Source organism: Zea mays, chromosome 5 (genome assembly GCF_902167145.1).
Source record: "Zea mays cultivar B73 chromosome 5, Zm-B73-REFERENCE-NAM-5.0, whole genome shotgun sequence".
In the NCBI taxonomy this organism is placed as follows: Eukaryota; Viridiplantae; Streptophyta; class Magnoliopsida; order Poales; family Poaceae; genus Zea; species Zea mays.
Window position 1 is genome coordinate 185,086,969 of NC_050100.1, and position 70,520 is coordinate 185,157,488.

Sequence of the window (70,520 nt, forward strand, 5' to 3'; positions counted from 1 at the left end):
TGTAGGAACCAAGTGGGTCTTCCGCAACAAGTAAGATGAGCATGGTGTGGTGACAAGGAACAAAGCTCGACTTGTGGCCAAGGGGTATTCACAAGTCGAAGGTTTGGATTTTGGTGAAACCTATGCACCCTTAGCTAGGCTTGAGTCAATTCGTATATTACTTGCCTATGCTACTTACCATGGCTTTAAGCTTTACCAAATGGACGTGAAGAGTGCCTTCCTCAATGGACCAATCAAGGAAGAGGTCTATGTTGAGCAACCTCCCGACTTTGAAGATAGTGAGTATCCTAACCATGTTTATAAACTCTCTAAGGCGCTTTATGTGCTCAAGCAAGCCCCAAGAGCATGGTATGAATGCCTAAGAGATTTTCTTATCACTAATGGCTTCAAAGTCAGCAAGGCCGATCCTACTATCTTTACTAAGACAATTTAAAATGATTTGTTTGTATGCCAAATTTATGTTGATGATATCATATTTGGGTCTACTAACAAATCTATTTGTGAAGAGTTTAGTAGGATCATGATATAAAAATTCGAGATGTCTATGATGGGAGAGTTGAAGTATTTTCTAGGATTTCAAGTCAAGCAACTCCAAGAGGGCACCTTCATTAGCCAAACGAAGTACATTCAAGACATTCTCACCAAGTTTGGAATGAAGGATGCCAAGCCCATCAAGACACCCATGGGAACCAATGGGCATCTCGACCTCGACACGGGAGGTAAATCCGTAGATCAAAAGGTATACCGGTCGATGATAGGATCTTTACTCTATTTATGTGCATCTCGACCGGATATTATGCTTTCCGTATGCATGTGTGCAAGGTTCCAAGCCGATCCTAAGGAAATTCACCTTAGGGTCGTGAAGAGAATCTTGAGATATTTAGTTCATACACCTAAGTTTGGTCTTTGGTACCCCAAGGGATCCTCTTTTGATTTATTAGGATATTCCGATGCTGATTGGGCAGGGTGTAAAATTGATAGGAAGAGCACATTAGGGACTTGTCAGTTTCTGGGGAGATCCCTGGTGTCTTGGGCTTCAAAGAAACAAAACTCTGTAGCTCTTTCTACCGCCGAAGCCGAGTACATTGCCGCAGGCCATTATTGCGCGCAATTGCTTTGGATGAGGCAAACCCTTAGGGACTGTGGCTACAAATTTAGCAAAGTCCCTCTCTTATGTGATAATGAGAGTGCAATATGCATGGCGGATAATCCCGTTGAACACAGCCGCACTAAGCACATAGCCATTCGGTATCACTTTTTGAGAGATCACCAACAAAGGGGGGGGATATCGAGATAGCCTATATTAATACCAAAGATCAATTGGCCGATATCTTTACCAAGCCTTTAGATGAGAAAACCTTTACCAAACTTAGGAATGAGCTAAATATTCTTGATTCTCGGAATTTTGATTGATACTTTGCACACATAGCTCATTTATATACCTTTGATCATATCTCTTTTATGTCTATGACTAATGTGTATTCAAGTGTATTCTCATGCTTAGTCATAGAATTGAAAGGGAAATAGAGTATTCGGCAAAGACGACGCTTCCACTCAATCCCATCGGTATTATCTACTCTTTGCCGGTATTCCACATTGTTCTCCACTTTGGTATAATATTCACTCATATCTATTTGTTTACCATTGGGAGAAAGTAAAAGGGCTTATATTTCACTCACAAGTATCCATTTTTGGCGATTCATGCCAAAGGGGGAGAAAGTATGAGCCCAAAGCAAAAGGACTGCACCACCACCGAATTTTAAAAATGAAGTTTTCAAATTGATATCTTATTGTGTTCAAAAGGGGGAGAAAGTTCTAGTATCTTCAAAAATTTATAAAACCCTCTTAAACACTAAGAGGAGAATTTCATTGTGGGGGAGTTTTGTTTAAGTCAAAGGAAAAGCATTTAAAACGGGGGGAGAAAATTTCAAATTTTGAAAATGCTTCTTTCAATCTTATTCATGTACCTTTGACTATTTGCAAAAGGTTTTTGAAAAGAATTTTACAAAGAATTTGCAAAAACAAAACTAGTGGTGCAAATGTGGTCCAAAATTTTAGATAAGAAGAAAACCATCCATGCATATCTAGTAGAAATAATTATTGGTTTCAATTCCAAGCAACCTTTGCACTTACCTTATGCAAACTAGTTCAATTCTGCACTTTTATATTTGCTTTGGTTTGTGTTGGCATCAATCACCAAAAAGGGGGAGATTGAAAGGGAAATAGGGTCAAACCTTTCCCTATATGAATTTTGGTGGTTGAATTGCCCAACACAAACAATTGGACTAACTAGTTTACTCTAGATTATGAGTCTACAGGTGCCAAAGGTTCAACACAAACCAATAAAAAGTCCAAGAAAGGGTTCAAATACAAAGAGCCAAAGACAACCGAAGGCTACCTTGGTCTGGCGCACCGGACTGTCCGGTGTGCCACTGGACAGTGTCCGGTGCACCACCGGACAATGTCCGGTGCACCAGGGTGGATCAACTCAAACTTGCTAGCTTCATGAATTCGGGGAGCCACTCCGCTATAATTCACCGGACTATCCGGTGTAACATCAGACTGTCCGGTGTGCCAGCGAAGCAACGACTACTTCGCGCCAACGGTCGTCTGCAAAGGAATAGTGAAACGCTACAGTGCGCGCCTGCGCGTGCAGAAGTCAGAGCAGGCGTCAGAAGGCGCACCGTACAGTGAACAGTGACTGTCCAGTGCACCACCGGACTGTCTGATGGCCCCACTTGCCAGAGCTCCAACGGTCGAACCCTAACGGTTGGGTGATGTGGCTGGCGCACCGGACAGTGTCCGGTGGTGCACCGGACTGTCCGGTGCGCCATACGACAACAGCCATCCCGAACGGCCACTTTGGTGGTTGGGGCTATAAATACCCCCAACCACCACACTTCAAGGCATCCAAGTTTTCAGCCATTGCATTCAATACAAGAGCTCTAGACTTCACTCCAAGACACAAACAAAGAGATCAAATCCTCTCCCAAGTCCAAAGATCATTCCAATCAAATAGTGACTAGTGAGAGAGTGATATTTGTGTTCTTTGAGTTCTTGCGCTTGGATCGCTTTCTTCCTTTCCCATTTCTTGTTCTCAAGTGTTTTGTAACCAAGGCAAGGGACACCAAGTGTGTGGTGGTCCTTGCGGGGTCTAAGTGACCCGTGAGATAAGGAGAAAGCTCACTCGGTCTAGGTGACCGTTTGAGAGAGGGAAAGGGTTGAAAGAGACCCGGTCTTTGTAACCACCTCAACAGGGAGTAGGTTTGCAAAAACCGAACCTCGGTAAAACAAATCACCACGTCTCACTCTTCATTTGATTGTGATTTGTTTTCCCCCTCTCTTTCGGACTCGATTATATTTCTAACGCTAACACCGACTTGTAGTTGTGCTTAAGTTTATAATTTTCAGATTCTGCCTATTCACCCCCCTCTAGGCGACTTTCATCTTGCACTCAACCCCTCTCAAGTGATCCAAAGATCAAATTTGAGTACCATAGTTCTTCCTTGTATCACAATCTCGTTTGTGAAGAACTGAAAGGGAAATGTGCCCTTGGGCCATTTCTAAGTATTTTGGTGATTGAGTGCCAACACAAGTGCTTAAATGTGAATCTATGCCCATGGATGAACAAAGTGCAAATCAAGAGTAAAGGTATGTTTCTAAGCCTTAGTACATTGGTTTTGTGTACTAATATACTTGTCTAAGTGTTAGAAACAGAAAGAAGAAGAAAAGAAAAGAGGTGAAAAAGGCTTGGTTGTGTACAGCCAAGACTCAGCTCTGTCTGGCACACCGGACTGTCCGGTGGTGCACCGGACAGTGTCCGGTGCGCCAGGCTGGCTCGGGCGAAGTGGCCGCTCTCGGGAATTCGCCGACGGCGTACGGCTAAAATTCACCGGACTGTCCGGTGTGCACCGGACTGTCCGGTGAGCCAACGGTCGGCCGGGCCAACGGTCGGCCGCGGAATCTGCGCGCGACACGTGGCCGGGCCAACGGTCGGGAGGGGGGCACCGGACTGTCCGGTGTGCACCGGACATGTCCGGTGCGCCAACGGCTCTCTGGCTGCCAACGGTCGGCTGCGCCGTTTAAGGAAAGAAATCGGGCACCGGACAGTGTCCGGTGTGCACCGGACTGTCCGGTGCGCCAGTCGACAGAAGGCAAGATCAGCCTTCCTGGATTGCTCTCAACGGCTCCTAGCTGCCTTGGGGCTATAAAAGGGACCCCTAGGCGCATGGAGGAGTATATCAAGCATTCCTACAACATTCCTAAGCACCAAGACATCGATTCCACGCATTTGGTTCATTGTGATAGCATCTAGAGCTCTTGTTGAGTTGTGAACTCATTGAGTTGTGTTGCGAGCTCTTGTTGCGACTTGTGTGCGTGCTGTTGCTCTGATTTTGAGTCTTGTGTGCGTTGCTAGTTTCTCCCTTACTCCGTATTTCTTTGTGAATCTTAAGTGTAAGGGCGAGAGGCTCCAAGTTGTGGAGATTCCTCGCAAACGGGATATTGAAAGGCAAAGCAAAACACCGTGGTATTCAAGTTGGTCTTTGGACCGCTTGAGAGGGGTTGATTGCAACCCTCGTCCGTTGGGACGCCACAACGTGGAGTAGGCAAGCGTTGGTCTTGGCCGAACCACGGGATAAACCACTGTGTCATCTCTGTGTTTGATCTCTTGTGGTATTGTGTTTTGTTGAGACTCCTCTCTAGCCACTTGGCAATTATTGTGCTAACAGTTAACAAGTTTTTGTGGCTATAAGTTTAAGTTTTACAGGATCACCTATTCACCCCCCCCCCTCTAGGTGCTCTCAATTGGTATCAGAGTCGTTCTCTTCACAAAGGGACTAACCGCCCGAAGAAATGGATCCTAAAGGGAAGGGAATCGTGATCAACGACAAGGAGAAGGAGTCCTTCGTCAACGAGCCAAGGGATGACAAGTCCAACGACTCGGGCTCGGGCCACAGACGCAAAGATGGGAAGAAGAAGAAGACAAGACGCATCAAGGAGATCGTCTACTACGACAGCGATGAGTCTACTTCCTCCCAAAAGGACGACGACCACAACGAATACGAGAGAAAGAAACCGGTCAATTCGAACTTTTCTTTTGATTACTCTCGTATTCCTCAAAGTACTAATGCTCATTTATTATCTATTCCACTTGGTAAACCTCCTCATTTTGATGGAGAGGACTACGGATTTTGGGGTCACAAAATGCGTAGTCACTTGTTCTCTCTCCATCCTAGCATATGGGAGATTGTAGAAAGTGGAATGCACTTTGATAGTACGGATAGTCCCATGTTTATTAATGAACAGATTCATAAAAATGCACAAGCTACTACTGTGTTGCTGGCCTCCTTGTGCAGGGACGAGTACCATAAGGTGAGCGGCTTGGACAATGCCAAGCAGATCTGGGACACCCTCAAGATCTCTCATGAGGGGAATGATGTCACCTTGCTCACCAAAATGGAGTTGGTGGAGGGCGAGCTTGGACGGTTCGCGATGATAAGGGGCGAGGAGCCGACACAAACATACAACAGGCTCAAGACCCTTATCAACAAAATAAGGAGCTACGGGAGCACGCGATGGACGGACCACGACGTTGTCCGCCTAATGCTAAGGTCATTTACCGTTCTTGATCCTCATTTGGTGAACAATATTCGTGAAAATCCCAGGTACACCAAGATGTCGCCCGAAGAAGTTCTTGGGAAATTCGTTAGCGGGCGAATGATGATCAAGGAGGCAAGGTACGTGGACGACGCCTTGAATGGCCCGATCAACGAGCCGCAACCCCTTGCTCTCAAGGCAACACGAAGCAAGGAGGCGCTACCTAGCAAGGTGGCACAGTTTGAGGCGGCCGGACTTAATGATGAAGAGATGGCTCTCATCATCAAAAGATTCAAGACGGTGCTTAAAGGTCGCAAGGGACAGCCAAGCAAGACCAAAGCCAAGGGGAAGCGCTCATGCTTCAAATGCGGTAAGCTTGGTCATTTTATTGCTAACTGTCCCGACAATGATAGTGATCAGGATCAAGGGAACAAGAGGGAGAAAAAGAAGAACTATAAGAAGGCAAAGGGCGAGGCTCATCTTGGCAAGGAGTGGGATTCGGACTGCTCCTCGTCCGACTCTGATAATGAGGGACTCGCCACCACTGCCTTCAACAAGTCATCCCTCTTCCCCAATGAGCGTCACACTTGCCTCATGGCAAGGGAGAAGAAAGTAAGCACTCCTAATACTAGTACTTATGCTTCTTCAAGTGAGGATGAGTCTAGTGATGATGATGAGATAGATTACTCATGCTTATTCAAGGGATTAGATAGAACTAAGGTAGACAAAATTAATGAATTGATTGATGCCTTGAATGATAGGAATATACTGTTAGAAAAGCAAGAGGATTTGTTGTATGAAGAACATGATAAATTTGTAGAAGCTCAGAAATCTCTTGCTCTAGAAATTAAGAGGAATGAAATGCTCTCTAGTGAATTATCTTCTTGTCATGAAACTATTGCTAAGTTAAAAAGTTTTAATGATAATTTAAATGCTAAACTAGAAGTAGCTAGTAAATCTAATTCTTGTGTAGAAATTGTTGAAACTTGTAATAGGTGTAAAGATTTTGACATTGATGCTTGTAGTGATCATTTAGTTTCAATTTCTAAATTAAATGAGGAATTAGCTAGTCTTAATGCCGAACTTAAGACTAGCAAGAATGAATTTGACAAGCTAAAATTTGCAAGGGATGCCTACACGATCGGTAGACACCCCTCAATTAAGGATGGACTTGGCTACAAGAGGGAAGCCAAGAACTTGACAAGCCATAAGGCCCCCATCTCCGCCAAGGAGAAAGGAAAGGCCCCTATGGCTAGGAGTGTGCAAAAGAACCATGCTTTTATGTACCATGATAGGAGACAATCTAGAAATGCTTATAGAAGTTGTAATGCATATAATGCCTTTGATTCTCATGCCATGTTTGCTTCTAGTTCTTCTTATGTGCATGATAGAAATGTTGGTAGGAGAAATGTTGTTCATAATGTTCCTAGGAAAGTAAATGAACCCTCTACAATATATCATGCTTTAAATGCTTCTTTTGCTATTTGTAGAAAGGATAGGAAGATAGTCGCTAGAAAATTAGGGGCAAGATGCAAGGGAGACAAAACTTGCATTTGGGTCCCTAAGGATATTTGTGCTAACCTTGCAGGACCCAACATGAGTTGGGTACCTAAGACCCAAGCCTAAATTTGCCTTGCAGGTTTATGCATCCGGGGGTTCAAGCTGGATTATTGACAGTGGATGCACAAACCATATGACGGGGGAGAAAAAGATGTTCACCTCCTACGTCAAAAACAAAGATTCCCAAGATTCAATAATATTCGGTGATGGGAATCAAGGCAAGGTAAAAGGGTTAGGTAAAATTGCAATCTCAAATGAGCACTCTATCTCTAATGTGTTTTTAGTAGAGTCTCTTGGATATAATTTGCTATCTGTTAGTCAATTATGCAATATGGGATATAACTGTTTGTTTACAAATATAGATGTGTCTGTCTTTAGAAGATGTGATGGTTCACTAGCTTTTAAGGGTGTACTAGCCGGCAAGCTTTACCTAGTTGATTTTGCAAAAGAAGAGGCCGGTCTAGATGCATGCTTAATGGCTAAGACTTGCATGGGCTGGCTGTGGCATCGCCGCTTAGCACATGTGGGGATGAAGAACCTCCACAAGCTTCTAAAGGGAGAACATGTGATAGGTCTAACCAATGTTCATTTCGAAAAAGATAGACCTTGTGCAGCTTGTCAAGCAGGGAAACAAGTGGGAGGCTCTCATCACAGCAAAAATGTGATGACAACATCAAGACCCCTGGAGCTGCTACATATGGACCTCTTCGGACCCGTCGCCTATCTGAGCATAGGAGGAAGTAAGTATGGTTTAGTTATTGTTGATGACTTTTCCCGCTTCACTTGGGTGTTCTTTTTGCAGGATAAGTCTGAAACCCAAGGGACCCTCAAGCGCTTCCTAAGGAGAGCTCAAAATGAGTTTGAGCTCAAGGTGAAGAAGATAAGGAGCGACAACGGGTCCGAGTTCAAGAACCTTCAAGTGGAGGAGTTCCTTGAGGAGGAAGGGATCAAGCACGAGTTCTCCGCTCCCTACACACCACAGCAAAATGGTGTGGTAGAGAGGAAGAACAGGACGTTAATCGATATGGCGAGGACGATGCTTGGAGAATTCAAGACCCCCGAGCGTTTTTGGTCGGAAGCCGTGAACACGGCTTGCCAAGCCATCAACCGGGTCTACCTTCATCGTCTCCTCAAGAAGACTTCGTATGAGCTACTAACCGGTAACAAACCCAATGTATCTTACTTTCGTGTATTTGGGAGCAGGTGCTACATTCTAGTGAAGAAGGGTAGAAATTCTAAATTTGCTCCCAAAGCTGTAGAAGGGTTTTTGTTAGGTTATGACTCAAATACAAAGGCGTATAGAGTCTTCAACAAATCATCGGGTTTGGTTGAAGTCTCTAGCGACGTTGTATTTGATGAGACTAATGGCTCTCCAAGAGAGCAAGTTGTTGATTGTGATGATGTAGATGAAGAAGATGTTCCGACGGCCGCTATACGAACCATGGCAATTGGAGAAGTGCGGCCACAGGAACAAGATGAACGAGATCAACCTTCTTCCTCAACAACGGTGCATCCCCCACCTCAAGACGATGAACAGGTTCATCAAAAGGAGGCGTGTGATCAAGGGGGAGCACAAGATGATCACGTGATGGAGGAAGAAGCGCAACCGGCACCTCCAACCCAATTTCGAGCGGTGATTCAAAGGGATCATCCCGTCGACCAAATTTTGGGTGACATTAGCAAGGGAGTAACTACTCGATCTCGATTAGTTAATTTTTGTGAGCATTACTCCTTTGTCTCTTCTATTGAGCCTTTCAGGGTAGAGGAGGCCTTGCTAGATCCGGACTGGGTATTGGCCATGCAGGAGGAGCTCAACAACTTCAAGAGAAATGAAGTTTGGACGCTGGTGCCTCGTCCCAAGCAAAATGTTGTGGGAACCAAGTGGGTGTTCCGCAACAAACAAGACGAGCACGGGGTGGTGGCAAGGAACAAGGCTAGACTTGTGGCAAAAGGTTATGCCCAAGTCGCAGGTTTGGACTTTGAGGAGACTTTTGCTCCTGTGGCTAGGCTAGAATCAATTCGTATCTTGCTAGCATATGCCGCTCACCATTCCTTCAGGTTGTTCCAAATGGATGTGAAGAGCGCTTTCCTCAACGGGCCGATCAAGGAGGAAGTGTATGTGGAGCAACCCCCTGGCTTCGAGGATGAACGGTACCCCGACCACGTGTGTAAGCTCTCTAAGGCGCTCTATGGACTTAAGCAAGCCCCAAGAGCATAGTATGAATGCCTTAGAGACTTTCTAATTGTTAATGCTTTCAAGGTTGGGAAAGCCGATCCAACTCTTTTTACTAAGACATGTGATGGTGATTTGTTTGTGTGCCAAATTTATGTCGATGACATAATATTTGGTTCTACTAACCAAAAGTCTTGTGAAGAGTTTAGCAGGGTGATGACGCAGAAATTCGAGATGTCGATGATGGGCGAGTTGAACTACTTCCTTGGGTTCTGAAAGGGAATTAGGCTTACACCTAGTTCCTAAATAATTTTGGTGGTTGAATTGCCCAACACAAATATTGGACTGACTAGTTTGCTCTAGTGTATAAGTTATACAGGTGCAAAAGGTTCACATCTAGCCAATAAAAAGACCAAGTGTTGGATTCAATAAAGGAGCAAAGGGGCAACCGAGGGCACCCCTGGTCTGGCGCACCGGACTGTCCGGTGTGCCACCGGACAGTAAACAGTACCTGTCCGGTGCACCAGGGGACTCAGACTCCAACTCTTCACTCTCGGGAATTCTCGGAAGCCGGCGCGCTATAATTCACCGGACTGTCCGGTGTGCACCGGACATGTCCGGTGCTCCAAGGAAGCTCGGCCTCCTGAACTCGCCAGCCTCGGGTTCGCGCGGCAGCCGCTCCGCTAAAATTCACCGGACTGTCCGGTGTGCACCGGACTGTCCGGTGTGACAGCGGAGCAACGGCTCTCTGCGGCGCCAACGGCTCTCTGCGCAGCATTAAATGCGCGCGCAGCGCGCGCAGACGTCAGGGCTGCCCATACCGGTGCACCGGACATCAAACAGTGCATGTCCGGTGTGCACCGGACACCCAGGCGGGTCCACAAGTCAGAAGCTCCAACGGCTAGAATCCAACGGCAGTGATGACGTGGCAGGGGCACCGGACTGTCCGGTGTGCACCGGACTGTCCGGTGCGCCATCGAACAGAGAGCTCCCAGCAACGGCCACATTTGGTGGTTGGGGCTATAAATACCCCAACCACCCCACATTCATTGCCATCCAAGTTTTCCACTTCTCAACCACTTACAAGAGCTCTAGGCATTCAATTCTAGACACATTCAAAGAGATCAAACCCTCTCCAATTCCACACAAAACCCTAGTGACTAGAGAGAGTGATTTGCCGTGTTCATTTGAGCTCTTGCGCTTGGATCGCATTCTTTCTTTCTCTTTTGCTCTTGTGATCAACACTCAATTGTAACCGAGGCAAGAGGCACCGATTGTGTGGTGGCCCTTGCGGGGAAGTTTTGTTCCCGGTTGATTGAGAAGAAGGAAAGCTCACTCGGTCCGAGGGACCGTTTGAGAGAGGGAAGGGTTGAAAGAGACCCGGCCTTTGTGGCCTCCTCAACGGGGAGTAGGTTTGCAAGAACCGAACCTCGGTAAAACAAATCTCCGTGTCTCACTTGCTTATTCGCTTGGGATTTGTTTTTGCGCCCTCTCTCGCGGACTCGTTTATATTTCTAACGCTAACCCGGCTTGTAGTTGTGTTTATATTTGTAAATTTCAGTTTCGCCCTATTCACCCCCCCTCTAGGCGACTATCAATTGGTATCGGAGCCCGGTGCTTCATTAGAGCCTAACCGCTCGAAGTGATGTCGGGAGATCACGCCAAGAAGGAGATGGAGACCGGCGAAAAGCCCACTACAAGCTACGGGAGCACTTCATCGGAAGAGTCCCGCACCAAAAGGAGGGAGAAGAAGAAGAGCTCCTCCAACAAAGGGAAGGAGAAGAAATCTTCTTCTCACCACAAAGAGAAGAAGGAAAAATCTTCTTCCCACAAGCCGCATCGGAAAGGCGACAAGCACAAGAGGATGAGGAAGGTGGTCTACTACGAGACCGACACTTCATCAACTTCTACCTCCGACTCCGATGCGCCCTCCGTCACTTCTAAGCGCCAAGAGCGAAAGAAGTATAGTAAGATCCCCCTACGCTACCCTCGCATTTCCAAACATACACCTTTACTTTCCGTCCCATTAGGCAAACCACCAACTTTTGATGGTGAAGATTACGCTAGGTGGAGCGATTTAATGCGATTTCATCTAACCTCGCTCCACAAAAGCATATGGGATGTTGTTGAGTTTGGCGCGCAGGTACCATCCGTAGGGGATGAGGACTATGATGAGGATGAGGTGGCCCAAATCGAGCACTTCAACTCTCAAGCAACAACCATACTCCTCGCCTCTCTAAGTAAAGAGGAGTATAACAAAGTACAAGGGTTGAAGAACGCCAAGGAGATTTGGGATGTACTCAAAACCGCGCACGAGGGAGATGAGCTCACCAAGATCACCAAGCGGGAAACGATCGAGGGGGAGCTCGGTCGGTTCCGGCTCAACAAAGGGGAGGAGCCACAACACATGTACAACCGGCTCAAGACTTTGGTAAACCAAGTGCGCAACCTCGGGAGCAAGAAGTGGGACGACCACGAAGTGGTAAATGTTATTTTAAGATCTCTCATTTTTCTAAATCCCACTCAAGTTCAATTGATTCGTGGTAATCCTAGATATACTAAAATGACCCCCGAGGAAGTTATCGGGCATTTTGTAAGTTTTGAGTGCATGATAGAAGGCTCGAGGAAAATCAACGAGCTTGGTGAGCCATCCGAAGCTCAACCCGTTGCATTCAAGGCGACGGAAGAAAAGAAGGAGGAGTCTACACCAAGCCGACAACCAATAGACGCCTCCAAGCTTGACAATGAGGAGATGGCGCTCGTCATCAAGAGCTTCCGCCAAATCCTCAAACAAAGGAGAGGGAAAGACTACAAGTCCCGCTCCAAGAAGGTTTGCTACAAGTGTGGTAAGCCCGGTCATTTTATTGCTAAATGTCCTATATCTAGTGACAGTGACCGAGGTGACGACAAGAAGGGGAGACGAAAAGAAAAGAAGAGGTATTACAAGAAGAAGGGCGGCGATGCCCATATTTGTCGCGAGTGGGACTCCGACGAGAGCTCAAGCGACTCCTCCGACGACGAGGACGCCGCCAACATCGCCGTCACCAAGGGACTCCTCTTCCCCAACGTCGGCCACAAGTGCCTCATGGCAAAGGACGGCAAAAAGAAGGTTAAATCTAAATCCTCCACTAAATATGAATCCTCTAGTGATGACAATGCCAGTGATGAGGAAGATAATTTGCGTTCCCTTTTTGCCAACCTTAACATAGCTCAAAAGGAAAAATTAAATGAATTGGTTAGTGCTATTCATGAAAAGGATGACCTTTTGGATTCCCAAGAGGATTATCTAATTAAAGAAAACAAGAAACATGTTAAGGTTAAAAAGGCTTATGCTCTAGAAGTAGAAAAATGTGAAAAATTATCTAGTGAGCTAAGCACTTGTCGTGAGATGATTGACAACCTTAGAAATGAAAATGCTATTTTAAATGCTAAGGTTGATTCACATGTTTGTAATGTTTCAATTCCCAATCTTAGAGATGATAACGTTGACTTGCTTGCTAAGATTGATGAATTAAATGCATCTCTTGCTAGCCTTAGATTAGAGAATGAAAATTTAATTGCTAAGGCTAAAAATTTTGATGTTTGCAATGCTACTATTTCCGACCTTAGAACTAAGAATGAAATGTTGCATGCTAAGGTTGTAGAACTTAAATCTTGCAAACCCTCTACATCTAATATTGAGCATGTTTCTATTTGCACTAGATGTAGAGATATTGATGTTAATGCTATTCTTGATCATATGGCTTTAATTAAACAACAAAATGATCATATAGCAAAATTAGATGCTAAAATTGCCGAGCATAACTTAGAAAATGAAAAATTTAAATTTGCTAGAAGTATGCTCTATAATGGGAGACGCCCTGGCATCAAGGATGGCATTGGCTTCCAAAGGGGAGACAATGTCAAACTTAATGCCCCTCCTAAAAATTTGTCTAACTTTGTTAAGGGCAAAGCTCCCATGCCTCAGGATAACGAGGGTTACATTTTGTACCCTGCCGGTTATCCCGAGAGCAAAATTAGGAAAATTCATTCTAGGAAGTCTCACTCTGGCCCCAATCATGCTTTTATGTATAAGGGTGAGACATCTAGCTCTAGGCAACCAACCCGTGCCAAGTTGCCTAGAAAGAAAATTTCTAATGCATCAAATGAACATAGCATTTCATTTAAAACTTTTGATGCATCTTATGTGCTTACTAGCAAATCCGGCAAGGTAGTTGCCAAATTTGTTGGGGGCAAACACAAGAGCTTCAAGACTTGTGTTTGGGTACCCAAAGTTCTTGTTTCTAATGCCAAAGGACCCAAAACCGTTTGGGTACCTAAAGTCAAGAACTAAAATTGTTTTGTAGGTTTATGCATCCGGGGGCTCAAGTTGGATACTCGACAGCGGGTGCACAAACCACATGACCGGGGAGAAAAAGATGTTCTCCTCATATGAGAAAAACCAAGATCCCCAACGAGCTATCACATTCGGGGATGGAAATCAAGGGTTGGTCAAAGGTTTGGGTAAAATTGCTATTTCACCTGACCATTCCATTTCCAATGTTTTTCTTGTTGATTCATTAGATTACAACTTGCTTTCTGTTTCCCAATTATGTCAAATGGGCTACAACTGTCTTTTTACTGATATAGGTGTCACTGTCTTTAGAAGAAGTGATGATTCAATAGCATTTAAGGGTGTGTTAGAGGGTCAGCTATACTTAGTGGATTTTAATAGAGCTGAACTCGACACATGCTTAATTGCTAAGACTAACATGGGTTGGCTCTGGCATCGCCGACTAGCCCATGTTGGGATGAAGAATCTTCACAAGCTTCTAAAGGGAGAGCACATTTTAGGATTAACAAATGTTCATTTTGAGAAAGACAGGATTTGTAGCGCATGCCAGGCGGGGAAGCAAGTTGGAGTCCATCACCCACACAAGAACATCATGACGACCGACAGGCCGCTTGAGCTACTCCACATGGATCTATTCGGCCCGATTGCTTACATAAGCATCGGCGGGAGTAAGTATTGTCTTGTTATTGTGGATGATTACTCTCGCTTCACTTGGGTATTCTTTTTACAGGAGAAATCTCAAACCCAAGAGACTTTAAAGGGATTCTTGAGACGGGCTCAAAATGAGTTCAGCTTAAGGATCAAGAAAATAAGAAGCGACAATGGGACGGAGTTCAAGAACTCACAAATCGAAGGCTTCCTTGAGGAGGAGGGCATCAAGCATGAGTTCTCTTCTCCCTACACTCCACAACAAAATGGTGTAGTGGAGAGGAAGAATCGAACTCTATTGGACATGGCACGAACCATGCTTGATGAGTACAAGACACCGGACCGGTTTTGGGCCGAAGCGGTAAACACCGCCTGCTACGCCATCAACCGGTTATATCTTCACCGAATCCTCAAGAAGACATCATATGAACTCCTAACCGGTAAAAAGCCCAACATTTCATATTTTAGAGTTTTTGGTAGCAAATGCTTCATTCTTATTAAAAGAGGTAGAAAATCTAAATTTGCTCCTAAAACTATAGAAGGCTTTTTACTTGGTTATGACTCAAACACAAGGGCATATAGGGTCTTTAACAAGTCCACTGGACTAGTTGAAGTCTCTTGTGACGTTGTGTTTGATGAAACTAACGGCTCTCAAGTAGAGCAAATTGATCTTGATGAGATAGGTGAAGAACAGGCTCCATGCATAGCGCTTAGGAACATGTCCATTGGGGATGTGTGTCCTAAGGAATCCGAAGAGCCTCCAAGTACACAAGATCAACCATCCACCTCCATGCAAGCATCTCCACCAACTCAAAATGAGGATGAGGCTCAAAATGATGAAGAGCAAAATCAAGAAGACGAGCCACCTCAAGATGATAGCAATGATCAAGGGGGAGATACAAATGATCAAGAAAAGGAGGATGAGGAAGAACCAAGACCGCCACACCCAAGAGTCCACCAAGCAATACAACGAGATCACCCCGTCGACACCATCCTCGGCGACATTCATAAGGGGGTAACTACACGATCTCGGGTTGCTCATTTTTGTGAACATTACTCTTTTGTTTCCTCTATTGAGCCACACAGGGTAGAGGAAGCTCTCCAAGATTCGGATTGGGTGGTGGCGATGCAAGAGGAGCTCAACAATTTCACGAGGAATGAGGTCTGGCATTTAGTTCCACGTCCTAACCAAAATGTTGTAGGAACCAAATGGGTCTTCCGCAACAAGCAAGATGAGCATGGTGTGGTGACAAGGAACAAAGCTCGACTCGTAGCCAAAGGGTATTCACAAGTCGAAGGTTTGGATTTCGGTGAAACCTATGCACCCGTAGCTAGGCTTGAGTCAATCCGCATATTATTAGCCTATGCTACTTACCATGGCTTTAAGCTTTATCAAATGGACGTGAAAAGTGCCTTCCTCAACGGACCGATCAAGGAAGAGGTCTATGTTGAGCAACCTCCCGGCTTTGAAGACAGTGAGTACCCTAACCATGTCTATAGGCTCTCTAAGGCGCTTTATGGGCTCAAGCAAGCCCCAAGAGCATGGTATGAATGCCTGAGAGATTTCCTTATTGCTAATGGCTTCAAAGTTGGCAAGGCCGATCCTACACTCTTTACTAAAACTCTTGAAAATGACTTGTTTGTATGCCAAATTTATGTTGATGATATTATATTTGGGTCTACTAACGAGTCTACATGTGAAGAGTTTAGTAGGATCATGACACAGAAATTCGAGATGTCGATGATGGGGGAGTTGAAGTATTTTCTAGGATTCCAAGTCAAGCAACTCCAAGAGGGCACCTTCATTAGCCAAACGAAGTACACTCAAGACATTCTTGCTAAGTTTGGGATGAAGGATGCCAAGCCCATCAAGACACCCATGGGAACAAATGGGCATCTCGACCTCGACACGGGAGGTAAGTCCGTGGATCAAAAGGTATACCGGTCGATGATTGGTTCATTGCTTTATTTATGTGCATCTCGACCGGACATTATGCTTTCCGTTTGCATGTGTGCAAGATTTCAAGCCGACCCTAAGGAATCACACCTTACGGCCGTAAACGAATCTTGAGATGTTTGGCTTATACACCTAAGTTTGGGCTTTGGTACCCTCGGGGATCCACTTTTGATTTGATTGGTTATTCGGATGCCGATTGGGCGGGGTGTAAGATCAATAGGAAGAGCACATCGGGGACTTGCCAGTTCTTGGGAAGATCCTTGGTGTCATGGGCTTCAAAGAAGCAAAATTCGGTCGCTCTTTCCACCGCCGAAGCCGAGTACATTGCCGCAGGACATTGTTGCGCGCAATTGCTTTGGATGAGGCAAACCCTGCGGGACTACGGTTACAAATTAACCAAAGTCCCTTTGCTATGTGATAATGAAAGTGCAATTAAAATGGCCGACAATCCCGTCGAGCATAGCCGCACTAAGCACATAGCCATTCGGTATCATTTTCTTAGGGATCACCAACAAAAGGGGGATATCGAGATTTCTTACATTTACACTAAAGATCAATTAGCCGATATCTTTACCAAGCCACTTGATGAACAATCTTTTACCAGACTTAGGCATGAGCTCAATATTCTTGATTCTAGAAATTTCTTTTGCTAAGCTTGCACACATAGCTCATTTAAATACCTTTGATCATATCTCTTCTATATGCTATGACTAATGTGTTTTCAAGTCTATTTCAAACCAAGTCATAGGTATATTGAAAGGGAATTGGAGTCTTCGGCGAAGACAAAGGCTTCCACTCCGTAACTCATACTTCGCCATCACTCCGAGCAACTCTCTATTCTTTGGGGGAGAAATGAGCATCAAAGAAAAGAACTTCATCCCTGGGGAAGAGAGTAAAAGCTCAAAAGCTTCGCTTTTTGGTATAATCTTAACTCATTTATTTTATGACCAAAGGGGAAGACAGCACTTAGAGGGCTCTAATAATTCCGTTTTTGGCGATTCATGCCAAAAAGGGGGAGAAATGAGCCCAAAGCAAAAGGACCGCACCACCACCACCAAATTCAAAAACTTAGTGCTTTCCAAAAGTCTTTATCATTTGGTATCCTATTGTGTTCAAAAGGGGGAGAAAGTAATATTTCAAAAATGGTATATCAAAACCCTCTTGAACACTAAGAGGTGGATCTCTTTTAGGGGGAGTTTTGTTTAGTCAAAGGAAAAGCATTTGAAATAGGGGGAGACAATTTCAAATCTTGAAAATGCTTTGCAAACTCTTATTCATGTACCTATGACTATTTGCAAAAGATCTTTGAAATGGATTTACAAAAAGAATTTGCAAAAACAAAACATGTGGTGCAAACGTGGTCCAAAATGTTATATAAGAAAGAAACATTCCTTGCATATCTTGTAAGTAGTTATATTGGCTCAATTCCAAGTAACCTTTGCACTTACATTATGTAAACTAGTTCAATTATGCACTTCTATATTTGCTTTGGTTTGTGTTGGCATCAATCACCAAAAAGGGGGAGATTGAAAGGGAATTAGGCTTACACCTAGTTCCTAAATAATTTTGGTGGTTGAATTGCCCAACACAAATATTGGACTGACTAGTTTGCTCTAGTGTATAAGTTATACAGGTGCAAAAGGTTCACATCTAGCCAATAAAAAGACCAAGTGTTGGATTCAATAAAGGAGCAAAGGGGCAACCGAGGGCACCCCTGGTCTGGCGCACCGGACTGTCCGGTGTGCCACCGGACAGTAAACAGTACCTGTCCGGTGCACCAGGGGACTCAGACTCCAACTCTTCACTCTCGGGAATTCTCGGAAGCCGGCGCGCTATAATTCACCGGACTGTCCGGTGTGCACCGGACATGTCCGGTGCTCCAAGGAAGCTCGGCCTCCTGAACTCGCCAGCCTCGGGTTCGCGCGGCAGCCGCTCCGCTAAAATTCACCGGACTGTCCGGTGTGCACCGGACTGTCCGGTGTGACAGCGGAGCAACGGCTCTCTGCGGCGCCAACGGCTCTCTGCGCAGCATTAAATGCGCGCGCAGCGCGCGCAGACGTCAGGGCTGCCCATACCGGTGCACCGGACATCAAACAGTGCATGTCCGGTGTGCACCGGACACCCAGGCGGGTCCACAAGTCAGAAGCTCCAACGGCTAGAATCCAACGGCAGTGATGACGTGGCAGGGGCACCGGACTGTCCGGTGTGCACCGGACTGTCCGGTGCGCCATCGAACAGAGAGCTCCCAGCAACGGCCACATTTGGTGGTTGGGGCTATAAATACCCCAACCACCCCACATTCATTGCCATCCAAGTTTTCCACTTCTCAACCACTTACAAGAGCTCTAGGCATTCAATTCTAGACACATTCAAAGAGATCAAACCCTCTCCAATTCCACACAAAACCCTAGTGACTAGAGAGAGTGATTTGCCGTGTTCATTTGAGCTCTTGCGCTTGGATCGCATTCTTTCTTTCTCTTTTGCTCTTGTGATCAACACTCAATTGTAACCGAGGCAAGAGGCACCGATTGTGTGGTGGCCCTTGCGGGGAAGTTTTGTTCCCGGTTGATTGAGAAGAAGGAAAGCTCACTCGGTCCGAGGGACCGTTTGAGAGAGGGAAGGGTTGAAAGAGACCCGGCCTTTGTGGCCTCCTCAACGGGGAGTAGGTTTGCAAGAACCGAACCTCGGTAAAACAAATCTCCGTGTCTCACTTGCTTATTCGCTTGGGATTTGTTTTTGCGCCCTCTCTCGCGGACTCGTTTATATTTCTAACGCTAACCCGGCTTGTAGTTGTGTTTATATTTGTAAATTTCAGTTTCGCCCTATTCACCCCCCCCCTCTAGGCGACTATCAGGTTCCAAGTGAAGCAACTCAAGGACGGCACCTTCATCTCCCAAACGAAGTACACGCAAGATCTGCTAAAGCGGTTTGGGATGAAGGACGCCAAGCCCGCAAAGACTCCGATGGGAACCGACGGACACACCGATCTCAACAAAGGAGGTAAGTTCGTTGATCAAAAAGCATACCGGTCAATGATAGGTTCTTTGCTTTATTTATGTGCTAGTAGACCGGATATTATGCTTAGCGTATGCATGTGTGCTAGATTTCAATCCGATCCTAAGGAGTGTCACTTAGTGGCGGTGAAGCGAATTCTTAGATATTTGGTTGCTACACCTTGCTTCGGGCTCTGGTATCCAAAGGGGTCTACCTTTGACTTGGTTGGATACTCAGACTCCGACTATGCTGGATGTAAGGTCGATAGGAAGAGTACATCGGGGACGTGCCAATTCTTAGGAAGGTCCCTGGTGTCATAGAACTCTAAGAAACAAACCTCCGTTGCCCTATCCACCGCTGAGGCCGAGTACGTTGCCGCAGGACAGTGTTGCGCGCAACTGCTTTGGATGAGGCAAACTCTCCGGGACTTTGGCTACAATCTGAGCAAAGTCCCACTCCTATGTGATAATGAGAGTGCTATCCGCATGGCGGAAAATCCTGTTGAGCACAGCCACACAAAGCACATAGACATCCGGCATCACTTTTTGAGAGACCACCAGCAAAAGGGAGATATCGAAGTGTTTCATGTTAGCACCGAGAACCAGCTAGCCGATATCTTTACCAAGCCTCTAGATGAGAAGACCTTTTGCAGGCTGCGTAGTGAGCTAAATGTCTTAGATTCGCGGAACTTGGATTGAAGTGTAGCATACATGTGTTTATGCCTTTGATCATTTTCCTTATGCATTTTGTTGCTTATTGTGGTGCTCAAGGTGTACAAACACTCCCTGGACCTCACAAGTCCGTTGCAAAGTGATGCACATGTTTAGGGGGAGATGTGTTACAACTTGACCCTTTGAGACTAATCCTGTGCTTGAGTTTGATGCTTTAGTCTCAAAGAAGGATTGAAAGGGAAAAGGTGGACTTGGACCATGCAAGACTTCCACTGCACTCCGATGAAAAGAGTAACTTTTCCAAGTTCATCTTTAAACTCTTATTGCCTATTTTGCTCTTAATTGAAGAATTTGGTGAGGCAATGAGGTTAAAGGGCCAAGATTGATCTCGTTTTGGTGCTTGATGCCAAAGGGGGAGAAAATAAAGGCCAAAGCAATAAATGGATCAGCTACCACTTGAGAAATTTTGAAAATAGTAAAATAGAGCTTTTTGTTTTGTCAAAACTCTTGCATTGTCTCTTTTGTCAAAAGTTGGCCTCTTGTGGGGAGAAGTGTTGATTATGGGAAATAGGGGGAGTTTTTGAAATCTTTGATCAATCTCTTTTGGAATGACTCTATTTATGCTTCAACATGTGTGTTTGACTTAGAGATAGAGATTTGAGTTTGATTTGCAAAAACAAACCAAGTGGTGGCAAAGGATGATCCATATATGCCAAAATTGAATCAAAATAAATTTGAGTTTTTATTTGAAGTGATATTGCACTTGTTCTAGTTGCTTTATGTTGTGTTGGCATAAATCACCAAAAAGGGGGAGATTGAAAGGGAAATGTGCCCTTGGGCCATTTCTAAGTATTTTGGTGATTGAGTGCCAACACAAGTGCTTAAATGTGAATCTATGCCCATGGATGAACAAAGTGCAAATCAAGAGTAAAGGTATGTTTCTAAGCCTTAGTACATTGGTTTTGTGTACTAATATACTTGTCTAAGTGTTAGAAACAGAAAGAAGAAGAAAAGAAAAGAGGTGAAAAAGGCTTGGCTGTGTACAGCCAAGACTCAGCTCTGTCTGGCACACCGAACTGTCTGGTGGTGCACCGGACAGTGTCCGGTGGTGCGCTAGGCTGGCTCGGGCGAAGTGGTCGCTCTCGGGAATTCGCCGACGGCGTACGGCTAAAATTCACCGGACTGTCCGGTGAGCCAACGGTCGGCCGCGGAATCTGCGCGCGACACGTGGCCGGGCCAACGGTCGGGAGGGGGCACCGGACTGTCCGGTGTGCACCGGACATGTCCGGTGCGCCAACGGCTCTCTGGCTGCCAACGGTCGGCTGCGCCGTTTAAGGAAAGAAATCGGGCACCGGACAGTGTCCGGTGTGCACCGGACTGTCCTGTGCGCCAGTCGACAGAAGGCAAGATCAGCCTTCCTGGATTGCTCTCAACGGCTCCTAGCTGCCTTGGGGCTATAAAAGGGACCCCTAGGCGCATGGAGGAGTATATCAAGCATTCCTACAACATTCCTAAGCACCAAGACATCGATTCCACGCATTTGGTTCATTGTGATAGCATCTAGAGCTCTTGTTGAGTTGTGAACTCATTGAGTTGTGTTGCGAGCTCTTGTTGCGACTTGTGTGCGTGCTGTTGCTCTGATTTTGAGTCTTGTGTGCATTCCTAGTTTCTCCCTTACTCCGTATTTCTTTGTGAATCTTAAGTGTAAGGGCGAGAGGCTCCAAGTTGTGGAGATTCCTCGCAAACGGGATATTGAAAGGCAAAGCAAAACACCGTGGTATTCAAGTTGGTCTTTGGACCGCTTGAGAGGGGTTGATTGCAACCCTCGTCCGTTGGGACGCCACAACGTGGAGTAGGCAAGCGTTGGTCTTGGCCGAACCACGGGATAAACCACTGTGTCATCTCTGTGTTTGATCTCTTGTGGTATTGTGTTTTGTTGAGACTCCTCTCTAGCCACTTGGCAATTATTGTGCTAACACTTAACAAGTTTTTGTGGCTATAAGTTTAAGTTTTACAGGATCACCTATTCACCCCCCCCCTCTAGGTGCTCTCAAGAACCTCCACAAATTTGGAGTCTCTCACAACCTTACACAATGATTTCAATCAACACTTGTAGTAAGGAGGGAGAAAGAATATGCACTCAAAAGAACAATGCAGCAACACACGCAAGAAGCAAAGACAAGAGTGTAAGTACAAGATCACACAAGAACAACTCAACAACAATGCTCGGATCTCTCACAAATCACTAGAGGGCATGGTCGTAGAGTGTCGGAGTGTTGATGTGCTCTTGAGATGCTTGGGTGCTGGCACAAGGCACCTAGGGTCCCTTTTATAACCCCAAGGGACCTAGGAACTGTTCGAGCTTCATTTGGAAGCCCAAAAGTTTCCGTGTCTGCATATGCATTGGACTGTCCGGTGTGCACCGCACAACGCACAATAACAACCACCAAATCAACCTGATTGGATGCTTTCCTGTTCTGGGGGCACTGGACTGTCCGGTGTGCCTATATGACATTATGACCGTTGGATTTGCAGCTGAAGACGAAGTAGTCATTGTACAAATATCACTAGATTGTCCAGTGAGGGTGCCTAGACCATCTCATGAATTTTAACAAAAAAAGAATCTTGAGGCCGAGGACTTTAGTCATACAGTCACCGGACTGTCCGGTGTGGTTCATCAGGTTGTGCGATGCTGCCCAGTTCAGCACCAGTTTGGCTCTTTTGAGCCAAACTTCTCTAACTACTTTTGGATCTTCTTGGTAGCTTCCCTATGACTTAGACAAACATAGTTAGCAGTTAATCCAATTGACTAAGTGTAGGAAGTATACATTTTCTCATTTATTTCACCAGAATTTTCAATATGCCTGAAACTAAGTCCAAAAGGCACTTTCTTTGCAAAATTGAGTTAGTAGCCAAAACAAAGTGCTAGAAACATAGAGTAGGGTGTGTGCAACTTATCCAAACACTTAAACCTCATGTTTATGTTGGTTTGCTCAAAGTTACACTTTTGGCCCTTCAATTCATCTCATATGAACTTGTTGCCTTCAACTTCTTTTTGCTAGACCCTGTGCTCATGCTCATATCAAGTGGTTAGTCCAATGTGGTGGGTTGAGCATTTGATCACAAAAACAACTAGAAATGGTCGAAGGGCACATTTCCCTTTCATTAGACGAAGCTCCGAGCTCTCGAAAGGTGAATTCATGCATGACACCGTTCCTCTATTTATAGGAGAGAGGTACAACTTCGTATGAAATTACAAGTATGCCTACGAGGTTCACACATATGATTTACAAGTATCACATGGGCAATATCATCTTTTCTCCTTTCTTGTTGAACAAGACTTCTAGTTCTTCCTCTTCCCCGCTTCGTGAATAAAGGCATTCAACGATGAAGTTGTTGGCTTTGGTTCACACCTTCACAATGTCAATCCTACAGATGAAGCTCCATAGCTTCTCCTTTCCAATTTACAAGTTGCTCCTAATGAAGGTTTGCTTCATTGTCTTTTTGTGTTGTACCAGAAACACAATTTCTCAAACCGAATATGAGGGTTTTGAGGATCTTCGGCAAAGTAGGCCCCCAACAAGGGCCGACAAAAGTAGATGTGAATCCTAGTTACGAGGAAAAGGATGTTAAAAGAATCTGTATAAGGCCAACCGGAGGATTACTTAAAGTAAATTGTTCGAGGAATTCAATAGTTTACTGGATTGATCCACTTGGTAGATAAATGTTACAAAATTGTTTTTTGTGTGATTTTGTTATAAGTGGGCCCACATTTTTAGCAAATCCTCATTCTGCCACTGAGTGTGTGTATGTGCATCCACGTTATGTGAGTCGATATACTATTATTAAAAAACAATGTAGGTCTATCTCGTATTTTTTATAAAATCTTACTCGGTGAATTGCAGCGAGTGGGAAAACCAACAAGTATTTTTTGAAACTAGGCAAACTCGCTTTATTAAACAGGTTCATCTAAATCACAAACCAGGAGACCGTTTACAAAAACTAGAAAAGGATCATCCCACACCAATAATTGGTCAGTTCCACCATTCAACGCTAAGCGAGCAAGCTCTCACACTCATTACAAAGACCGATTACAACGATCAAAACTCAACACTGAAGTTTGTAGTAGATAGCGCCCTTCCTTGAAAAGTAGACTCATTGGTACAAGATCAAAGTCATCAGAGCTGAAAACTCTTATTAGATTCAAACAATTAGATTACGAAATAATATGTGAAAATCACATGTATGTCGCCCTTCTCAGTGCTGTGTGTGCTAAGTTTTTAGCCCCTGTAGCAACTCCCTGTCATGAAGGTCTATTATTATAAACCCCACGCTCCTCTCTTTCCTTCTTCAATGAATGCTCCATCAAAATTGTTTTTAGGTGTCCTTCAGGTGGTGGGTTCCATTTCAGCTTCTCTGACGACTGAAAATGACCTTGTATTTTCTTTGAGTTAGCTAGCTCACACTGCCATTATAAGTTTTCATCTTTGTGTTTGATCTCCTCTAGTGTTATTAGTCTTTCACCGTCATTCTTTTTATTTCGTGCCTCCCACCAGATCCAAAGTAGATGAAAACATCCAATGCTGCCAGCTCATCCAACTGCACAATCATTTGTACAAAATGTTTTCTCGAAGTGTCATTCATCAAAGACACACGAATATTTTCAAAATTCAAAATCCTCCGGCAGTTTTTCATAACTTTACACTTTAGAATAATATGGCCACCATCTTTATCAAATCTGTTACACATATATCATAATGTATCAATGGTCATTCCATGTTTCCTTATATTCATTCTCAGATTGAAGCTGCAACGAGCTAATCACCAAATGAAGTGTAACACCCTGGGGCGACATTTAAATTTCCATATCGGTTTCCACAACTTCTTAGTGTTTTCTTCTCTTGAAGAAGATTGATCCTCTTGTTTTTTAAGCTAAACTCTTTTGCATCTTTTAATGTATGGTAGGCATATTTCATTGAGAATCTTTCTTTTTTTATCATGATGTCACGCAACATAGTCCTCCTGATCAAGGCCCACTGGAAGTGTTAATGAGGCGATCATCAATGTCCCAAAACATATTTCGCACTAATTCTTCATCTCACTCTCCTGTGTTTGAGTTTATCAAGTCTGAAACTCTATTTAGAACCAGTGGCGGACGCAGGATATAATTTCATGTAGGGCCAAACAAAATCATAAGACATCTAGAAAGACTACAAAACAGATGTAACAGTGCATATAGAATCTAGTGATCGAACAATAGAAATTAAAATTTGAAAGAAGAGAAAAATATGAACAAGAAAAAACTACGCGTCAATGTTGCGATGGTTGAATGACTGAATTGTGTGGGTGTGTGAGCGCAGGCAGAAGGGGGATGGACGGGCGACAACGACATTGGTGCAGCGACAGAGCCGGTGAGCGCAGAAGGGTAGCTAGGTGTGGCAGCAACATTGGGGCAATGCAGAAGGCGGTAAACGACAAAGTCAGGGCGAGTACAACAAGGGGATGACGACGACGGAGTCGAGAGCTTCTACCTTGTGTCGATCGAATACAACGATAACAGAACAGAAACGGAATTGGGTTGTTTTAGAGAGTTGTGGAGTTGGATTGTTGGATAGGATGGTAGATGTGTGCTGCATTTTTACCTTCATGTACTTACTATTTTTTCCAATTCACATCATATTAAACATATATATAAGAAGATAAAAAATTGAGGTGAGGCCACGACCCCCTTTGCCCACCCTATGGCTACGCCCCTGTTTAGAACATTTTGTCCTTTTGGTGTCACAGGTATTCTAGTCAGCAAGTACTATCTCTGTTCTCGAGTATTTATCACCCGCTAGTTTATTTTTGAACTAAAACACGACAAATAAGAGATTACGGAGTAAGTATTTACTATCGAACTTGTTCTCAATTTGTGGATTCCACAGTTCAGCTTACCGTTCAATTCTATTGTTTGGATGGACGATCAATTTGCAAGCAAGTTTTTAGTTTGGTAAATTCAGCCCGTGGGCTACGGCCGCTGGATGCCGTTTATAACTGGGCCACGTTTCGGTACCCTTCTTGTTTGTGAGCCGGTTGAAGTAGAAACTACCGAAACGAGTCTAGCAAACAAACAGCAGCCTGAGCACCCGAGGAGACTCCGTGCGACCGAAGCCAGAGCCAGCGGAACCGAACGGAAGCGAGACCCCCGGCGGCTAGCGAGATGGACGGCGGCGCCGGCGAGGAGGGGAAGCAGGAGCGGCACCTGGTGCTGGCCCACAAGCTCTTCCTTCTATCCCACCCCTCCGTTGATGACCTCTCCAAGGTCGCCCTCCGCGCCGAAGTCCTCGACACCGTGAAATCCGATGGTACCGTGCCGCCGCTCCTCTTCTCTTCCCCTCTTCCTCCGATGCGCGGCTCCTGATGTGATTTGATTTTTTCGGATCTCCAGATATGGCGACGCTGTTTGAGTCGCTGGTCGCCGCGGGTGTGCTGGAGGGGGACGCCGCGCTGCTGGCCGAGATGCGTGGGAGGATTGACGAGGAGATCCGCAAGCTAGATGAGAAGTGAGTAGCTTCTTTTTCTGCTGCTGCTCAGACGTGTCTTCTTTGCCGTGGCCATATCGATTATTCTTCTGGTACCGTATTTGTGAACGCTTTTGTGGTAATGATAACTCAGGTTGTGCCATGATCTTTTGCTTGAAACCAGCCTACTTCAGTTTGGGCGCTAGACATAGGTGGACGGTGGTATAGCTTACGAAGCGCCACACTGGATTGATGTATTATGGGTTATAATTTAGGGCTTATTTGTGGGTGAGAATAGGTTATAGCAAAAAGTCCTCCAATGTTTTAGTTCGTGCCTAATTACGTTCAACACTTATGTCCACACCTACACGGTGTTTGGTTCACTCAGGGCTAGTTTGGACCCATGATTCTGCAGGGGATTGGAGTGGATTGATGGGGAAATTAGTTCATTTACCCCTCAATCCCCTCCAATCCCCATGGGGAATTAATTTATCCAAATTAGCCATCAGTGGTAATGTAAATAGTTTGGGAAATGGATCATGAAGGGAGTGGAGGCAGCATCAGTGATTAATTAATCTGTTTGCTTGGGGCACCATAATGTTATGGAGAGCAAGGGGCCCACAGATCTGCTGCACCAGCAGTGTCCTGTAATGTTTTAACTCTCGGGAAGGGGTGGAATCAAACTTGAATAGGCCGGTATCTATTTACGCGGTATGTGATAATGGTACAACGTTAACCAAACATGAGTACCATTTTCTATCTCTTGCCGCAATCAGACACTGTTACATTTTCGGGAACCAAACACCATGTAAGATCTAGTTGATATCTTTGAGGTGGGCTGCATCTACTTTTTCTTATTGTGTTTCTGTTGCATGGTCTAGCTACGGTTGAGGAAGGTAGTTAGGGGTTCTAAAGGCTACACACAGTTCAGAATTCAAGGTTTTGATGTTCAATTGAACTGATATCAGATGAGTCTATGCACTACATGAATAAAACTCAGATAAGTTTAGTTCAGTGTAAATGAGGTTACCTTTGGCCATCTGAGTGTGAAGGAAGAACAAGTTAAGATAACTACACTAGATATTTCAACAGAGCCCCTGAAATGTTAACCTTGCAAAATATTTGTATTTTCACTGCGTATATAATGATGCAATTTTCAAGTGAGTTTACAAGTACATATTTTGTTCTTCCAAAACTGAACTTTTTTTTGAAGAATTGCTGATGCGGAGGAGAACTTGGGTGAGAGCGAAGTCCGTGAAGCACATCTTGCCAAATCTTTGTACTTTATAAGGGTCGGTGAGAAGGTAGGACTTGCTGTGTTTCTACAATTTTATCTGCGGTATTGTTCACAAAAAAAAGTGTCTTATGGTTGATACATTTTTGAACCATTATTTCAGGAAAAGGCCCTGGAACAGCTTAAAGTCACTGAAGGAAAAACTGTAGCTGTTGGCCAAAAGATGGATCTTGTGTTCCACACTTTGCAGATTGGTTTTTTCTACATGGATTTTGATCTGATATCAAAATCCATCGATAAGGCAAAGAAGTAAGCTCTATCTTTGTCTGCAGTTCTAATCTGTAATTCGGCACATAGAGTTAGGGTGATTTTTGACCATATATTTCACTGTCTGAAGCTTGTTTGAGGAAGGAGGCGATTGGGAGAGGAAGAACAGGTTGAAAGTATATGAAGGCTTGTACTGCATGGCAACCAGAAACTTCAAGAAAGCTGCCAGCTTATTTTTAGACTCGATTTCGACTTTCACAACTTATGAGATATTCCCATATGATACGTTCATCTTCTATACAGTCCTCACAAGTGTCATCACATTGGATCGTGTATCTCTGAAACAAAAGGTATTTCAACTTTGCCTACTATGCTATGCTTCCTTGTCACCATATCATGGTTTCTTCGATAACGAGAAATTTTACAGGTGGTAGATGCACCAGAAATCCTGGCTGTAATTGGCAAAGTACCTCACCTCTCCGAGTTTCTCAACTCCCTGTACAACTGCCAGTATAAGTCGTTCTTCGTTGCATTTTGTAAGTTCAGATATTGAAATAACATGTCCATACTCCTGCAGTATTATAAGATTACTGTCGGTGCATTTTGTGGCTTGCATTGATATGGTCTATAATTGTTTCCAGCTGGTCTGACAGAGCAAATCAAGTTAGACCGTTATCTTCAGCCTCATTTCCGCTACTACATGAGGGAAGTGCGCACCGTGGTATACTCACAGTTCTTAGAGTCATACAAGAGTGTGACAATGGAAGCAATGGCCACTGCGTTCGGTGTAACTGTTGATTTCATTGACCAGTACGTGATTCTGTTGTTGCAATTCCCAATGAACGATAATTTGGTTTTCTCATACTGTGTTGTATTCATAAAGTCTTCCTTCCACCTGTTGCAGGGAACTGTCACGGTTCATTGCAGCTGGGAAGCTGCACTGCAAGATTGATAAGGTTGCTGGTGTTCTGGAGACTAACCGACCTGATGAGAGGAATGCTTTCTACCAGGCGACCATCAAGCAAGGGGACTTCTTGCTGAACCGCATCCAGAAGCTTTCACGGGTCATTGACCTGTAAGGACTGTTTGTGTTGGAGCTATTCCTGCAATCGGCGCCTGCAAATGTTTCCCACCCTACGTCTTCCACAAGACATCTCTCCTTGAGTGGGGATTGGGGAACAAGCCCTAAGAACATCTGTGTTTTAAGTGCAGAATATTTGTGTTTTAATCAGTAAACGCTGTCCTGTCATTTCGAGTTTCCTATCTGTGGCTCTGTCTGTGATTTTCTTCCTTAAGTTGTTAGCTTGACAATCTGGTGCCCTTTTGACCTACATACATAATGAGCTCTGATACGCGGCCCGTAAAGAGAGTTCAGTTGAAAATGGAATTCGTATTCGCACTGTACAGCCACATTCACTTTCAACCTTCCAAGAAACCAAATCAATACACGGTTGTACACTTTACTCCATCCATTTTATTTACGCCCCGTTTGGATCATTGGAATTGAATTCCATTTTAATAATAGTAATTTTGACATATATCAATTAAGTTAATTTGGTTTTTATGTAAAATATATTTGTATACTATTATTGGCAAAATGTATGAAATATTTATGTGCTACATTTTTACTATAAAGAAGTGAGACGAAGAGTGTCATGTAAGTTACAGAGTAGAAACAAATTTTACTAATGTATAAAATTATTTCTCATCTTTCACCACATGAATTTAAGATAGCCTTATTTCTGAACTTTGAAAAGTGACGGAATGTCAAATTCCAAACTAAATAAATTATTTTATTGGGTGAATTCTAATTCCACTAAAATGAAGGGATCCAAACGGCCCGTTAGACAAATCCAAAAACGACTCATGATTCAGAACGTAGGGAGTACCTTCACATTTTGTGAGATTTACTGAGAAGGCATAGCACACGTTAGTCGCAATGAAGTTACACGACGTCTTTTTACAAAACAAACAAAAAAAAGGAAGCTGGAGAAATTACAGAACAGTTCTCGGACATCGATAGCGAAACTACAGCCGGTGCTTTACTTGTGTGACTGACTGAATCATTTCTCCGTCTCTGAAAGATGTAAACGAAAAAAAAAACTCGTGATTAGACTAAGCAACAGGAAGGATGAAGATAGTAGGGTTTAAACAAGTGACACTGCATCAGTGAAGCAGTCCCAGCGTACTTACTGAGGCCCTCCTTCGACTTCCGCTGCTTCTTTCGTCTCTTGGAGCGGAACTTCTCTTTGCTCTCTGCTTCCTCTTCCTCCTTGCTGACAGCAGACCCTGTTATCTGCGCAAAGGATTCTTTGGCGCCGGCAGTCACGTCGCCAAAGAAGTCCTTCACCTTGTCAACCACGGTTTTGAGCTCGTCCTTCTTTGGAAGCTGAGACGAGTAATCTTACTATTAAAGGCTACCCAGGACGCTCAAAACATGCTCACCGAAAATGCAAACATCTCGTACCACCTCAGCTTGAAAAGCATATATAGGTGATAGGTCGTTTTAAGTTCTGTTCAATGATGGGGCTTCAGCTAGGATAATTGGCTATGAAATTGTAAAAGAACTCGAGAAAGATTAAGGAAACAACGTACTTCGATCACATTGCTTGTCGTCAGAGCAGACCTTATGTTCCCTTTCTCCTGTTCATGTAAAAAAAAAGAACCAAGTAAATCTAATTGTTGGCCAATACAAAACTAATTGCTCAAACAACTGAGGCTTCTGCGATTGAGTTTTGGGTAACTACCACAACTTTGTAGCCATACCGAAACTGATTTTCGGTCTTGAGCACACGGTACTGCTCTTTCGCTGTGTCTATGATCACGTCCTCGTCCTTTCCATACATACACACACAGCAAACACGGTCAGCTGTTGATCATTAAAGCTTTCTCCAACTTCAAGAACGAGTGGATGCCTAGCTAGGCAGCCTAGCCTAGCCTACATATGGTCTGGTCTATGCAAATACTAGTAGTAAAATTGGATGGCCGTTAAGAATGTGGGAACTATGATGAAGCCAAAAAAAGAGCTGCTGCTGATCATCGATTACTTTGTAAATGACGGCGGCGAGGTTCCTGGCGAGCGTGTCCTTGTAGATGTACTTGCCGAGGAAGTTGTCCTTGGCGGCGAGCATGATCTTCGCCGTCGTACCGCCCGTGATGATGTTGAGCGGGTACCAGAAGTAGACCTGCGCTAAACAAAAAAAATCCACAAATCTTGGTGGTGCGCCATCGAATTTGCAGAACGGAACCAATATGGATGGGTAGCAAGATCCCAATCCGATCCAACCGAGCTACGAGCAGCAGCTAGAAGTCTAGAGCTAGTGACGGACATTGGCGGTGCGGATGAAGATGACGAATCGCGGGTTGCCGTCGTCCTCGATTTTCGGCAGCAGCGGCGCGCGGCGCTGCTGCTGCATCTGCCGCTCCGACCAGCCCCTGCCGCCCCGGGCCTCCACGACCAGCGCGCGCCTCGCCGGCTGGCGCCCCGCGACCCGGCGGAGAAGGAAGCGTCCGCCTACGTCGACGGGTGGCAGGGTAGTCCGGATACGCGCCGGCGCTGGCGACGGCCTCAGCGACACGCCGCCCACCACCTCCATGGATGCGGGGTCCCTCTTTGTTGCTTGGCGCGGCGTGCTCTTGCTGCTCTACACGGCCGAGCCTAGCAACCTATGGGACGGGAGAAGATAAGCAGCTTGCAGCTTTATCTGGTGGTTGTCGGGGGAGCTGCTGCGTTCCTTAGCGATGTACGCGGGTCCACCGGAACCAGAAGTGGGCTTCGAGTGCCAGTGTAAGTCGTGCGTGCTGTTCCTGCGGCTGCTCTCTTCGACGTGTCAACTTTTTTTTAAAAAAAAGGATTTGATGTGCCGACTTGCCAGGCCCAATCTGCGGCCCAGCACCCGTGGGAACCCGACGCTGCTCTCGTTTGTAGCCGACGGGACCGCGGCCCAAAAGTCCCTGCGCGTTACGGTGCTGGGAGGGAGGTTGTTGGTGGGCATCAAACTCGTGCAGTTGGATTGGGGATCTCGCGAGTCATGGAGTGCGGTCGGCTCGTCGACAAGGAGGCGAATGCGAGCACCTCAAAACGCGTCCGAGGGTGTGAGTGAGTGAGATCGTTCAAAAGAAGGTGTGCGGTCAAGTTTCACGAACGAGCATCTATTTGCTGCTGCCCTCGCGCTTTGGTTTGACCGTCTCAGACAGTCAGACATTTGAAAAAGGGACCATTTCAACTGCTGGACCGTGCAGTGTCCGAAGTCAACCCATCTGGCGATCAGAACAGTCAAGGCAAATGATCTTCCTCCGCCAGATTGTTGACGCTCGACAGAATCAGGCCGCATATACTACGAGAGTCCATGTTGTTCTCACTTGATCACAACAGATGCCTCAGCTCCTTCTCGAGCAGCAGAAGACCATTGCCATTTGATGTGTCACTCCTCTAGCTTCGTTCCAAAGCCCTAACAGACCACTAGACGTCGAGTAGCCCATATCATTCTTTCGTCCTCCGTTTTTTTTCCCGGTCCTCTTGTCGTTGAAATTGTCAAATTGAGTAGCACTGGAGTATGTAGATAGTATATTATATAGACTTTAAATAGTTAAAATAGCGTGAAATAATCAGGAGATGCATCGCAGACTCTTTAGGCAATCCGGAAACATGTTTTTTCTATAAAAAAATCAGGGGACAATACTGCATGGTTGGTGGATGGTAGCCGTCTAGGAGTGGGCAGGTCAGGTCAACAAAAGGCAGGACGCAAGGACTGGAGAGTGGAGACGGAGGCCGCCGGGGGCCGGCGCGACTCGGCGGGTATAAAAGCGGCGGAGGGAAAAAGGAAGGAAGCCAGTGCGATCCCTCCCTCCCACTCCACCCATCATTAGGGCATGTACAGTGGATGTCTTAAGTTGTGTCTTAGAGTGTGTCTAGGGGGGTGAATGTAAAAAATCTCAAGACATATATCTTGACGAAGACACAGTGTCTTAGCTCTATATTCGAGACAGGAGACTATCTGATTGGTCACTTTAATTTATTGAATGTTCTGATTGGTACAATGAATATGGTAAGACACATGTTTTAGACATGACCACTGTATTATGTTATGTTTTAGTTGTGTCTTATACCTGGAGTACCGTGCAGCTGTATCTAGGTTGTACATGCCCTTACAAATCCCTCTCCCCCCCCTCCCTCCGTAAATCGCGAAGTCAAATCTCACCTCACCAGTGGCTGCCTTCTCCGCTCCGCGCTGCGCCTCCCCCAAAGCTTCAGTGGCTGCTGCGACCCTTCTGTTCTCCGCTCTTGGTCTTGGGTGATCGCCGGCGGTACTTGTAGCGGGGTAAGCGCCGTCTTCCTACTCTTCTGAACTCTGAAGCGTCGGCTTCTTGTGCCTGGGACAGGGAGCATCGTCTCTGTCAGTTCTTCATCCCCGTGCGTTTATGTTTCTGTGGATCTGCCCGCCGTAGAGTCTTCTCTCGGTACCTACTTGTTCGTGGGTTAAGATTTTAGTTTACTTTTCATCATCCGAAGACCTTTTCTGGGAAAAGAATTGCCTGCAGTAGGAATCGTTTAGCTCATCTTCAGGGATCGTGTGTCTGTTGGTCTGCGGCTACTCCGTTCCTAGGAGTGGTTGAGGACGATACTTTTTTTTAATAAATAGATAGATAAACCAGCTACTTTAATCTTGTACTCTGCGAGATTTCTTTATTCCCTCGTCTCCTTGTATACGGTATTTTTTTTTGTAACAATCAGTAATGGTATATGCTTGTTAATTTGTTCTTTAATAGTGACTTAATATATTGCTTTAGCTGAACCTCATATAAATTGTGTGATTAATAGTACCTTCTCAGCCTTTGTAGGTATTTATCTGAGGGAAGAAGAAACTATACAATTCATCATGTCAGGAGGGTCGTCTGAATCTTCCCCGTTATCTGGACAAAATAGCCTTAGTTCTCTATCAATTTCCAAGGACAATGAACTATCTTCAGAGTCTGGCTGCTTGTCCATTGTTGTACTAGGCGCTTCTGGAGACCTTGCTAAGAAGAAAACTTTCCCAGCGCTCTTTCACCTTTTCCAGCAGGTAAGTTAATATCACTAGCGGTTTTGTACTTAATATATAAAGCCTTCAAACAGAGAATTACAAACAAATGCATAGTTTGATCCATCTCTTCTTTGGTTATACCATGAGTGCGCAGTATAACAAAAAAAATGTAGAACATCATAGTATAATGTATTTGCATTTCTAAATTATAATATGTTCATGTAAGTGTCTTAGGTTGGCGCATGTACAAACTTGTGAATCTTACTCGCTGCCTTGTTTATATCTACAGGGATTTCTGCAATCTGGAGAAGTCCATATATTTGGGTACGCAAGATCAAATCTTTCTGATGATGGATTAAGAGAACGCATTCGTGGGTAAGATCTATTTTCCTTGAATTGGTACAAGAATTCATGTACAGAATCGTTACCTCTGTATAATGTGCCCCTTCCTGTTAACTCATATTTTTGATACGATGGAAAGATTCCATGATTCTTTCTCTATTTGAATATATAAATGGTCTATTGCTGCAGATACCTCAAGGGAGCTTCAGATGAACATCTTTCTCAGTTTTTGCAGTTAGTAAGTTTTTAATATTGTGTATAGCTCCTGAAATCTGAAAACTCTTGACGTCTGTAATCATGTGAAAAATTCGTACAGGTAAAATATGTTAGTGGCTCCTATGATAGGGTGGAAGGATTTGAGTTATTAAATAAGGCAATCTCTGAGTATGAAACTTCAAAAAACAATGACTCGGGAAGCTACCGCAGATTATTTTATTTGGCATTGCCTCCATCAGTCTACCCATCAGTATGCAAAATGATAAGATCATATTGCATGAGTCCATGTAAGTTACTCTTTCTCAATGTCTTACTTCCTCATCTCTCTAAGCACTGTACCCAACTGAGCTTTCCTGAAATTAATGAAGCTATCCTGTAAATACATAGATTTAAATGTTGGAAATAGTTAGTTTTGCTGAGAAACAAATAAACAATAGTTGATGTGATCCATTTTTATATAAGTCGACATTGTTCAGCGAGGCTGGTGAAAGGTAAAAGAAAATGTTAATGTGCTGTTGTCGTATTCATGTAGATATTTCCTTTCAAAGTTTATGTTGCCTACAGTTTTTTTGGACGGAGGGTGGGGGCTTTCTGGAAACACTTAACGTTCTGGCATCAAAATTTCACACATAATTAAGAAAGATAACTGCATGTTCTGAAGTTCGCATAATTAAGGAGTTTTTCTGACACTACTTTCTTCGCCCCATTCTTTTTGGGCAGTTGTGCTAAAAATCTGTGATACCAATTATCAATTCATGTTGTACTTTCAGCTTCACACACCGGTTGGACAAGGGTTATTGTTGAAAAGCCCTTTGGAAAGGATTTGAACACTGCAGAGGAACTGAGTGCTGAACTTGGGCAGCTGTTTCAAGAAGAACAACTCTATAGAATTGACCACTATTTAGGAAAAGAGCTTGTCCAAAACCTGGTAATATGTGTGAGCCATAGTGAACTGTATATGCTTTATATATGCAACTGTTTCTTATACTGCCATGTTTGCAGCTTGTGCTTCGTTTTGCAAACCGCTTATTTTTGCCTCTCTGGAACCGTGATAACATAGCTAACGTACAGGTAAGATCCTTTCCTAGGTGGTTACAGTATTTTTTTTATTTCTTTATAAATCATGGTTGGCTGTTATAAGTTGATAACACATCTTTTGTCAGTTTGTCTGAAGAATTAAATAAAATTGATGTCAAAAAGCTGTATTTTTTCAGTAATTATTGTGCCTAACATATGTTCTTGCATGTAATGAATGAATTCTGCAGATCGTATTTAAGGAGGACTTTGGAACTGAAGGACGTGGAGGATATTTTGATCAATATGGGTACGTTGGAAGCGGCTACATTCTTGCATGGTTGTCCTTTGCATAAAAAATTGTTGTAAGCACCATATGGTCAGGTTATAAAATATCAGCTCTATACTTCTATCATTATATGTATTATATCATTGGTTCACCATTGGCCCTAATAGGTCCTCTGATCATGTGCCTTTATAGTTTGGGGGAAAAGACAAACTGCACAGTTTATATTGTTTTTCCCTTGGAAGACAAGTCTTTTGTACTTATTTCCAATTGTTTTTTACTAAATTTAAATTCTATCCTGCTTGCACCACCTTCTATACTATCAACAGTGTTGTTCCAATACTTGTGCGGTTTTGTTTTGAATTTCGAGAGGGCATGCAAGCATTATCGTTATTTTTTGGGGCATTTGCATGGTTGCCACTGTTCACGACTCTAACTTCATTTTACCCCTGTTTTTTGAACTTTGCACCGTTGCCCCTGTTTTTTTCGAAATGCAGCCCCCGGTTGCCTCTATTCCGTTACAAGCACATAACGGTGTTAAGTCAGCAGTTTTGTCATGTGCAAAGTCATGTGCTGAGTTACCACCGTTATGTGCTTACAACGGAATAGGGGCAAACAGAGGTTTCGTTTCAAAAAAACAGGGGCAACGGTGCAAAGTTCAAAAAATGGAGTTATAGTCGTGAGCAGGGATAAAAATGCAATTGTCCGTTATTTTTTTGTCACTTTGAGGGCCTCCATGTGTTGCTCTTTATCTTATTGCAAAATACTCGTATCTGACTCCACTTTTGTTGATGCAGTATCATTCGTGATATCATTCAGAACCACTTGTTGCAGGTAAATATATCTTATGAACTTCTTTTGCCGTTGGTTTATGAGTGATTTTCCAGACACGTACTTTTTGACTTGAATCTAGACTCTAGAGGAGTACTTGTTTAGGGTGGGGATTGGGTACAGTCCAATATAATGCATGATTATTTGGTAATATGATTAATATTTTGTTTCATCACCAATCTAGTGCTAATCTTCTGAGCAGACACAGCAGATACCTGTAATTACATTCCTCATAGATATAGCAATGTTTTGTTCTGGAGAGAGCTCTGGTATGACTGTCGCTCTAATTTTGCAGGTCTTCTGTTTGGTGGCTATGGAAAAGCCTGTCTCTCTTAAACCCGAGCACATTAGAGATGAAAAAGTCAAGGTTCTTACTTCTTACATCTTTTTATTCTATCAACAGACAGGAAACGAGCCTCTAAACTTTCTTGATGTGATACCAGATTATGAATCCTGTGTTGTTTGTCATTTTTTTTGTTTCTTACTAGTTGCCTTTTTACAACCAATGCTAGGTTCTGCAATCGGTGGAGCCTATAAAGCATGAAGAGGTAGTCATCGGACAATATGATGGCTACAAGGATGACCCTACTGTGCCAGATGACTCCAACACCCCTACTTTTGCATCTGTTGTACTGAGGGTACACAACGAAAGATGGGAGGGTAAATATTACTCGATGAGCCATTGCTCCCAATGTCTAGCTCTGCAGTCTTCCTTAATCGAACCTCCATATTTTTATAACCGGATAATTCCCACTCTGCGTCATATGCCAGTGTCATACTTCTGAACATTGCAATGTTTATTCTTTGGTGCTAAATGCAAATGACTGTCGCATAGGGGTTCCATTCATCCTCAAGGCTGGCAAAGCACTAAATTCGAGGAAAGCAGAGATACGTGTACAGTTCAAGGATGCTCCTGGTGACATTTTTAGATGTAGGTACCCTGTGTTTTTCAAATTTTAAATAAATATATTATTATCATTAAGTCCATCCCTGATTTTGACTGTTATTTACCAATTCCCCCTGAGAACTTGATTTCCCTTGTGATTACTACCTTCAATGATTCTGTTCAAAGCACCAGATTTCCATTTAAACTTGTCTGGTTGCACTGAACGTGTTTAATCCTCTGTGCTCTCTTTTATAGGCAAGAAACAAGGCAGGAATGAGTTTGTCATACGCCTGCAGCCATCAGAAGCCATGTACATGAAACTAACGGTACATACATTTACCTCTGTAAACTCTAGCCTTTGAATTTCCCGCTTTGTTTAAAGGAGAGAAAAAAAGATGCGGCAGAATTGTATGTCTAAAGAACGAACTTTTGCAGGTCAAAAAACCCGGACTGGAAATGGCAACCGAACAAAGCGAACTGGATCTATCGTATGGGATGCGGTACAATGGCGTCAAAATCCCAGAAGCATACGAGCGTCTCATCTTGGATACGTGCGTGATGTTCCATCCTATCCTAGTCCTAGCGCTAAATTTGTTTCCAGCACATTCAGTTCTCTGAAACTTGCTGGATGAAGCAATTCTTCCCCAGTCATGGTAGTATATATTCACACCCCTGACTATGTTTTCACAGGATAAGAGGAGACCAGCAGCACTTCGTTCGCCGAGATGAGCTGAGGGTTTGTGACTGGCCATGCATTTCCTTTGCAGTGGCTTCCTTGTGAATTTGCTTATTCTGACAATGTGTCTGTTGGTCTCAGGCCGCATGGGAAATCTTCACTCCTTTGCTTCACGACATCGATGGTGGCAAGCTCAGGTCCGTTCCGTACAAGCCGGGAACCCGAGGACCGCAGGAAGCCGACGAGTTGAGCAGGAGGATGGGGTATGTGCAGACCCATGGGTATGTATGGGTTCCGCCGACCCTTTCTAAGGTTTAGCTGTTTGATTATCAGCTGCCGTGTAACCACAGAATGACAGAAAGCGGGGAAGATCCCTTTGTAATACGTGGGTCGTGTAATAAGAGAAACTTCTGCTTGTTGTTTGAGTGACCCTTTACGGTATTGGAATAAAAAAAGAATGTGATGTTATTATCTCACTGTTGTTTTTAGTTTCTCTCCTTTCTTCGGAATTTCCTTGAGAAGCTTTTTTTATTATGGAAGCAAAAAATATTCCAGCTTTTTGCAGTTTCCTGCATACAGCTATTACAAATTGATAATTAACTAAACATCCACAATAAAATGAAAGTAAACTCCCTCGAGTCAGTGTCCACTGTTCAGCCGTCAAAACTTCCACTGTTCAAAACTTCCAGCTACTGTTCTCGCGGAAAATAACAAAAAGAAAATCAGTTTTGACCTGCTTGCCACTTGCCTGGTCGTGTCCACTGTTCAGCCGTCAGTGTTAAGATAAATAAAGAAGACGCTTATTGTTCGTGACTCATCATCAGCTTTTGCGATGAAAGGTCTGAGGTGCTGTCCTGATTTTTTGCCCTAAGCCCCACTACCGGATAATTTTCTTACAAACATGTCGTGCTCGTGCCACGAGAGATCAATGAAGCGCAGCCAGGGATATTGCTAACACCGTACACTCTCATTCAGTTCTGGTGCGTACAGTACATATCGTTCAAGCAAACATAGTCCACTTGGTAGAGCAGAAACTAAGCTTTTAATAGTCTGTGCACCCACTGATTATTCACGAACAAAAACTTACAGGTCCAACACAAGCACTAATACAGATTCAGTGTGTAACGCCGTAACATATATATATATTGGTAACGAGAACTCTGGCATCTGTCATTTCATCTCATTTCTCACTACCAGATTCCCCAGCAGGCCAACATTATTTTCTCACTCGGCCTTGATCAGCTTCTTCACGATGTTTCGAAGAGCCGGCGCACTGGCACTGCATTTCTGATCAGCAAAGCATGACCTCCCTTCCTCAGCCGCCTTGCACAGCTGCGGATCCATGGGCACCTTACCAAGGAAAGGAACCCCCATTTCATGGCACATCTTCTCGGCGCCTCCCTTGCTGCTATCAAATACCTCACTGCAGGCCATGACCGACAGAAGCTCAGGGGCTTTCTCCTTGATGTAGTTCAGGGCCCATTCTGTCGCATCTGTCTTGCCCGCCTCATCTGACTTGATGAATCTGAGGTCTGAAAGCGGCTGCCTCAGACCACTCATGTTCTCCACAACACCTAGGACAGGAACACCGACCTTCTTGCAGAAGTTTATCTCCTTCCTCACATCAATCAGAGAGACCTGCTGCGGAGTCGTGACGATTATCGCGCCATCGATTCCTGTGGCTTGAAGGTATTGCACGATCGAGATGTGCTCATCAGATGTTCCTGGAGGAGCGTCCACAACAAGATAGTCAATCTCCCCCCAATCGACATCCTTTAAGAACTGCTTGATCAGTCCATTCTTGCGGGGACCCCTCCATATGACAGCATCGTCTGGATTAGGCAGCATGAAACCAATCGACATCACACCAAGGTTGGACTCAACATACACAGGTGACCAGCCAAGGTTGCTTTGATGAATATCTTGTCCTTCAAGGCCTAGCATTTTAGGGATGCTAGGGCCACATATATCTATGTCAAGAAGGCCAACCTGATGGTCCATTTCAGCTAGGGCAAACGAGAGTTGGGCTGAGAATGTGCTTTTTCCAACACCTCCCTTTCCAGACAAAACTAACAATTTGTGTTTCACAGTAGCCAACCTCTCAACAATAGCAACCACATCTGCAAAATACAACCAGTCAACAATCAGTTCACTTTCACCTAGCAGACACTATACAAGCAGCAAGTAAACAGTGTCCCACGTATATACAATTCATTCACTCACCTACAGCTAATGGTATAATCACATTTAACTGCATGAAAAAAAATCCTAGCTTAAGATAAATGGACACCGACTACAAAAGTTAAGGCAATCATACATTTGGCATTTAAACATTGATGCTTTGCAGTGAAATGTATCGAATAAATTACAGTGGCTAAAGCACATTTAGATTTGTTGAAGATGCATTTAGGCCAAGCATTTATTTATGCATTGATGAGTCATGGAAAACTTGATGTAGTCTCTATCATCCACTAAGTATACAGTGCAGGACTAGAGGACAATCACATTGTCTTTCCGCTCAATCTGAAAATCTTCAAGCCTCAACATTTACTGCAAGCCTACAACTATACAAGTTTGGATCAGAAATTCAGAACGATTTTTTTTTTTGAAATTTGGATCACAATGAATTGCTTTACAGGAGCCACATCATCCCAAGCCCTACCCTTCTTCCCTAGCCAGTCACATCGTTTTAATACTACTCTGATAAAGTTCACTTTGAACAATTCGTAAATACATTCAATCATATAATTGGATCGAGCGGATACATGTCTGGTCCAAATCCAGAATCTTTTATTGGTGCTAAAATTTCTCATTCAATTCCCCTTGTTTTTGGACCTGGAATGCCTAAAACTACAGGCTACTTCCTACTAGAACATGGACTTTCTTTACTTGTATATATAAGCACTTGCAGGCTCGCAGCTGTTGTAAATCCTTTAAATCCAAAATGCTTTAGTCAGAATTTTGTACTGAAAACATAAAATGCCAAATCCGCAACCACTGATAAAACAAAATGATATGATGGAGATTGCAGTAAACCAGCGCCAGAGCAGAATCGAGTGGAATTCAACACAAGGATATGAAAAGATCCAATTACCGGGATCAGGCCCCTTGGGGGCGGTGGCGCAAATCTGCTGGTTGGGGCACCCAGCGCAGGCATCTGCCTTGCCTGCCTCCTCAGACTGTGTTCCAGGGCAATCTGCGCAGCACCAAACAAAGCATGTTCAGGAACACGAATACCCTTGAAGCGAGAAATTTGCTATTTTGACACTGAGTTTTGGCTCTATGTTATTTTGTCATCCGTGTCTATGATTGATGGGACCATATGTGTTTATGATTTTTGGGTCCGATTGCATTGTGGCGAAGATGATAATGGCAAAATCATCTATATATCAGAGGAAACAAGGAAGATTTCGCCACGTTACAAAACATGGATGCAGAAAGCCGGCCCTACTAAGCAGAAAGGCAGAGGAGGAAGAACGAGGCCACCGGAGGGCTGGGGAATGATTCCTTACGCTCGTTCGCATCGTCGGGGACGTCGCCTTTAGCGCCGCCGTTCTCCATCTCTCTCTCCTTCTCCTACAGTTAGCCAGTTACTGAACTGGGGATTTGAGAGACGTCCTGGCCTGTTTGGTAGAGCTCTGCTTCTCTAGCTTCGAAAGCTGATCCTCTCGTGGAGTGATTCTGAATAATTCCTCGGTCAAAGTGTATCTGACTGATGAATTGTGTTTGGCTGGAAGATTGGAGAACTTCCTGACACTGTGGTCTTGAGCTTCGGCGACCAAGACAGAACGGACAGAGAGGAGGCGGGCCTGGAAGGAAGGGGCGACGGCTTCGACACCAGCGGCCTGGGAGCTCCGGCGGCTTGAACGGAAGGGATGGGTGGATTTGGGCAGGCGCGGGGACCTCCGGTCGCCCCTAACCCTAGTCGCCCTCCCGTGGGCTGGACAGAAGGGGAGCAGGTGAGGGGCCAGAGTTAACAAATAGCTAGGCCCTTGACCGTTGTTGCTTCTTCTACCCTTCTAGTCTGGCCTAGATAGAAGGGTGCGGCGTTGTCCGCATATCGTGTACGATCACAAGTTTGCTTCTGTGCCTCTCACCGTCGTCGCTTCCGTCATTCTCCTGCCTCGAGCCTCGTTGCTATTTTTCATGTACCAAAATATCAACGTCCACTAGTTCAAAGCATATCCATGGTAAAGAAATAGCATATTTCATTCGTTCCAATTTATATTTTATACTAGTTCATTTAACTTTATATTGTAGAATATAATATATTTTCAAATATGTCTTTAAACTTTTTTTCAAAAAATAATACAGTCAAATTTGGTAAAAATCAAATTGGTACAAACGAAGTATGTTATTAGCTTGTCACTTTGAGCGTCCAAATCCAACCTTCAAGATTATTATGCTATTGGCTATACGTCACATATTTAACATGTTTTTTGTTTCAAAATTACACACTTCTAAAATTATGAACCAATCACTACATAAACAATAACCTTTTTTTAAACCACACATAGAAAATAAAAGCATATACTATGTTGAATACATATAACAAAAAAAATATAAGCGGTGAATTTATTATTACTTTCACCTAGAATCGCTCCAGCCTAATCGAATATGGGTTTACGCTGGAATCGAAGTCGACATAAGCTATAGTACATATCAACTTATGATTCAATCAACTCGTACAAGTTTTTTTAACATAGCAATGTTTCATAGACACCACTCTCTCCGTTGTTGACATCACACCAACACTAGGTCAGTACCCATGCGTTGCAACGGGAACATATAATACCATGATAACTTATATATAAAATGTGTCTTATATTGTTAAATATTTCATAATCCATTTATGATCCTAGCCATACATACATTTTGTTATTTTAATTTAGTTGTTTCACTACTACATTGCAACCATCAGTATCATGCAGACTTCGATATATGTCAAGATTTGTATGGTCTCATTATTGGAGAGCACGTGCCACACCTGCCGGTAGAAGTTCCGTCGTACATCGTTAGTCATCAGGCACGCACCACCATACACGCTTGCTTAAACAAAAAATGCAAGTGTGTGTTTGCGAAGAGAATTAAAGGCAGGCCGGCACAAAAGGTACCCCGACGATGGCGAGTGGTCATTGTTGTCGGTCCACCTCTGCTCACCTCCGGTGTCGAGATGACGCCACAATCCTTGATATAATAGTCGTCGAACGCGCGTGATATGGTGAGTACCGATCACTCTTGGCTGGGCTGCCAAATGAAGTGCACCCCGGGCTCATCAGCGAGGTAGTATACCTGGTCGTTGCACCACCGGATGTGCTACTCCTCTACATACATCTTGTTCGAGGACACTCACACACAACAACAATGGTCATCATTCCAGCGCACAAGAATTCATGGTCGGTCAGTAGCGACTTACGTGACAGGTTAGGCTTCAGGTGGATGATGAGCTAGACGGCGTGATGGCGTCGTCGTAGGTTGCGATGCCCAGAACAACCCGAGAGTCGTCGACATTGACGACGACCATGAGGTCCCCATGTTTGACGATGGACAGCGCGGTGCAGCCGCTCTGGACCACGTCCAAGCGGCGGCTGCGCCGAAGCTTGCCGTACACAGCGGCGCATGGGCCATGTAGGACTGCTTCCAGAGTTCGAACTGGCAGTCGCCAAGTTTCTTCTCGTCGTCGGTGAGCGACACCAACGCGAGCGCCTCGTGCTAGTGGTGTTTGTTCGGGTTTCCAAGTAAGAAACATGGATTCATCTTTGGCATTGGTTTATGAAAATGATTTATAAGTTAGATCCATGGAAAAATATTATGGAGAATAAATGTTACACATGCAAAAAAAGTATTTAAGTTGAAAACATTATTCAAACAAAAGAAATTGCATGCAAGGCTCTTCTTTAAATACTACTCCCTCAATCCAAAAATATAATTTAATAATCTCAGTGATACTTATCTACTAATACACATTGTGCAAGGGTAGCAGGTGGGCTTCGGGAGAGATGTATTATATGTTTTTACTATAATAAATGTAGACATAAACACACATGTGGTGTAGTGGTAGCTACAAACACATTTATTTGAGAGGTCGCGGGTTTGAATCTCCTTGGAGCCTGTTTTTTTAATTTAATTTTAGCTAGGCGTGGGATGCACGTGGGAATGGGAATAGGCTTTGTGGGAGGGGGAATGAGAAAGACACGTGATAGCCGGGAATGGAAATGTGAATGGGCTTTGCAGGGAGGAGAATGAGAACAGAGGTTGTCTAGGACTAAAGACTCTCTCACATAAAAACTCTAACTAAACAGAGGCTAAGAGACAAAAACCGTTTAATATTGATCCCAGTGCAACCCACGTAACAAAGATATCCTCCAAGACAAGAACAAGTAATAATTCCATTACCTGTTCTCGAATATTTGTCATCGGCTAGTTTATTTTTAACTAAAATACGATAAATAAAAAAGGCTAGCTTATTTTTAACTAAAACACGATAAATAAAAAAGAATAGAAGAAGTACTATTTACCCCTTTCTTCTCTTAGTCTTGTGGACTCTTCAAATAATACTTGTTTATCTTCTCCAAATAACAACAACAAGGTACGCATGAAGCAAAAGGGGTAAGAACCTAGTCCACTCCTGCCCCCAAAAACTATAGTACAAGAATAATAATTTAACCATGTTGCAAGTTATGCACAATGATAACATCTCATTCCACAAGGGATTGGACTTTTAGATTAATAAGATATGACATCACCCCTATTTGGTTCACACCTTGCCAAACATCCCATCCTAGTCTCTCAATATCAGACGTCGGAGAGCACTAATTGAGCTAGAAGCAACTCGAATATGTCTCTTAGGCTTGCTCCAATCAAGGCAAGGACAATATCTACTGTTGGCGTAGCTTGGCTGACAGTCGGTATCGACTTGAACAATCCCAACGATGTTCAATTAGGTTTGCTAGTTGATGGATCTACTGGTCGGTGGATACCGACCATGTTGGAGTCGAACAATCAATACCGACTGTCGTGATAGAGGGTTTGATCCATAATTGTCGTCCGTTGCCACATATCAACTTTTGATTGATCCACGTTGTCTTGATTGTTTGAAGTTCAAAGTATAAAAAAATAAAAAAACGTGAAATCCACCACATAAACAGAAGAGGTGTTTGAGTTGATTCATGAAAGGAAAATAGGGTCAAACCTTTTCCTAAATGATTTTGGTGGTTGAATTGCCCAACACAAACAATTGGACTAACTAGTTTGCTCTAGATTATAAGTTCTACAGGTGCCAAAGGTTCAACACAGACCAATAAAAAGTCCAAGATAGGGTTCAAAAAGAAAGAAGCAAAAGAAACCGAAGGCTGCCCTAGTCTGGCGCACCGAACAGTGTCTGGTGCACCAGGGTGAATCAACTCGAACTCGCCACCTTCGGGTTTCTGGAAAAGCCACTCCGCTATAATTCATCGGACTGTCCGGTGTGGCACCAGACTGTCCGATGTGCCATGTGGAGTAACGGCTACAACGCCAACGGTCATCTGCAAAAGGTGAACAGTGCGCTACAGCGCGCGCAGAGTCAGAGCAGGCGCCAGAAGGCGCACCGGACAGTGAACAGTGACTGTCCGGTGCACCACCAGACTATCCAGTGGTCCCACCTATCAGAGCTCCAACGGTCTAACCCTAACGATTGGGTGACATGGCTGGCGCACCGGACTGTCTGGTGCGCCCATCAATAGACAAACTCCCCAACGGCCATTTTGGTGGTTGGGGCTATAAATACCCCCAACCACCACACTTCAAGGCATCCAAGTTTTTCAGACTTCACATTCAATACAAGAGCTAGTGCAATCAATACAAGACACAAATCAAATAGAATCAAAGCCTCTCCAAGTCCCATTTCCACTCCAAGCAAATAGTGACAAGAGAGAGTTTTTGCTCGTGTTCTTTGAGCTCTTGTTCTTGGATTGCTTTTCTTCTTCCCCATTTCTTGTTCTCAACACCTTTGTAATCAAAGCAAGAGACACCAAGTTGTGGTGGTCCTTGTGTGGTCTAAGTGACCCATTTGATTGAGGAGAAAAGCTCACTCGGTCTAGGTGACCGTTTGAGAGAGGGAAAGGGTTGAAAGAGACCTGGTCTTTGTGACCACCTCAATGGGGAGTAGGTTTGCAAGAACCGAACCTCGGTAAAACAAATCACCGTGTCACACTCTTCATTTGCTTGTGATTTGTTTTCGCCCTCTCTTTCGGACTCGACTTTGTTTCTAACGCTGACCCCGGCTTGTAGTTGTGCTTAAAGTTTATAAATTTCAGATTTGCCTATTCACTCCCCCCCTCTAGGTGACTTTCAATTGGTATCAGAACCCGGTACTTCATTAGAGTCTAACCACTCGAAGTGATGTCGGGAGCATCCGCCAAGAGGGAGATTGGGACCGGCGGCGACAAGTCCGCAAGCTCGAGGAGAACCCACTCAAGGGAGTCCGACCACAAGAACAAGGAGGAATCCTCTTCCTCCATCAAGACACAACGGAAAGGTGACAAGAAGAAGAAGATGAAGAAGGTGGTCTACTACGAGACCGACTCTTCGTCACCTTCCACCTCTGGCTCCGAATCGGCATCCGCCACTTCTAAGCGCCATGAGCGCAAGAAGTATAGTAAGATGCCCCTTTGCTATCCTCGCATTTCCAAACGTACTCCATTACTTTCCGTCCCATTAGGCAAACCACCAGTTTTTTACGGTGAAGATTATTCTATGTGGAGTGATAAAATGAGGCATCACCTAACCTCACTCCACAAAAGCATATGGGATATTGTTGAGTATAGAGCGCAGGTACCGAAGGAAGGGGACAAGGATTATGATTCGGAGGAGGTCGAACAAATCTAGCACTTCAACTCCCAAGCCACTACTATACTCCTCGCCTCTCTAAGTCGAGAGGAGTATAATAAGGTGCAAGGGTCGAAGAGTGCCAAAGAAATTTGGGACGTGCTCAAGACCGCGCACGAAGGAGATGAGGTGACCAAGATCACCAAGCGGGGAACGATCGAGGGGGAGCTCGGTCGATTCATGCTCAACCAAGGGGAGGAGCCACAAGCCATATACAACCGCTCAAGACCTTGGTGAATCAAGTGCGCAACCTCAGGAGCACAAAATGGGATGACCATGAAATGGTCAAGGTTATTCTAAGATCACTCATTTTTCTTAATCCTACACAAGTTCAATTAATTCGTGGTGATCCTAGATATAAGCTAATGTCTCCCGAGGAGGTGATAGGGAAGTTTGTGAGCTTTGAGTTGATGATCAAAGACTCCAAACAAATCATCGAGCGAGGTGTCACCTCCACACCCAAGGTGCAAACCGTCGCATTCAAAGTGACGGAAGAGAAGAAAGAAGAGTCTACGTCAAGTAGGCTCCCCATCGACGCCTCCAAGCTCGACAACAAGGAGATGGCGCTAATCATCAAAAGCTTTCGCCAAATCCTCAAGCAAAGAAGGGGGAAAGATTACAAGCTTTTTTCCAAGAAAGTTTGCTACAAGTGTGGTAAGCCCGGTCATTTTATTGCCAAATGTCGATTATCAAGTGATAGTGACAGGGGCGACGACAAGAAGGGAAAGAAGAAGGAGAAGAAGAGGTACTACAAGAAGAAGGGCGGCGATGCCCACGTGTGTCGGGAGTGGGACTCCGATGAGAGCTCCATCGACTCCTCCGACGACGAGGACGCCGCCAACATCGCCATCAACAAGGGCCTTCTCTTCCCCAACGTCAGCCACAAGTGCCTCATGGCAAAGGACGACAAAAAGAAGGTAAAATCTAGAGCCTCCACTAAATATGCAACATCTAGTGATGAGGACAACTCTAGTGATGATGAAGACAATTTGTTTGCTCTTTTTGCCAACCTAAACATGCAACAAAAGGAAAAAATAAATGAATTGATAGGTGCTATTCATGAGAAGGATGAACTCTTGGATAGCCAAGAGGACTTCCTTATTAAGGAAAACAAGAAGCATGTTAAGGTTAAAAATGCTTATGCTCAGAAAGTAGAAAAATGTAAAAAATTAACTAGTGAGCTTAGCATTTGCCATGACACTGTCTCCAACCTTAGGAATGAGAATGCTAAATTAATTACTAAGGTTGAGAAATTAAATGTTTGTGATGATTCTCTTGTCAAACTTAAAAATGATAATGCTAGTTTGATTACTAAGATTGACAAGTTGAATGAATCTCTTTCTAGCCTTAAGATTGAGAATGATAAATTAATTTCTAAGGTTGAGGATTTAAATGTTTGCAATATTTCTATTTCCAATCTTAGAAATGATAATGCTATTTTACATGCTAAGATTGATGAATTAAATGTTTGCAAACCCCCTACATCTAGTGTTGATCATGTTACTATTTGTACTAGATGTAGAGATATTAATGTTGATGCTATCCATGATCACCTAGCTTTAATTAAACAACAAAATGATCACATAGTTCAACTTAGTGCTAAAATTAATGAGCATGACTTAGAAAATGAAAATTTTAAATTTGTTAGAAGTATGCTCTATAGTGGGAGACGTTCTGGCATTAAGGATGGCATTGGCTTCCAACAGGGAGACAATGTCAAGCTTAATGCCCCTAAGAAATTGTCTAACTTTATTAAGGGCAAGGCTCCCATGGTTTAGGATAACAAGGGTTATATTTTATATCCTGCTGGTTATCCCGAACACAAAATTAGGAGAATTCATTCTATGAAGTCTCACTCTGGCTCTCATCATGCTTTTATGTATAAGAGTGAGGCATCTAGGTCTAGGCAATCCACTCATGTTAAATTGCCTAAAAAGAAATCTCCTATTGCATCAAATGAGCCTAATGTTTCATTTAAGACTTTTGATGCTTCTTATGTGCTCACTAACAAATCAGGCAAAGTAGTTGCCAAATATGTTGGGGCAAACACAAGGGCTCCAAGACTTGTGTTTGGGTACCCAAAGTGCTTGTTTCTAATGTGAAAGGACTCAAGACCGTTTGGGTACCTAAGAATAAGGCCTAAAATTGTTTTGTAGGTTTATGCATCCGGGGGCTCAAGTTGGATCATTGATAGCGGGTGCACAAACCACATGACTCGAGAGAAAAGGATGTTCTACTCATATGAGAAAAACCATGATCCCCAAAGAGCTATCACATTCGTGGATGGAAATCAAGGTTTGGTCAAAGGACTTGGTAAAATTGCTATATCTCCTGACCATTCTATTTCCAATGTTTTTCTTGTAGATTCTTTAGATTACAACTTGCTTTCTGTTTCTCAATTATGCAAAATGGGTTACAACTGTCTTTTTACGGATATAGGTGTTACTGTCTTTAGAAGAAGTGATGATTCAATAGCATTTAAGAGAGTATTAGAGGGTCAGCTATACTTAGTTGATTTTAATAGAGCTGAACTCGATACTTGCTTAATTGCTAAGACTAATATGGGTTGGCTCTGGCACCACCGACTAGCCCATGTTGGGATGAATAATCTTCACAAGCTTCTAAAGGGAGAACACATTTTGGGGCTAACCAATGTTCATTTTGAGAAAGACATGGTTTGTAGCGCATGTCAAGCAAGGAAGCAAGTTGGTGTTCACCATCCACACAAGAACATCATGACGACCGACAGGCCGATTGAGCTACTCCACATGGATTTATTCGGCCCAATCGCTTACATTAGCATCGGCGGGAGTAAGTATTGTCTTGTAATTGTGGATGATTATTCTCGCTTCACTTGTGTGTTCTTTTTGCAGGAAAAATCTCAAACCCAAGAGACCTTAAAGGGATTCTTGAGACGGGCTCAAAATGAGTTCGACTTAAGGATCAAAATGATTAGAAGTGACAATGGAACGAAGTTCAAGAACTCTCAAATGAAAGGCTTTCTTGAGGATGAGGGCATCAAGCATGAGTTCTCTTCTCCCTACACGCCACAACAAAATGATGTAGTGGAGAGAAAAAATAGAACTCTACTTGACATGGCGAGGACCATGCTTGATGAGTACAAGACTTCGGACCGGTTTTGGGCGGAAGCAATCAACACCGCTTGCTATGCCATCAACCTTCTCTACCTTCATCGAATCCTCAAGAAGACATCATATGAACTCCTAACCGGTAAAAAGCCCAATGTTTCATATTTTAGAGTCTTTGGTAGCAAATGCTTTATTCTTGTTAAAAGAGGTAGAAAATCTAAATTTGCACCTAAGGCTGTAGAAGACTTTTTACTTGGTTATGACTCAAACACAAGGGCATATAGGGTCTTTAACAAGTCCACTGGACTAGTTGAAGTCTCTTGTGACATTGTGTTTGATGAGACTAACGGCTCTCAAGTAGAGCAAGTTGATCTTGATGAGCTAGATGATGAAGAGGCTCCATGCGTCGCACTAAGGAACATGTCCATTGGGGATGTGTGTCCTAAGGAATCTGAAGAGCCTCCACAAGCACAAGATCAACCATCATCTTCCATGCAAGCATCTCCACCAACCCAAGATGAGATCAAGCTCAAGATAATGAAAATGAAGATCAAGGAGATGAGCCACCTCAAGAGGAGGGCAATGATCAAGGGGGAGATGACAATGATCAAGACAAGGAAGATGATGAGGGTCCAAGGCCGCCTCACCCAAGAGTCCACCAAGCGATACAAAGAGATCACCCCGTGAACTCCATTCTCGGTGACATTCATAAGGGGGTAACCACTCGATCTCGTGTCGCTCATTTTTGTGAACATTACTCTTTTGTGTCTTCTATTGAGCCATACAGGGTGAAAGACGCACTAAGAGATTCGGATTGGGTGTTGGCAATGCAAGAGGAACTCAACAACTTCACAAGGAATGAGGTATGGCATCTTGTTCCACGTCCTAATCAAAATGTTGTAGGAACCAAGTGGGTTTTCCGCAAAAAGCAAGATGAGCATGGTGTGGTGACAAGGAACAAAGCCCGACTTGTGGCCAAGGGATATTCACAAGTCGAAGATTTGGATTTCTGTGAAACCTATGCACCCGTAGCTAGGCTTGAGTCAATTCGAATATTACTTGCCTATGCTACTTATCATGGCTTCAAGCTTTATCAAATGGACGTGAAGAGTGCCTTCCTCAATGGACCAATCAAGGAGGAGGTCTATGTTGAGCAACCTCCCGGCTTTGAAGATAGTGAGTACCCTAATCATGTCTATAAACTCTCTAAGGCGCTTTATGGGCTCAAGCAAGCCCCAAGAGCATGGTATGGATGCCTAAGAGATTTCCTTATCGCTAATGGCTTCAAAGTTGGCAAAGCCGATCCTACTCTCTTTACTAAAACCATTACAAATGATTTGTTTGTATGCCAAATTTATGTTGATGATATCATATTTGGGTCTACTAACAAATCTGCTTGTGAAGAGTTTAGTAGGATAATGGTACAAAAATTCTAGATGTCTATGATGGGGGAGTTGAAGTATTTCTTAGGATTTCAAGTAAAGCAACTCCAAGAGGGCACCTTCATCAGCCAAACCAAGTATATTCAAGACATACTCACTAAGTTTGGAATGAAGGATGCCAAGCCCATAAAGACACCCATGGGAACCAATGGGCGTCTCGACCTCGACACGGGAGGTAAATCCGTAGATCAAAAGGTATACCGGTTGATGATAGGATCTTTACTCTATTTATGTGCATCTCGACCGGATATTATGCTTTCCTATGCATGTGTGCAAGATTCAAAGTCGATCCTAAGGAAGTTCACATTAGGGCCGTGAAAAGAATCTTGAGATATTTAGTTCATACACCTAAGTTTGGTCTTTGGTACCCCAAGGGATCCACCTTTGATTTGATATGATATTCAGATGCTGATTGGGCAGGGTGTAAAATTGATAGGAAGAACACATCAGGGACTTGTCAGTTCTTGGGAAGATCCCTGGTGTCTTGGGCTTCAAAAAAACAAAATTCAGTAGCTCTTTCTACCGCCGAAGCCGAGTATATTGCCGCAGGCCATTGTTGCGCGCAATTGCTTTGGATGAGGCAAACCCTTAGAGACTATGGTTACAAATTAACCAAAGTCCCTCTCTTATGTGATAATGAGAGTGCAATACGCATGGCGGATAATCCCATTGAGCACAGCCGCACTAAGCACATAGCCATTCGGTATCACTTCTTGAGAGATCACCAACAAAGGGGGGAAATCGAGATTGCTTATGTTAGCACCAAAGAACAATTAGTCGATATCTTTACCAAACCACTAGATGAGAAAACCTTTACCAAACTTAGGAATGAACTAAACATACTTGATTCTAGGAATTTTGATTGATAATTTGCACACATAGCTCATTTATATACCTTTGCTCATATCTCTTTCATTTGCTATGACTAATGTGTTGTTCAATTGTATTTCATGCTAAGTCATAGATTGAAAGGGAAATGGAGACTTCGGCGAAGACACGACTTCCACTCCACTCCATCGTATTATTTATCCTTCGCCGTCACTCCGCATCGCTCTCCACTTTGGTATAATCCTTCACTCATATATTGTTTGCCAAAGGGTGAGAGACTTTAAAAGGGCTCTAAAGACTCCGTTTTTTGGCGATTAATGTCAAAGGGGAGAGAGTATTAGCCTAAAGCAAAAGGATCGCACCACCACGCCAATTTCAAAATTTTCGAAACAAGTTTAAGTTTTTCAATTGGTATCTTTGAAATTAGTATTCCTCTAAGAAATTCTATCTCATTGGTATCTATATTTTAAGGAGGAGTTTTTCAAAATTAGTATCTAAAATATTTGATCTTCTTTCAATTGAAAACCCCTCTTGAACACTAAGGGGAGAATTTCATTAAGGGAGAGTTTTGTTTAGTCAAAGGAAAAGCATTTGAAACAGGGGGAGAAAATTTCAAATCTTGAAAATGCTTCTAGAAATATTATTCATTTACCTTTGACCATTTGCAAAAAGACTTTGAAAAGAATTTCCAAAAGAATTTGCAAAAACAAAACAAGTGGTGCAAGCGTGGTCCAAAATATTAAAAGAAACAAAGCAATCCATATCTAATGAAAATGTACATTGGTTTAATTCCAAGCAACCTTTGCACTTACCTTATGGAAACTAGTTCAATCCTGCACTTATATATTTGCTTTGGTTTGTGTTGGCATCAATCACCAAAAAGGGGGAGATTGAAAGGGAAATAGGGTCAAACCTTTTCCTAAATGATTTTGGTGGTTGAATTGCCCAACACAAACAATTGGACTAACTAGTTTGCTCTAGATTATAAGTTCTACAGGTGCCAAAGGTTCAACACAAACCAATAAAAAGTCCAAGATAGGGTTCAAAAAGAAAGGAGCAAAAGAAACCGAAGGCTGCCCTGGTCTGGCGCACCGGACTGTCCGGTGCACCAGGGTGAATCAACTCGAACTCGCCATCTTCGAGTTTCTGGAAAAGCCACTCCACTATAATTCACCGGACTGCCTGGTGTGGCACCAAACTATCCAGTGTGCCATGCGGAGTAACGGCTACAGCGCCAACGGTCGTCTGCAAAAGGTGAACAATGCGCTACAGCGCGCGGACAGCGCGCGCAGAGTCAGAGCAGGCGCACCTGAAAGTCGCCTAGATGGGGTGGATAGGCGAAACCTGAAAATTATAACTTTACACCCCAACTAGATCCCTTGATTAGTGGTTAGAACAAGATACACAATTGTCGGAGTATAAAACTAAGTCCTTCGCTTGTAAGGAGTATTGCTCTCAAATAATGCGGAATTGATAAATCAATACTACTAATAAGTCTATGAGAATAAATCAAGAGGGCTTAGATAAGAAGAGCAATGGCACAATTTCTTTCTTGCAAGGTGTTGCTTCACTAAATGAGAATTTAACTTAAAACAACACCAAATAGTATTAGCAAAGAATAGTGCAAGAAAAACTTAGAAAGGGAAATAACAAACAAATCACAAGCAATAAGCACACGAGACACGGGTGATTTGTTTTACCGAGGTTCGGCCCTCGAAGGCCTAGTCCCCGTTGAGGAGTCCACTAAGGACGGGTCTCTTTCAACCCTTTCCCTCTCTCCACCGATCACACAAGACCGACGAGCTCTTCTTCTTCTCAAGGATCACTTAAGACCCCGCAAGGACCACCTTTGGTGTCTCTTGCTAGCTTTACAAGCCTCCAAAACTTTGGAGGAAGTTCAATGGGAGTCAAAACTCCACGCACAAATGAACGCAAGATGTAGCACACACTTTCTCTCAATGAATCTCACAAGGCACTAGAGCTAATCTCACACGAGAGGCTTTCTTTTGCTTGCTCTCTCTTTTGTGGCACTTGTGTTGGTTATAGTGGTCTAAATCTTGTGTATAGGATGGATCAATGAATAGAGGTGGTTGGGAGGGCTTGAATATGTCAACTAGATGACTTGGAATGTTGCTTGGGCTCCCTTTTTTTGAAGTGGCCGGTTGGGGTGGTATTTATAGCCACCAACCAAATTGTAGCCATTGGAGAAGGCTGCTGGCGATGGGCGCACCGGACAGTGTCCGGTGCGCCGCCACGTCATCTTGTCGTTAGGCCTTGGAGCTGGTCGATCGTTGGAGGCTTTGTCCTCATGTGGCACCGGACAGTCCGGTGTCACACCGGACAGTCCGGTGCCCCTCTGACCTTCTGCTCTGACATCTAAATTGTACTGTTCACTTTGTAGAGTCGACCGTTGCGCGCAGATAGCCGTTGCTCCGCTGGTGCACCGGACAGTCCGTGAATTATAGCGGAGCTGCGCCTGGGAAAACCGAAGCTGAGGAGTTTGAGCTGATTCACCCTGGTGCACCGGACACTGTCCGGTGGCATACCGGACAGTCTGATGTGCCAGACCAGGGCACACTCCGGTTTCCTTTTTGCTCCTTTCTTTTGAACCCTAACTTGTTCTTTTGATTGGTTTGTGTTGAACCTTTGGCACCTGTAGAATGTATGATCTAGAGCAAACTAGTTAGTCTAATTATTTGTGTTGGGCGATTCAACCACCAAAATCATTTAGGAAAAGGTTTGACCCTATTTCCCTTTCAATCTCCCCCTTTTTGGTGATTGATGCCAACACAAACCAAAGCAAATATACAAGTGCATAATTGAACTAGTTTGCATAAGGAAGTGCAAAAGGTTACTTGGAATTAAACCAATTTGCATTTTCATAAGATATGCATGGATGCTTTCTTCATATTTTAATATTTTGGACCACGCTTGCACCACTTGTTTTGTTTTTGCAAACTCTTTTGGAAATTCTTTTCAAAGTCTTTTGCAAAATAGCCAAAGGTATATGAATAAGATTTTGAGAAGCATTTTCAAGATTTGAAATTTTCTCCCCCTGTTTCAAATGCTTTTCCTTTGACTAGACAAAACTCCCCCTCAATAAAATCCACCTCTTAGTGTTCAAGAGGGTTTTAGATATTAATTTTAAGAGAGGTTATACCAATTTGAAATTGTATAAAAAATAAGATACCATTTTGAAAACACTTCTTTAAATACAAATTGAAAGATTTGTGAAATTGGTGGTGGTGCGGTCCTTTTGCTTTGGGGCTAATACTTTCTCCCACTTTGGCATGAATCGCCAAAAACAGATACTTATGAGTGAAATATAAGCCCTTTTTTACTTTCTCTCTCCCTTTGGCAAACAAGATATGAATGAGGATTATACCAAATTTGGAGAGATGGCGGAATACCGGCAAGGAGTGGATAATACCAATGGAGTTGAGTGGAAGCGTCGTCTTTGCCAAATACTCCATTTCCCTTTCAATTCTATGACTAAGCATGAAAATACACTTGAAAGCACATTAGTCATAGACATATGATCAAAAGATATATCAATTAAGCATAATCATAGTTCTATATAATATAGATTGCTCCCCCTAAATATGTGCATGGAGAGGAACACATATTTTGGCCTTAAATGCCAATTGCACATAATTAGGTTAATGAGAACATATCTATATCATACAAAATGTGAAGTGTATTGTGTCATAGTATAAGTGTGATGCTCATGACAGTTTATGCACTTATGAAAGCATGTTAGAAACATCTTAAGCATTTGCCCTTAAGGATTTCAAAGAGGCTTAAGGACCATCCACCTTTGGAACAAAGGCAGCTTATCCTCGTTACAAGGTTAAGCTTTAAGCTCTTTGACAATAAAATTACTTCACCAAGTTTTAACAAAGATGCAAGAATGAATGTTTGAGAAGTTAAACTAGGTATGAAGCAGGGCTAATGCATGAACATGCTTTCTATTCCTTTTATACAAGATATGCAAAGAAAGTATGAAAAAGGAAGATTTAGGTACAAGTTAAAATGAAAGGAAGTTGTTTTACCCTTTTGTACCTTCACATAGAGACGCTCTCTTCATTGTGCTTTGTCCTTAGTCTTAGTCGCTTAAGACCTATACTCAAGACAATATATGGAAATATTTTGCACAAGAGAGAGTTCTACAACTAGTGATCCTTTTTCCAAGACATTGTTAGTATATATCAAATGGATCACAAATTGCATAATTGTATCATGAATTCTCCTTTTAACTTAGTGCATATCAAGAGAGATATTGATTGATAGTATATAAGGCACTAAGAAACATAAGTGTTAATTGAAGTTATTCAATGATCAAACAAATAACAGATGTGATCAAAAGAATAACATATGCATTAGATAAGCTTAAAATAGGAGAATCCATTACATATGCTACTTTAGCAATGAAAGCAACAATCCTTGATAAAGGTGACATTACTTTACCAAGATGGATTGATATGTAGTAGCATACATCATGAGAAACTTATTCTCATGCAAGAGACTATATGAGATTACTAGGATAAAGCGATAGTCTCAACATAATCAAGATACAGACATAGGCTCCCCCTAGAGATATGCATCAAAGAATTTTAATGAGATGAATAGATGCATTCATTTTAGAGACGTGTAGGGAGAAGCATTATACATCTTGATCAAGGCTTATAAGATTTGCAATAAACATCTTATGCCTGATATTCTCACAATGAAAAGGATTTAGAGTACTCACAACCACACTATTGATTGTTTTGTAGAAGTAGGTGGTGTTGTCCTTGATGTCCTTCTCTTTCATGTGAGTGTCCTCCCTTTGTAGTTGTTTCTTTTTCCTTCCAAACTTATTGAAAATACTCAAGAAAGATGTTAATAGCACAAGGGAGTATATGAGGAAAGATGATTTCTTTAGATAGGAAACAAAACAATTCATCATCCATTAGTCACATAGACATGAAGTAAATTTCTTAACATTAGTGCACATCATTAATAAAAAGGAATATGCACTTTTAAACATTTTGATCAATAATAGGAAATTTACTTCTTCATATTGAATTTATTAATTATTACTTAGAAGCAAATCAATATGAGAATATATATAGCAAAGGCATGAAATAGATTCTAATGGACTAGTGTATTTATGAGAATGAGATTGAATGCACACTTAGCAAAAATTAAGTCCAATAAAGAATCTATTCTTCACATAGGTAAAATAAGATAATTAAGAGTAAATATCTATTGATGGGAATTATATTGATTAAGAAGATGAGTTCCCGTACCTTTGCTTTTACCTTTCTTCCTTTGGGTGAAGAGAAACCCTTGTGGCTTGTGGCTTGCACTTACTTTCTTGTAGATTTTCATAAGTAAGCTCAAGAGATATGGCATTAGCACACAAGCACTAGTTTCCCTTTTTGTAATCATTTTGATAAGGAATGGAAAATAGATTACTAGAGCATGGAAACTTTACAATATGAACTAGATTATTCCATGATGTATGCTTAACTTTACTCATAATACAAGCATATTTTAATTCTTTAAGATTATGGGAATAAATCTAATTCATAACATGGAGAGCTATAAATGTAGAAGAATCATATCCAACTTAAGCAAGAGGCAAAACAACATAAATCATTGGATTAACTTTTCTTTTCATGTTAGATTACGCATCTCCAAAGAGAGACTGATTCTCTACATGTGAGACTACTTAGGTTATTTAGACAAAAACATTAGTCTCACGATTTCTAGACATAAAGAGAGATTCCCTTTATAAGTGTCCTAAGGAATTGAATTCCTTACGTGACACCTTATTCTTTTAAGAGTGTGGAATATCTCTCTATATCTAGATCATGGCAATAATAGGATGATTAGAGTAAAGCATGCCATGAGATATTTATAACAATTTAAAGCATGTAGATTGTCATGGTATAGAAATGGTGAACACACAATCTACCATATGAGAGGAATTTCTTCAAAGAATGGTGACATAATTTAAAAACATTTGAAGTGCTTTCTTTTCCTATGTGACTACACAAGACACATAAGAAATGATAATTTAAGATACTTGCACTTAAAAACATAATTGTTACCATCCTTTGGCTTTCCTCCATGTTGTAGGCCTCGACTTTTCGGCATAGGATTAACTCTTTAATTCCTACAACATCAATATCTTCCCCGAGATGATATGAGTTTTAGATATAACAATTCAAAATAACTTTGGGTCAATCTTGGATATATATCATTGAAGATTGATAGCTTGAATTAATAAAGATTGAATTGACTCTCTCAAGCACCCGCTTCATACCATCTCCTTCTCCTGCAAAGCTTGTCAAGCATATTTTGGTACCCATCGCTTGATGGGTCCATCAAGGTTAGTCAACAAAGATCTAGGAACCCAAAAGTCCTTTGTGTTAGCGCTTGGTAAACTCATTACCTTTCTAGCACAAGTTGCAATTTTGGGTTGCCTAGTTACATGTGAAATAATTGACAAGCTAGAAGTGGGGTTGTTATCAATGGGACAATCCTTGCATTGATGTCCCTTCTTTCGACATATGTAGCATAGGCGATCCTCAAGTCTTGAAGATTTCCTTCTCCCTTGTTTCTTTCTTGCTACATGGTTAATGAATATTTTCTTTTCTAACACTATGCCTTTTTGTTTTAAATGGGGACAAGACCTAAACAAGTGTCCCTTCTTGGAGCATTTAAAACAAAGTTTATCATCCTTGTTAATAATCAAGTCATTTTTAATATAGGGACATGACCTAAAAGAGTGCCCCTTTTCAAAGCATTCACTACACTTCTTACTTTTCTTAGTGTGAAGTGTGACTTGATTATTACCTTGGATGTTACCTTTAATGGAGGCGTGGTTGAGGCTTTTGGAGGAGGTATTGATTTTCTTCTTTTGTTCCTTCCTCTTGACAATCCTTAAGTCCTTGACATTTTCTTCAAGGGATTTAGTGCATGCCACGATTGTTCCCGTCTCAAGCTTCTTCACCATGTGATCACGGTTATCTTGAGAAGGTTGAGCAATGTACTTCCCTTTTAGTTGTGTCAAGCTCATTTTTAGCCTCTCATTTTCTTCTTTGAGCTTTGATATGTATTGTTGGGGACTTGTTCTCAAATGCTATGAATTAAGAACAAGGCAACATAGAATGTTAAATGTTAAAACCCTTCGTCCGCTGAAGCATTATTTCCCTGAGGATTTAATGAGCTTCGGACGAAGGTTATGGGTGATAAATCACGAAGGTCCTACCTTCGTGTTCAGAGATAAAATAATGTGAAATGAAATATAAAATATAAAACGTTAAAGAATACTAAGAATAAATAACGTCATTTACTTATTTTATTATATAAATTGGCATATTAAAACATGATGTTTAGTTACATTTATACCTTCGCCTTGACAGAAAACAATAATTCCAGAGTAATGTGTTAGCAATTACAGGATTCCGTGAACAGTAAAGGAGTACTGTTCACTATTTATAGGCACAGGACGCAACCTGTAAGAAATTACAATCATACCCCTTACAAGAGATTACAATTATGACTCAGACCCTCATGGACTAAAAAGTCATTCCATCTTTAAGTCGGTTCGATCCTTCATCTTCGGATACGCTATAATATTGAAGCTTCATGAGCGGTAGTTTCGGTGTCACGTATAAACAGGTTTTGCCGAAGGTGTTTCTTCCTTCAGGACCTTCGGTGACGAAGCATGGTCCCAACAGTAGCCCCTTCGCGGTGCTAGATCGTTTTTCGTAACGAGCTTGATCCATGAAAAAAGTCTCTTAGGCTTCGGGAAACCGAAGGTCCGAAAAACACCTTCCCTGAGCTCGTTGCCGGGAAACGATACAATTTCCGAGCGCGAAGCGGTCCCACCATGCAGGTTCATCTTCTCGGGTTTTGTGGCCCACCGTTCAGTGGGTGCGAGCGACTGTTTGTCCGGTGTAAAAGACTTGACGATTCACCTTCTTACCTGCAGCACTATATAAACAGACTGTTAGTGAAAGGGAATTAGGCTTACACCTAGTTCCTAATTGATTTTGGTGGTTGAATTGCCCAACACAAATAATTGGACTAACTAGTTTGCTCTAGATTATATGTCCTACAGGTGCCAAAGGTTCATCTACAACTATACTAAATCGACTGTCCGGAATACCGTAGATTATTCCGGACAGGAGAAGCTTTTTGGAAAAACAGGCCAAGCGCGGACCGTCCGAGCCCTTGCGGCGGACCGTCCGCAACACCAGGATGACCCTCGGACAGAACCAATACAAAAATCCAAGTCTGCACTACGGACCGTCCGGAGGAAAAGCGTGGATCATCTGAGACCTCGCGCGGACCGTCCGGCCTCAGGCGCGGACCGTCCGGTAGGCAAGGAACCGAAAAACCCGAAGGTGACGGGTTCGGAAAAATGAATTATAGCGGCCTCACGGACCGTCCGGGGTGCACGACCGGACCGTCCGCGACTGGCTTTATCTGACATCTGACGACGCATTAAATGCAATATAGCCGTTGATATAGCCGTTACTGCTGACCGTTGCGTTTTCAGCCGTTGATCTACAGGGGCGGACCGTCCGGACCAGGCAGGCGGACCGTCCGCGCTCAGCAGAATGGAGCAACGGCTAGGAAGTGGTTGGTGGCTATAAATACAACCCCAACCACCTCCATTCACTTGACCCAAGCATTCCAACCTTCAACATTCAATACAAGAGCTAGCAATTCATTCCAAGACACATTCAAAGCTTCCAATCTCTCCAAGTTTCACAATTGAGAAAAGAGATCATTAGTGATTAGTGACTTAAGAGAGAAAGTGATCTGTGTGTTATTTGTCGCTCTTGTCGCTTGGCTTTTGCAATCGTGCTTTCTTTCAATCTTTCTTGGGATCAAAACTCACTTGTAATTGAGGCAAGAGACACCAATCTTGTGGTGGTCCTTGTAGGAACTTTGTGTTCCAAGTGATTGAGAAAAGAAAGCTCACTCGGTCCGAGGGACCGTTTGAGAGAGGGTAAGGGTTGAAAGAGACCCGGCCTTTGTGGCCTCCTCAACGGGAGTAGGTTTGAGAGAACCGAACCTCGGTAAAACAAATCCGCGTGTCTCACTTGATTATTCGCTTGCGATTTGTTTTGCACCCTCTCTCGTGGAGTCTATTATATTTCTAACGCTAACCCGACTTGTAGTTGTGATCATTTTTGAGAATTTTAGTTTCGCCCTATTCACCCCCCCTCTAGGCGACTTTCAATTGGTATCAGAGGCCGGTGCTTCATTAGAGCCTAACCGCTCGAAGTGATGTCGGGAGATCACACCAAGAGGGAGATGGAGACCGGCGACAAGCCCACTACGAGCCAAGGGAGCACTTCATCGGAAGAGTCCCGCACCAAGAGGAAGGAGAAGAAGAAGGACTCCTCCAAACGGAAGGAGAAAAGATCTTCCTCTTCTCACCACAAAGAGAAGAAAGAAAAATCTTCTTCTCACAAGTCGCATCGGAAAGGCGACAAGCACAAGAGGATAAGGAAAGTGGTCTACTATGAGACCGACACTTCATCAACATCGACCTCCGACTCCGATGCGCCATCTGTAACTTCTAAGCGCCAAGAGCGCAATAAGTTTAGTAAGATCCCCTTACACTATCCTCGTACATCTAAACATACTCCATTACTTTCCGTTTCATTTGGCAAACCGCCAACCTTTGATGGCGAAGATTATGCTAGGTGGAGTGATTTAATGAAATTTCATCTAACCTCACTCCACAAAAGTATATGGAATGTTGTTGAGTTTGGAGCACAGGTACCATCTATAGGGGATGAAGACTATGATACGGACGAAGTGGCCCAAATCGAGCACTTCAACTTCCAAGCTACAACCATACTCCTCGCCTCTCTAAGCAAGGAGGAATACAACAAGGTGCAAGGGTTGAAGAACGCAAAGGAAATTTGGGACCTACTCAAGACCGCGCATGAGGGTGATGAACTCACCAAGATCACCAAGCGGGAAACGATCGAGGGGGAGCTCGGTCGCTTCCATCTTCGCCAAGGGGAGGAGCCACAAGACATGTACAACCGGCTCAAGACTTTGGTGAACCAAGTGCGCAACCTCGGGAGCAAGAAGTGGGACGACCACGAGGTGGTTAAGGTTATTCTAAGATCTCTCATTTTCCTTAACCCCACTCAAGTTCAATTAATTCGTGGTAATCCTAGATACACTCAAATGACCCCCGAGGAAGTTATCGGGAATTTTGTGAGCTTTGAATGTATGATCAAGGGCTCTAAAAAGATCAACGAGCTTGATGAACCCTCCACGTCCGAAGCACAACCGGTGGCATTTAAGGCGACGGAGGAGAAGAAGGAGGAGTCTACACCGAGTAGACAACCTATTGACGCCTCCAAGCTCGACAATGAGGAGGTGGCTTTAATCATCAAAAGCTTTCGCCAAATCCTCAAGCAACGGAAGGGGAAGGACTACAAATCACGTTCCAAGAAGGTTTGCTACAAGTGTGGTAAGCCCGGTCACTTTATTGCAAAATGTCCATTATCAAGTGACAGTGACAGGGATAACGACAAGAAGGGAAAGAGGAGAGAAAAGAAGAGGTATCACAAGAAGAGGGGCGGCGATGCCCATGTGTGCCGCGAGTGGGACTCCGACGAGAGCTCCACCGACTCCTCCTCCGACGAGGACGCCACCAACATCGCCGTCACCAAGGGACTCCTCTTCCCCAACGTCGGCCACAAGTGCCTCATGGCAAAGGACGGCAAAAGGAAGAAGGTAAAATCAAGATCCTCCACTAAATATGAAACCTCTAGTGATGAGGATGATGCTAGCAATGAGGAGGATAACTTGCGCATTCTTTTTGCCAACCTTAACATGGAACAAAAGGAAAAACTAAATGAGCTAATTAGTGCCATCCATGAAAAGGATGACCTCTTGGACTCCCAAGAGGACTTACTAATCAAGGAAAATAAAAAGCATGTTAAGGTTAAAAATGCTTATGCTCTAGAAATTGAGAAATGTGAAAAATTATCTAGTGAGCTAAGCACTTGTCGTGAGATGATTGACAACCTTAGGAATGAAAATGCCAGTTTAAATGCTAAGGTTGATTCACATGTTTGTAATGTTTCAATTCCCAATCCTAGAAATAATAATGATGATTTGCTTGCTAAGATTGAAGAATTAAACATTTCTCTTGCTAGCCTTAGGAGTGAAAATGAGAAATTAATTACTAAGGCAAAAGATTTTGATGTTTGCAAAGTTACAATTTCCGAGCTTAGAGATAAGAATGATATACTACATGCTAAGATTGTTGAACTTAATTCTTGCAAACCCTCTACATCTACCATTGAGCATGTCACTATTTGTACTAGATGTAAAGATATTGATGTTGATGCTATTCATGATCACATGATTTTAATTAAGCAACAAAATGATCATATAGCTAAACTAGATGCTAAAATTGTCGAGCACAACTTAGAAAATGAGAAATTTAAATTTGCTCGTAGCATGCTTTATAATGGGAGACGCCCTGGCATTAAGGATGGCATTGGCTTCCAAAGGGGAGACAATGTCAAAATTAGTGCCCCTCCTAAAAGATTGTCAAATTTTGTTAAAGGCAAGGCTCCCATGCCTCAGGATAACAAGGGTTACATTTTATACCCTGCCGGTTATCCCGAGGACAAAATTAGGAAAATTCATTCTAGGAAGTCTCACTCTGGTTCTAACCATGCTTTTATGTATAAGAGTGAGACATCTAGTTCTAGGCAACCAACTCGTGCTAAGTTGCCTAAGAAGAAATTTCCTATTGCATCAAATGATCATAATATTTCTTTTAAAACTTTTGATGCATCTTATGTTTTGACTAACAAATCCGGCAAGATAGTTGCCAAATATGTTGGGGGCAAGCACAAGGGGTCAAAGACTTGTGTTTGGGTACCCAAAGTTCTTGTTTCTAATGCCAAAGGACCCAAAACCGTTTGGGTACCTAAAGTCAAGAACTAAAATTGTTTTGTAGGTTTATGCATCCGGGGGCTCAAGTTGGATACTCGACAGCGGGTGCACAAACCATATGACAGGGGAGAAGAAGATGTTCTCCTCATATGAGAAAAACCAAGATCCCCAACGAGCTATCACATTCGGGGATGGAAATCAAGGTTTGGTCAAAGGTTTGGGTAAAATTGCTATATCACCTGACCATACTATTTCCAATGTTTTTCTTGTAGATTCTTTAGATTACAATTTGCTTTCCGTATCTCAATTATGTCAAATGGGCTACAACTGTCTATTTACTGATGTAGGTGTCACTGTCTTTAGAAGAAGTGATGATTCAATAGCATTTAAGGGAGTGTTAGAGGGTCAGCTATACTTGGTAGATTTTGATAAAGCTGAACTCGACACTTGCTTAGTTGCTAAGACTAACTTGGGTTGGCTCTGGCACCGCCGACTAGCCCATGTTGGAATGAAGAATCTTCATAAGCTTCTAAAGGGAGAACACATTTTAGGACTAACAAATGTTTATTTTGAGAAAGACAGGATTTGTAGCGCATGCCAAGCCGGGAAGCAAGTTGGGACTCATCATCCGCATAAGAACATCATGACGAGTGACAGGCCACTGGAGCTCCTACACATGGATTTATTCGGCCCGATTGCTTACATAAGCATCGGCAGGAGTAAGTACTGTCTAGTTATTGTGGATGATTATTCTCGCTTCACTTGGGTGTTCTTTTTACAGGAAAAATCTCATACCCAAGAGACCTTAAAGGGATTCTTGAGACGGGCTCAAAATGAGTTCGGCTTAAGGATCAAGAAAATTAGAAGCGACAACGGGACGGAGTTCAAGAACTCTCAAATTGAAGGCTTCCTTGAAGAAGAGGGCATCAAGCATGAGTTCTCTTCTCCCTACACGCCACAACAAAATGGTGTAGTGGAGAGGAAGAATCGAACTCTATTGGACATGGCAAGGACCATGCTTGATGAGTACAAGACTTCGGATTGGTTTTGGGCCGAGGCGGTCAACACCGCCTGCTTCACCATCAACCGGTTATATCTACACCGAATCCTCAAGAAGACATCTTATGAACTCCTAACCGGTAAAAAGCCCAATATTTCATATTTTAGAGTCTTTGGTAGCAAATGCTTTATTCTTGTTAAAAGAGGTAGAAAATCTAAATTTGCTCCTAAGACTGTAGAAGGCTTTTTACTAGGATATGATTCAAACACAAGGGCATATAAAGTCTTTAACAAGTCCTCTGGACAAGTTGAAGTTTCTTGTGACGTTGTGTTTGATGAGACTAACGGCTCTCAAGTAGAGCAAGTTGATCTTGATGAGATAGGTAATGAAGAGGCTCCATGCATCGCGCTAAGGAACATGTCCCTTGGGGATGTGTGTCCTAAGGAATCCGAAGAGCCTCCAAATGAACAAGATCAACCATCCTCCTCCACGCAAGCATCTCCACCAACTCAAAATGAGGACGAGGCTCGAGTTGATGAAGGAGAAGATCAAAGTAATGAGCCACCTCTAGATGACGGCAATGATCAAGGGGGAGATGCAAATGATCAAGACAAGGAGGATGAAGAAACAAGGCCGCCACACCCAAGAGTCCACCAAGCAATCCAACGAGATCACCCCGTCGACACCATCCTCGACGACATTCATAAGGGGGTAACCACTAGATCTCGTGTTGCTCATTTTTGTGAACATTACTCCTTTGTTTCCTCTGTTGAGCCACACAGGATAGAGGAAGCACTTCAAGATTCGGATTGGGTGGTGGCGATGCAAGAGGAGCTCAACAATTTCACTAGGAATAAGGTATGGCATTTAGTTCCACGTCCTAACCAAAATGTTGTAGGAACCAAATGGGTGTTCCGCAACAAGCAAGACGAGCATGGTGTGGTGACAAGGAACAAAGCCCGACTTGTGGCCAAGGGATACTCCCAAGTCGAAGGTTTGGATTTTGGTGAAACCTATGCACCCGTAGCTAGGCTTGAGTCAATTCGCATATTATTGGCCTATGCTACTTACCATGGCTTTAAGCTTTATCAAATGGACGTGAAAAGTGCCTTCCTCAATGGACCAATCAAGGAAGAGGTCTATGTTGAGCAACCTCCCGGCTTTGAAGATAGTGAGTACCCTAATCATGTCTATAAGCTCTCTAAGGCGCTTTATGGGCTCAAGCAAGCCCCAAGAGCATGGTATGAATGCCTTAGAGATTTCCTTATCACTAATGGCTTCAAAGTCGGAAAGGCCGATCCTACTTTATTCACTAAAACTCTTGAAAATGACTTGTTTGTATGCCAAATTTATGTTGATGATATTATATTTGGGTCTACTAACGAGTCTACTTGTGAAGAGTTTAGTAGGATCATGACACAAAAATTCGAGATGTCTATGACGGGGGAGTTGAAGTACTTCTTAGGATTTCAAGTGAAGCAACTCCAAGAGGGCACCTTCATCAGCCAAACAAAGTATATTCAAGACATTCTAAACAAGTTTGGGATGAAGGACGCCAAACCCATCAAGACACCCATGGGAACCAATGGGCATCTCGACCTCGACACGGGAGGTAAATCCGTAGATCAAAAGGTATACCGGTCGATGATAGGATCTTTACTCTATCTTTGTGCATCTCGACCGGACATTATGCTTTCCGTATGCATGTGTGCAAGATTCCAAGCCGACCCTAAGGAAGCTCACCTTACGGCCGTAAAACGAATCTTGAGATATTTGGTGTATACTCCTAAGTTTGGGCTTTGGTACCCTCGGGGATCCACATTTGATTTGATTGGTTATTCGGATGCCGATTGGGCGGGGTGTAAAATTAATAGGAAGAGCACATCAGGGACTTGCCAGTTCTTGGGAAGATCCTTGGTGTCTTGGGCTTCAAAGAAGCAAAACTCGGTCGCTCTTTCCACCGCCGAAGCCGAGTACATTGCCGCAGGTCATTGTTGCGCGCAACTACTTTGGATGAGGCAAACCCTGCGGGACTACGGTTACAAATTAACCAAAGTCCCTTTGCTATGTGATAATGAGAGTGCAATCAAAATGGCCGACAATCCTGTCGAGCATAGCCGCACTAAACACATAGCCATCCGGTATCATTTTCTTAGGGATCACCAACAAAAGGGGGATATCGAGATTTCTTACATTAACACTAAAGATCAATTAGCCGATATTTTTACCAAGCCTCTTGATGAACAAACTTTTACCAAACTTAGACATGAGCTCAATATTCTTGATTCACGCAACTTCTTTTGCTAGATTGCACACATAGCTCATTTATATACCTTTGATCATGTCTCTTTCACATACTATGACTAATGTGTTTTCAAGTCTATTTCAAACCAAGTCATAGGTGTATTGAAAGGGAATTGGAGTCTTCGGCAAAGACAAAGGCTTCCACTCCGTAACTCATCCTTCGCCGTCACTCCAAGCAACTCTCCATCTTTGGGGGAGAAAAGGACTCCGCTTTTGGTATAATCTTCACTCGTTTATTTATGACCAAAGGGGGAGAGAGAAATTCTAAGAGCTCTACTGACTCCGTTTTTGGCGATTCATGCCAAAGGGGGAGAAAGTATTAGCCCAAAGCAAAAGGACCGCACCACCACCTAATTTTTTTTAAAAAAAGGTTTTTCAATTGGTATGATTCTCAATTGATAAATTTCAAATTGGTATTTTATTGTGTTCAAAAGGGGGAGAAAATAGTATTTCAAAATTGATACATCAAAACCCTCTTGAACACTAAGAGGAGAATCTCATTTAGGGGGAGTTTTTGGTTTAGTCAAAGGAAAAGCATTTGAAACAGGGGGAGAAAATTTCAAATCTTGAAAATGCTTTGCAAAATCTTATTCATTTACCTTTGACTATTTGCAAAAGACCTTTGAAAAGGATTTACAAAAGAATTTGCAAAAACAAAACAAGTGGTGCAAGCGTGGTCCAAAATGTTAAAATTAAAGAAACAACCCATACATACTTTATGGGTATTTATATTGGCTCAATTCCAAGCAACCTTTGCACTGACATTATACAAACTAGTTCAATTATGCACTTCTACACTTGCTTTGGTTTGTGTTGGCATCAATCACCAAAAAGGGGGAGATTGAAAGGGAATTAGGCTTACACCTAGTTCCTAATTGATTTTGGTGGTTGAATTGCCCAACACAAATAATTGGACTAACTAGTTTGCTCTAGATTATATGTTCTACAGGTGCCAAAGGTTCATCTACAACTATACTAAATCGACTGTCCGGAATACCGTAGATTATTCCGGATAGGAGAAGCTTTTTGGAAAAACAGGCCAAGCGCGGACCGTCCGAGCCCTTGCGGCGGACCGTCCGCAACACCAGGATGACCCTCGGACAGAACCAATACAAAAATCCAAGTCTGCACTACGGACCGTCCGGAGGAAAAGCGCGGATCATCTGAGACCTCGCGCGGACCGTCCGGCCTCAGGCGCGGACCGTCCGGTAGGCAAGGAACCGAAAAACCCGAAGGTGACGGGTTCGGAAAAATGAATTATAGCGGCCTCGCGGACCGTCCGGGGTGCACGACCGGACCGTCCGCGACTGGCTTTATCTGACATCTAACGACGCATTAAATGCAATATAGCCGTTGATATAGCCGTTACTGCTGACCGTTGCGTTTTCAGCCGTTGATCTACAGGGGCGGACCGTCCGAACTAGGCAGGCGGACCGTCCGCGCTCAGCAGAATGGAGCAACGGCTAGGAAGTGGTTGGTGGCTATAAATACAACCCCAACCACCTCCATTCACTTGACCCAAGCATTCCAACCTTCAACATTCAATACAAGAGCTAGCAATTCATTCCAAGACACATTCAAAGCTTCCAATCTCTCCAAGTTTCACAATTGAGAAAAGAGATCATTAGTGATTAGTGACTTAAGAGAGAAAGTGATCTGTGTGTTATTTGTCGCTCTTGTCGCTTGGCTTTTGCAATCGTGCTTTCTTTCAATCTTTCTTGGGATCAAAACTCACTTGTAATTGAGGCAAGAGACACCAATCTTGTGGTGGTCCTTGTAGGAACTTTGTGTTCCAAGTGATTGAGAAAAGAAAGCTCACTCGGTCCGAGGGACCGTTTGAGAGAGGGTAAGGGTTGAAAGAGACCCGGCCTTTGTGGCCTCCTCAACGGGGAGTAGGTTTGAGAGAACCGAACCTCGGTAAAACAAATCTGCGTGTCTCACTTGATTATTCGCTTGCGATTTGTTTTGCACCCTCTCTCGTGGAGTCTATTATATTTCTAACGCTAACCCGGCTTGTAGTTGTGATCATTTTTGAGAATTTCAGTTTCGCCCTATTCACCCCCCCTCTAGGCGACTTTCAGGTAGGTGTGAAGTTACCACAACATTCATTGCTATTGCACTGTTTTGCTGCCAAAAATTTAACCATAGCCGAAGCTTGACTTTTGCATTCAAACGAAGCACCACTTTGGATTCTGCTTCGTCACAAGAAGAGCTTCGGAAAAAAGGTTATTAATTTCTAAAAAACTTCCAAAAATTTTATAATCAAATGGCCAGAGTATGCTCCACTGCCAGGGTTGAGCGTGATGGAGATGAGACCGAAGCCACTGAAACTGTTCCGATTTCCGAAGCAATGAGGCATTCTGGGCTGGTTTCATCAGAGGACACACCTGCAGCCAAAGCAACACAAGCTGATGTTGAAGAAGTTGGTTCTGAAGATGAGTTCAGCTGCGGGGTGCCAAGTAAACCTAGTCATCTGGACTTTGGAAAGTCCACCATCTCTGAAGCTGATCTTCCTAAAATGGTGAAGCTGGGTTATTTTAGTGAGGCCAAGAAGGAATTAATTCGTTTTGGTGGAGAAGAAACTATCCCAAAGCCAGGAAAGGATGAGGTAGTAGTCTTCAAAAGTTTTCTTAAAGCTGGTTTAAGATTCCCCCTAAACAGGATGATTGCTATTGTACTGAAGAAGTTTGGGATTTACCTTCATCAGCTGACCCCTAATGCTATCGTTAGGTTAAGTGTTTATATTTGGGCCCTTCGTAGCCAGGGAGTGGAACCGTTCGGTGAGGGTTTCTGCCGAGTTCATGAATTACACTACCAGACTAAAGCCAGAGGAG

At 43.2% G+C, this 70,520-nt stretch overlaps 4 protein-coding genes across 6 annotated transcripts; 2 read left to right on the forward strand and 2 right to left on the reverse strand.

The window, feature by feature from the left end:
- Window positions 1–26,014: 26,014 nt before the first annotated feature.
- On the forward strand, window positions 26,015–29,320 carry LOC100282303 (26S proteasome non-ATPase regulatory subunit 6). The gene is made up of 8 exons (NM_001155215.2): window positions 26,015–26,281; window positions 26,365–26,479; window positions 27,651–27,741; window positions 27,835–27,980; window positions 28,069–28,288; window positions 28,366–28,474; window positions 28,580–28,748; window positions 28,843–29,320. The coding sequence occupies exons 1-8, from the start codon at window positions 26,137–26,139 to the stop codon at window positions 29,015–29,017; spliced, it is 1,170 nt and encodes a 389-aa protein (NP_001148687.1). The 5' UTR covers window positions 26,015–26,136; the 3' UTR covers window positions 29,018–29,320.
- A 527-nt stretch (window positions 29,321–29,847) lies between these two features.
- On the reverse strand, window positions 29,848–31,718 carry LOC100273241 (uncharacterized). Its single transcript, NM_001147683.1, has 6 exons — window positions 31,268–31,718; window positions 30,986–31,123; window positions 30,686–30,772; window positions 30,534–30,581; window positions 30,132–30,327; window positions 29,848–30,015 (listed from the first exon to the last, which is right to left on the reverse strand). The coding sequence occupies exons 1-6, from the start codon at window positions 31,532–31,534 to the stop codon at window positions 30,002–30,004; spliced, it is 750 nt and encodes a 249-aa protein (NP_001141155.1). The 5' UTR covers window positions 31,535–31,718; the 3' UTR covers window positions 29,848–30,001.
- Window positions 31,719–32,770: 1,052 nt separating this feature from the next.
- Window positions 32,771–38,688, forward strand: LOC100383421 (Glucose-6-phosphate 1-dehydrogenase). Of its 3 annotated transcripts, none has more exons than XM_035958751.1 (17): window positions 32,771–32,986; window positions 33,064–33,259; window positions 33,771–34,000; window positions 34,251–34,336; window positions 34,493–34,541; window positions 34,620–34,806; window positions 35,290–35,447; window positions 35,522–35,590; window positions 35,785–35,843; window positions 36,617–36,653; window positions 36,946–37,017; window positions 37,163–37,310; window positions 37,486–37,581; window positions 37,792–37,862; window positions 37,972–38,087; window positions 38,227–38,272; window positions 38,354–38,688. In XM_035958751.1, the coding sequence occupies exons 3-17, from the start codon at window positions 33,818–33,820 to the stop codon at window positions 38,528–38,530; spliced, it is 1,554 nt and encodes a 517-aa protein (XP_035814644.1). In that variant the 5' UTR covers window positions 32,771–32,986; window positions 33,064–33,259; window positions 33,771–33,817; the 3' UTR covers window positions 38,531–38,688. The 3 variants fall into 3 exon arrangements, with proteins under 3 accessions (XP_035814644.1, XP_008644070.1, NP_001169544.1); XM_008645848.4 differs by having other exon boundaries at window positions 32,783–32,986; window positions 33,780–34,000; NM_001176073.1 differs by lacking the exon at window positions 32,771–32,986 and having other exon boundaries at window positions 33,136–33,259; window positions 38,354–38,687.
- A 468-nt stretch (window positions 38,689–39,156) lies between these two features.
- Window positions 39,157–42,235, reverse strand: LOC100283061 (uncharacterized). The gene is made up of 3 exons (NM_001155963.2): window positions 41,725–42,235; window positions 41,307–41,408; window positions 39,157–40,332 (listed from the first exon to the last, which is right to left on the reverse strand). Exons 1-3 carry the CDS (start codon window positions 41,771–41,773, stop codon window positions 39,437–39,439), a joined length of 1,047 nt encoding a protein of 348 aa, NP_001149435.2. The 5' UTR covers window positions 41,774–42,235; the 3' UTR covers window positions 39,157–39,436.
- Window positions 42,236–70,520: the final 28,285 nt, after the last annotated feature.

What these genes read in the sequence shown, in the direction of transcription:
- LOC100282303 (NM_001155215.2), top strand. Translation starts at nt 26,137, where the DNA reads ATGGACGGCGGCGCCGGCGAGGAGGGGAAGCAGGAGCGGCACCTGGTG. An exon ending in CGACACCGTGAAATCCGATG is followed by an intron (nt 26,282 to 26,364) that starts GTACCGTGCCGC and finishes TCGGATCTCCAG; the next exon opens with ATATGGCGACGCTGTTTGAG. An exon ending in ATCCGCAAGCTAGATGAGAA is followed by an intron (nt 26,480 to 27,650) that starts GTGAGTAGCTTC and finishes TTTTTTTTGAAG; the next exon opens with AATTGCTGATGCGGAGGAGA.
- LOC100273241 (NM_001147683.1), bottom strand. Translation starts at nt 31,534, where the DNA reads ATGGAGGTGGTGGGCGGCGTGTCGCTGAGGCCGTCGCCAGCGCCGGCG. An exon ending in TCTTCATCCGCACCGCCAAT is followed by an intron (nt 31,124 to 31,267) that starts GTCCGTCACTAG and finishes TGTTTAGCGCAG; the next exon opens with GTCTACTTCTGGTACCCGCT. An exon ending in TCGCCGCCGTCATTTACAAA is followed by an intron (nt 30,773 to 30,985) that starts GTAATCGATGAT and finishes ATGTATGGAAAG; the next exon opens with GACGAGGACGTGATCATAGA.
- LOC100383421 (XM_035958751.1), top strand. Translation starts at nt 33,818, where the DNA reads ATGTCAGGAGGGTCGTCTGAATCTTCCCCGTTATCTGGACAAAATAGC. An exon ending in ATCATATTGCATGAGTCCAT is followed by an intron (nt 34,807 to 35,289) that starts GTAAGTTACTCT and finishes TTGTACTTTCAG; the next exon opens with CTTCACACACCGGTTGGACA. An exon ending in TCCTGGTGACATTTTTAGAT is followed by an intron (nt 37,582 to 37,791) that starts GTAGGTACCCTG and finishes TCTCTTTTATAG; the next exon opens with GCAAGAAACAAGGCAGGAAT.
- LOC100283061 (NM_001155963.2), bottom strand. Translation starts at nt 41,773, where the DNA reads ATGGAGAACGGCGGCGCTAAAGGCGACGTCCCCGACGATGCGAACGAG. An exon ending in CCCCGACGATGCGAACGAGC is followed by an intron (nt 41,409 to 41,724) that starts GTAAGGAATCAT and finishes GGTGCTGCGCAG; the next exon opens with ATTGCCCTGGAACACAGTCT. An exon ending in CCCCAAGGGGCCTGATCCCG is followed by an intron (nt 40,333 to 41,306) that starts GTAATTGGATCT and finishes TGTATTTTGCAG; the next exon opens with ATGTGGTTGCTATTGTTGAG.